Source organism: Salvelinus namaycush, chromosome 34 (assembly GCF_016432855.1).
Source record: "Salvelinus namaycush isolate Seneca chromosome 34, SaNama_1.0, whole genome shotgun sequence".
NCBI lineage: Eukaryota > Metazoa > Chordata > Actinopteri > Salmoniformes > Salmonidae > Salvelinus > Salvelinus namaycush.
In genome coordinates this window covers 31810940-31883028 of record NC_052340.1, presented here as the reverse complement: position 1 = coordinate 31883028, position 72089 = coordinate 31810940, and the positions used below count along the sequence as shown (strand labels likewise).

At 44.8% G+C, this 72089-nt stretch overlaps 2 protein-coding genes across 6 annotated transcripts; both read right to left on the bottom strand.

The window, feature by feature from the left end:
- Window positions 1–33821: 33821 nt before the first annotated feature.
- On the bottom strand, window positions 33822–49866 carry LOC120028823 (amyloid-beta A4 precursor protein-binding family B member 1-like). 5 transcript variants are annotated; one of them, XM_038974068.1, is made up of 15 exons: window positions 49740–49866; window positions 48451–49077; window positions 48100–48308; window positions 46648–46707; window positions 46182–46258; window positions 45978–46038; window positions 45644–45790; window positions 45103–45230; window positions 40953–41067; window positions 39281–39365; window positions 39096–39191; window positions 37603–37718; window positions 37312–37488; window positions 35703–35836; window positions 33822–35371 (listed from the first exon to the last, which is right to left on the bottom strand). In XM_038974068.1, the coding sequence occupies exons 2-15, from the start codon at window positions 49058–49060 to the stop codon at window positions 35338–35340; spliced, it is 2049 nt and encodes a 682-aa protein (XP_038829996.1). In that variant the 5' UTR covers window positions 49061–49077; window positions 49740–49866; the 3' UTR covers window positions 33822–35337. The 5 variants fall into 5 exon arrangements, 4 of the variants coding, with proteins under 4 accessions (XP_038829996.1, XP_038829997.1, XP_038829998.1 ...); XM_038974069.1 differs by having other exon boundaries at window positions 39111–39191; XM_038974070.1 differs by having other exon boundaries at window positions 33822–35836; window positions 39111–39191.
- Window positions 49867–50381: 515 nt separating this feature from the next.
- Window positions 50382–71850, bottom strand: LOC120028665 (integrin-linked protein kinase-like). The gene is made up of 13 exons (XM_038973875.1): window positions 71722–71850; window positions 70175–70465; window positions 58324–58489; window positions 57534–57629; window positions 57335–57431; window positions 57133–57216; window positions 56802–56887; window positions 56514–56623; window positions 56175–56302; window positions 52821–52942; window positions 52580–52679; window positions 52281–52411; window positions 50382–52142 (listed from the first exon to the last, which is right to left on the bottom strand). Exons 2-13 carry the CDS (start codon window positions 70261–70263, stop codon window positions 51993–51995), a joined length of 1359 nt encoding a protein of 452 aa, XP_038829803.1. The 5' UTR covers window positions 70264–70465; window positions 71722–71850; the 3' UTR covers window positions 50382–51992.
- Between the last annotated feature and the right edge of the window lie 239 nt (window positions 71851–72089).

Genomic DNA, 72089 nt, shown 5'->3' with positions numbered 1-72089 from the left:
TGCAGCAGTACCTCAGACCAAACAGGGGGTAGTGGGTCCAGTGCATTGTTGCAGCAGTACCTCAGACAACAGGGTTGGTAGTGGGGTCCTGTGGCATGTTGCAGCAGTACATCAGACAACAGGGTTGGTAGTGGAGTCCTGTGGCATGTTGTAGCAGTACCTCAGACAACAGGGTTGGTAGTGGGGTCCTGTGGCATGTTGCAGCAGTACTTCAGACAACAGGGTTGGTAGTGGGGTCCTGTGGCATGTTGCAGCAGTAACTCAGACAACAGGGTTGGTAGTGGGGTCCTGTGGCATGTTGCAGCAGTACATCAGACAACAGGGTTGGTAGTGGGGTCCTGTGGCATGTTGCAGCAGTACCTCAGACAACAGGGTTGGTAGTGGGGTCCTGTGGCATGTTGCAGCAGTACTTCAGACAACAGGGTTGGTAGTGGAGTCATGTGACATGTTGCAGCAGTACTTCAGACAACAGGGTTGGTAGTGGAGTCCTGTGACATGTTGCAGCAGTACCTCAGACAACAGGGTTGGTAGTGGGGTCCTGTGGCATGTTGCAGCAGTACCTCAGACAACAGGGTTGGTAGTGGGGTCCTGTGGCATGTTGCAGCAGTACATCAGACAACAGGGTTGGTAGTGGAGTCCTGTGGCATGTTGCAGCAGTACCTCAGACAACAGGGTTGGTAGTGGGGTCCTGTGGCATGTTGCAGCAGTACATCAGACAACAGGGTTGGTAGTGGAGTCCTGTGGCATGTTGCAGCAGTACCTCAGACAACAGGGTTGGTAGTGGGGTCCTGTGGCATGTTGCAGCAGTACTTCAGACAACAGGGTTGGTAGTGGGGTCCTGTGGCATGTTGCAGCAGTACCTCAGACAACAGGGTTGGTAGTGGGGTCCTGTGGCATGTTGCAGCAGTACTTCAGACAACAGGGTTGGTAGTGGGGTCCTGTGGCATGTTGCAGCAGTACTTCAGACAACAGGGTTGGTAGTGGAGTCCTGTGACATGTTGCAGCAGTACTTCAGACAACAGGGTTGGTAGTGGAGTCATGTGGCATGTTGCAGCAGTACCTCAGACAACAGGGTTGGTAGTGGGGTCCTGTGGCATGTTGCAGCAGTACCTCAGACAACAGGGTTGGTAGTGGGGTCCTGTGGCATGTTGCAGCAGTACATCAGACAACAGGGTTGGTAGTGGAGTCCTGTGGCATGTTGCAGCAGTACCTCAGACAACAGGGTTGGTAGTGGGGTCCTGTGGCATGTTGCAGCAGTACCTCAGACAACAGGGTTGGTAGTGGAGTCCTGTGGCATGTTGCAGCAGTACCTCAGACAACAGCGTTGGTAGTGGGGTCCTGTGGCATGTTGCAGCAGTACTTCAGACAACAGGGTTGGTAGTGGGGTCCTGTGGCATGTTGCAGCAGTACCTCAGACAACAGGGTTGGTAGTGGGGTCCTGTGGCATGTTGCAGCAGTACTTCAGACAACAGGGTTGGTAGTGGGGTCCTGTGGCATGTTGCAGCAGTACTTCAGACAACAGGGTTGGTAGTGGAGTCCTGTGACATGTTGCAGCAGTACTTCAGACAACAGGGTTGGTAGTGGAGTCATGTGGCATGTTGCAGCAGTATCTCAGACAACAGGGCTGGTAGTGGGGTCCTGTGGCATGTTGCAGCAGTACTTCAGACAACAGGGTTGGTAGTGGGGTCCTGTGGCATGTTGCAGCAGTACTTCAGACAACAGGGTTGGTAGTGGAGTCCTGTGACATGTTGCAGCAGTACTTCAGACAACAGGGTTGGTAGTGGAGTCATGTGGCATGTTGCAGCAGTACCTCAGACAACAGGGTTGGTAGTGGGGTCCTGTGGCATGTTGCAGCAGTACCTCAGACAACAGGGTTGGTAGTGGGGTCCTGTGGCATGTTGCAGCAGTACATCAGACAACAGGGTTGGTAGTGGAGTCCTGTGGCATGTTGCAGCAGTACCTCAGACAACAGGGTTGGTAGTGGGGTCCTGTGGCATGTTGCAGCAGTACCTCAGACAACAGGGTTGGTAGTGGAGTCCTGTGGCATGTTGCAGCAGTACCTCAGACAACAGGGTTGGTAGTGGGGTCCTGTGGCATGTTGCAGCAGTACTTCAGACAACAGGGTTGGTAGTGGGGTCCTGTGGCATGTTGCAGCAGTACCTCAGACAACAGGGTTGGTAGTGGGGTCCTGTGGCATGTTGCAGCAGTACTTCAGACAACAGGGTTGGTAGTGGGGTCCTGTGGCATGTTGCAGCAGTACTTCAGACAACAGGGTTGGTAGTGGAGTCCTGTGGCATGTTGCAGCAGTACCTCAGACAACAGGGTTGGTAGTGGGGTCCTGTGGCATGTTGCAGCAGTACCTCAGACAACAGGGTTGGTAGTGGGGTCCTGTGGCATGTTGCAGCAGTACTTCAGACAACAGGGTTGGTAGTGGAGTCCTGTGACATGTTGCAGCAGTACTTCAGACAACAGGGTTGGTAGTGGAGTCATGTGGCATGTTGCAGCAGTATCTCAGACAACAGGGCTGGTAGTGGGGTCCTGTGGCATGTTGCAGCAGTACCTCAGACAACAGGGTTGGTAGTGGGGTCCTGTGGCATGTTGCTGCAGTACCTCAGACAACAGGGTTGGTAGTGGAGTCATGTGGCATGTTGCAGCAGTACTTCAGACAACAGGGTTGGTAGTGGAGTCCTGTGACATGTTGCAGCAGTACCTCAGACAACAGGGTTGGTAGTGGGGTCCTGTGGCATGTTGCAGCAGTACCTCAGACAACAGGGTTGGTAGTGGGGTCCCGTGGCATGTTGCAGCAGTACCTCAGACAACAAGGTTGGTAGTGGAGTCCTGTGACATGTTGCAGCAGTACCTCAGACAACAGGGTTGGTAGTGGGGTCCTGTGGCATGTTGCAGCAGTACCTCAGACAACAGGGTTGGTAGTGGAGTCCTGTGGCATGTTGCAGCAGTACCTCAGACAACAGGGTTGGTAGTGGGGTCCTGTGGCATGTTGCAGCAGCACCTCAGACAACAGGGTTGGTAGTGGGGTCCTGTGGCATGTTGCAGCAGTACCTCAGACAACAGGGTTGGTAGTGGGGTCCTGTGGCATGTTGCAGCAGTACTTCAGACAACAGGGTTGGTAGTGGAGTCATGTGACATGTTGCAGCAGTACTTCAGACAACAGGGTTGGTAGTGGAGACCTGTGACATGTTGCAGCAGTACCTCAGACAACAGGGTTGGTAGTGGGGTCCTGTGGCATGTTGCAGCAGTACATCAGACAACAGGGTTGGTAGTGGAGTCCTGTGGCATGTTGCAGCAGTACCTCAGACAACAGGGTTGGTAGTGGGGTCCTGTGGCATGTTGCAGCAGTACTTCAGACAACATGGTTGGTAGTGGGGTCCTGTGGCATGTTGCAGCAGTACCTCAGACAACAGGGTTGGTAGTGGGGTCCTGTGGCATGTTGCAGCAGTACTTCAGACAACAGGGTTGGTAGTGGGGTCCTGTGGCATGTTGCAGCAGTACTTCAGACAACAGGGTTGGTAGTGGAGTCCTGTGACATGTTGCAGCAGTACTTCAGACAACAGGGTTGGTAGTGGAGTCATGTGGCATGTTGCAGCAGTATCTCAGACAACAGGGTTGGTAGTGGAGTCATGTGGCATGTTGCAGCAGTACCTCAGACAACAGGGTTGGTAGTGGGGTCCTGTGGCATGTTGCAGCAGCACCTCAGACAACAGGGTTGGTAGTGGGGTCCTGTGGCATGTTGCAGCAGTACCTCAGACAACAGTGTTGGTAGTGGGGTCCTGTGGCATGTTGCAGCAGTACTTCAGACAACAGGGTTGGTAGTGGAGTCATGTGACATGTTGCAGCAGTACTTCAGACAACAGGGTTGGTAGTGGAGTCCTGTGACATGTTGCAGCAGTACCTCAGACAACAGGGTTGGTAGTGGGGTCCTGTGGCATGTTGCAGCAGTACCTCAGACAACAGGGTTGGTAGTGGGGTCCTGTGGCATGTTGCAGCAGTACATCAGACAACAGGGTTGGTAGTGGAGTCCTGTGGCATGTTGCAGCAGTACCTCAGACAACAGGGTTGGTAGTGGGGTCCTGTGGCATGTTGCAGCAGTACATCAGACAACAGGGTTGGTAGTGGAGTCCTGTGGCATGTTGCAGCAGTACCTCAGACAACAGGGTTGGTAGTGGGGTCCTGTGGCATGTTGCAGCAGTACTTCAGACAACAGGGTTGGTAGTGGGGTCCTGTGGTATGTTGCTGCAGTACTTCAGACAACAGGGTTGGTAGTGGGGTCCTGTGGCATGTTGCAGCAGTACTTCAGACAACAGGGTTGGTAGTGGAGTCCTGTGACATGTTGCAGCAGTACTTCAGACAACAGGGTTGGTAGTGGAGTCATGTGGCATGTTGCAGCAGTATCTCAGACAACAGGGCTGGTAGTGGTGGCATGTTGCAGCAGTACTTCAGACAACAGGGTTGGTAGTGGAGTCATGTGGCATGTTGCAGCAGTACCTCAGACAACAGGGTTGGTAGTGGGGTCCTGTGGCATGTTGCAGCAGTACCTCAGACAACAGGGTTGGTAGTGGAGTCCTGTGGCATGTTGCAGCAGTACCTCAGACAACAGGGTTGGTAGTGGGGTCCTGTGGCATGTTGCAGCAGTACTTCAGACAACAGGGTTGGTAGTGGAGTCCTGTGACATGTTGCAGCAGTACTTCAGACAACAGGGTTGGTAGTGGAGTCATGTGGCATGTTGCAGCAGTATCTCAGACAACAGGGCTGGTAGTGGTGGCATGTTGCAGCAGTACTTCAGACAACAGGGTTGGTAGTGGAGTCATGTGGCATGTTGCAGCAGTACCTCAGACAACAGGGTTGGTAGTGGGGTCCTGTGGCCTGTTGCAGCAGTACCTCAGACAACAGGGTTGGTAGTGGGGTCCTGTGGCATGTTGCAGCAGTACTTCAGACAACAGGGTTGGTAGTGGATTCCTGTGACATGTTGCAGCAGTACATCAGACAACAGGGTTGGTAGTGGGGTCCTGTGGCATGTTGCAGCAGTACCTCAGACAACAGGGTTGGTAGTGGGGTCCCGTGGCATGTTGCAGCAGTATCTCAGACAACAGGGTTGGTAGTGGGGTCCTGTGGCATGTTGCAGCAGTACCTCAGACAACAGGGTTGGTAGTGGGGTCCCGTGGCATGTTGCAGCAGTACCTCAGACAACAAGGTTGGTAGTGGAGTCCTGTGACATGTTGCAGCAGTACCTCAGACAACAGGGTTGGTAGTGGGGTCCTGTGGCATGTTGCAGCAGTACCTCAGACAACAGGGTTGGTAGTGGAGTCCTGTGGCATGTTGCAGCAGTACCTCAGACAACAGGGTTGGTAGTGGGGTCCTGTGGCATGTTGCAGCAGCACCTCAGACAACAGGGTTGGTAGTGGGGTCCTGTGGCATGTTGCAGCAGTACCTCAGACAACAGGGTTGGTAGTGGGGTCCCGTGGCATGTTGCAGCAGTACCTCAGACAATAAGGTTGGTAGTGGAGTCCTGTGACATGTTGCAGCAGTACCTCAGACAACAGGATTGGTAGTGGAGTCATGTGGCATGTTGCAGCAGTACCTCAGACAACAGGGTTGGTAGTGGGGTCATGTGGCATGTTGCAGCAGTACCTCAGACAACAGGGTTGGTAGTGGAGTCATGTGGCATGTTGCAGCAGTACCTCAGACAACAGGGTTGGTAGTGGAGTCCTATGGCATGTTGCAGCAGCACCTCAGACAACAGGGTTGGTAGTGGAGTCATGTGGCATGTTGCAGCAGTACCTCAGACAACAGGGTTGGTAGTGGGGTCCTGTGACATGTTGCAGCAGTACCTTAGACAACAGGGTTGGTAGTGGGGTCCTGTGGCATGTTGCAGCAGTACCTCAGACAACAGGGTTGGTAGTGGAGTCATGTGACATGTTGCAGCAGTACCTCAGACAACAGGGTTGGTAGTGGGGTCCTGTGGCATGTTGCAGCAGTACCTCAGACAACAGGGTTGGTAGTGGGGTCCTGTGACATGTTGCAGCAGTACCTTAGACAACAGGGTTGGTAGTGGAGTCATGTGGCATGTTGCATTATAACCTCAGACCTGCATTGCTTGCTGTTTGGGGTTTTAGGCTGGATTTTTGTTCAGCACTTTGATATATCAGCTGATGTAAGAAAGGCTATATAAATACATTTGATTTGATTTGATTAAATGTCAGGGATTGTGAAAAACTGAGTTTAAATGTATTTGGCTAAGGTGTATATAAACTTCCGACTTCAACTGTATGTTTTTGCCGTTAGCTAATATGGTGACAACGATGTAGGCTGTGTGTAGCGGTTAGCGTTTATGAAATGTAGGTTTGGCCTGTAAAGATTTTTTTCCTGGTCACAGACAGCTGACGTGTTGTGCACTGAAGTCTGACCGAAAAAGGTGAGAGAGCGCGTAGATGCGAGAAGGAATAATACAACAATCTTGCTGTTATGAAAGTGAACTGTGTTTAGGTGCATTCAGGGGTATATTCATTCTGGCAATTCTGTTGAAAAACGTTTCTTAAACGAAAGCAAACGGGGACAAACATACCTGAATTTGTCCAATAGAAATTATTGTTTGCAACTGTTGGACTAATGATTACACCCTAGATCAGCTAGATGCAGGCAAGATTGTGCAAGGCGGTATTGAATGTGTCACTGTCTTCCACCTTGATTACTCAAATTTCTCCTGACCTGTAAACTTTTATTCATAGGATAGGTTGTAGCAACCTCATGATTAATATAGGGAAAATGTGAGTATCTGTGTGGTAAGTAGCCAAACCTATCCATGTTACATTGAGCTGGGTGAATCAATTATGAACGACAGTCATCCAATATTCTGTAATAGAAATAAGGCCGTGTTCATAAAAAAATAATCGTCCTTAAACGGCACCAACCGCCACTAGTGTGTGTGTATGTGTATGCGTCTGTGTGTGTAAACGGGAGAAGAGAGGCGGTGGGAAGAGGTGTATGTGTTCCCCATAAATAACTTGACTTTGAAAGGTCAAGCAGAATCCATCAGTGGAGACTATCACACAGAATTGTTGATGTTTAGATGCACTTTGGCTATAGGTGACGTCCTACAATATCTGCACTGAAGGAATCTCCTACAGGAGACTAGGCCTATCCTTTCAGTTTCTATTCCTTCTCAAATATGACTGAAACAGAAAACGGAGGTACTATACTGCCTATAATCACCATGGCGACATGGAAAGTGATTCCAACACTGGCAAGGACATGTTAGTAAGCCACTGGGAGAATCAGCAGCTGCCAGCACCTTCAGTCTGTGTTTGACCTTTCCTGCCAGGATGGGGGGAGTCTTTTAGAGGAGGCTGCCCTGTGTGGCAGGAGCTGATGGAGCGCTGTCTCTAATGAAGTACGCTGGGGATGGGGCCGCAGTCTCTCTCTCCACTTAATTAGACAATTATGCACCCTCCTGGGGGAGCGGGGCCATCTGGGGTCACCAGGGAGGGAGCAGGCGCTGGCTGCCATGGTGCCACCCCGCCTGTCACATAGGTAACGAGATTAAATCACAGGTGAGTCCCTCTGGAGCGGGGAGAGGAGGCCCATCTACTCCCTGTCCTATTGGGAGCCATTATGAGATTATCCCATTGCTATACAGGTTTAACTGCCTTTGTCTGTCTGGTGGCAGTATAAATGTAATGAGATGGGTATAAAACTCATCTGAAGGAACAATAACACCGGTAGAATAATGTTGTTCTATGGATTTTTATTTACCCTTCAGCGACTGACAATAAAGGACATTTCTCCATAGAAGCTGTCTGATTGGTCAACCTTTGGCCAGATAAACAAAGACTTTTGAGAGGGTGCCATTTGACGTGGAGACAGACTGCATTCCACCAGTCCTCCATTTTCTCACCAGATAATTGTGATTACAGATTCATTGTCATCTGCGCAGCAACTCACTGCCTTCCTGAAGACAAACAATGTATACGAAAAGCTTCAGTCTGGTTTTAGACCCCATCATAGCACTGAGACTGCTCTTGTGAAGGTGGTAAATGACCTTTTAATGGCGTCAGACCGAGGCTCTGCATCTGTCCTCGTGCTCCGAGACCATCGATCACCACATTCTTTTGGAGAGATTAGAAACCCAAATTGGTCTACACGGACAAGTTCTGGTCTGGTTTAGATCTTATCTGTCGGAAAGATATCAGTTTGTCCTCTGACAAACCAACTGTAAATTTCGGTGTTCCTCAATGTTACGTTTTAGAACCACTATTATTTTCACTATATATTTAACCTCTTGGTGATGTCATTCGGAAACATAATGTCAACTTTCACTGCTATGCGGATGACACACAGCTGTACATTTTGATGAAACATGGTGAAGCCCCAAAATTGCCCTCGTTGGAAGCCTGTGTTTCGACATAAGTGGATAACTGCAAATGTTCTACATTTAAACTCAGATAAAACAGAGATGCTTGTTCTAGGTCCCAAGAAACAAAGAGATCTTCTGTTGAAACTGACAATTAATCTTGATGGTTGTACAGTCGTCTCAAATCAAACTGTGAAGGCCCTTGGCGTTACTCTAGACCCTGATCTCTCTTTTGACGAACATATCAAGACTGTTTCAAGGACAGCTTTTTTCCATCTACGTAACATTGCAAAAATCAGAAACTTTCTGTCCAAAAATGATGCAGAAAAATGTATTCATGCTTTTGTCACCTCTAGGTTAGACTACTGCAATGCTCTACTTTCCGGCTACCTGGATAAAACACTAAAGAAACGTTAGTTAGTGCTAAATACGGCTGCTAGAATCTTGACTAGAACCAAAAAATGTGATCATATTACTCCAGTGCTAGCCTCTCTACACTGGCTTCCTGTTAAGGCAAGGGCTGATTTCAAGGTTTTACTGCTAAACTACAAAGCATTACATGGGTTTGCTCCTACCTATCTTTCCGATTTGGTCCTGTTGTACATACCTACACGTACGCTACAGTCACAAGACGCAGGCCTCCTTATTGTCCCTAGAATTTCTAAGCAAACAGCTGGAGGCAGGGCTTTCTCCTATAGAGCTCCATTTTTATGGAATGGTCTACCTACCCATGTGAGAGATGCAGACTCGGTCTCAACCTTTAAGTCTTTACTGAAGACTCATCTCTTCTGTAGGTCATATGATTGAGTGTAGTCTAGCCCAGGAGTGTGAAGGTGAACGGAAAGGCACTGGAGCAACGAACCACCCTTGCTGTCTCTGCCTGGCCGGTTCCCCTCTCTCCACTGGGATTCTCTGCCTCTAACCCTATTACAGGGGCTGAGTCACTGGCTTACTGGTGCTCTTCCATGCCGTCCCTAGGAGGGGTGCATCACTTGAGTGGGTTGAGTTACTGACGTGATCTTCCTGTCTGGGTTGGCACCCCCCCTTGGGTTGTGCCGTGGCGGAGATCTTTGTGGGCTATATTCGGCCTTGTCTCAGGATGGTAAGTTGGTGGTTGGAGATATCCCTCTAGTGGTGTTGGGGCTGTGCTTTGGCAAAGTGGGTGGGGTTATATCCTGCCTGTTTGGCCCTGTCCGGGAGTATCGTCGGACGGGGCCACAGTTTCTCCCGACCCCTCCTGTCTCAGACTCCAGTATTTATGCTGCAGTAGTTTATGTGTCGGGGGACTAGGGTCAGTCTGTTATATCTGGAGTATTTCTCTTGTCTTATCCGGTATCCTGTGTTAATTTAAGTATGCTCTCTCTAATTCTCTCTTTCTTTCTCTCGGAGGACCTGAGCCCTAGGACCATGCCTCAGGCCTACCTGGCATGATGACTCCTTGCTGTCCCCAGTCCACCTGGCCATGCTGCTGCTCCAGTTTCAACTGTTCTGCCTGCGGATATGGAACCCTGACCTGTTCACCGGATGTGCTACCTGTCCCAGACCTGCTGTTTTCAACTCTCTAGAGACAGCAGGAGCGGTAGAGATACTCTGAATGATCGGCTATGAAAAGCCAACTGACATTTACTCCTGAGGTGCTGACTTGCTGCACCCTCGACAACCACTGTGATTATTATTATTTGACCCTGCTGGTCATCTATGAACATTTGAGCATCTTGGCCTTGTTCTGTTATAATCTCCACCCGGCACAGCCAGAAGAGGACTGGCCACCCCTCATAGCTTGGTTCCTCTCTAGGTTTCTTCCTAGGTTCTGGCCTTTCTAGGGAGTTTTTCCTAGCCACCGTGCTTCTACACCTGCATTGCTTGCTGTTTGGGGTTTTAGGCTGGGTTTCTGTACAGCACTTTGATATCAGCTGATGTAAGACGGGCTTTATCAATAGATTTGATTTGATAGACTACACATGCTTGTCTCTGCCCATTTCTCGCTTGTCCCAAAGCAGCGGACAAATTCTTCCACACTGCATTACTTTAACCTTGTGCCTGGTGTCCCTATGGGTGTGTACAGTACATGTTCACAAAGCAAGCCGAGAAGAACAGTACGTAAGAGATGTGCAGTTATACTGAGGCTGGAGGCTGAGACAATACAGGTAGATAATACAGCTGGCATGATTCTCTTCTTAAGAGCAACCATAACTCAAATAGATGAATTGTCTGAAATCTAAAGCAACTGATGAAACCAAATTCATTTCAGTGATATATAGGACCTCCCTCTAACCAACATTGTGTGTGTGTGTCAGCACGACTGGATGCCCTCCATTTCCTTGGTCTGTTTTTCTGTTCTTTAACCTTCAGGTGACGTGGTAAGGCAGGAGACTAGCTCCCTGTCCAACACAGATGCAGTGTGTGTCACATAGCCTAATCACAAACAGCTAAGAGTAATGGACAGTGTCCAGCTACAAGGCACAATGTAAAATGCCATTTTTGGACCACTGATGACACAGTAATGACCACTTAACTTTACATTTGTGAAATGACCCACATCTGAGTGGAGATAATGAAAAAACTTGTATGCCTTCAATATTTCATTTTTTTGTTACAAGACCAGACTCACAGGTAAGGTCTAAACAAGTCCACCATGAAATCCTGTAGGAGTAGGTGACTGTAGCGATGCGATCCGTCATTCTCTCCCTACCTTTTATGTGGAGATCACTATATTGGCTCTTGTTGGTTATCACTATAATGTTAACAGCCGTTATGGGAATGTGAGTGAAATGTCCTCTTCTCCACACATCACCATGCAGCATCCTCCTAGTGAACCATAAATCATCATCAGACTCCAATCTTTCCAGCACATATTCAAATGCAATCCTGAAAATGAGCAACATGTCCCAGGGAAGCGGTTGCCCAGCAGAGAGCTGTGTATAATCTCTCACCACTGTCTGCCTGCCAGTGAGTGGTTATAGCTAGGGAGAGACACACAGAGCCAAGAGCACTGAATCACTCAATCCATGTGCATGAAAACATACTCGTCCCCATGACTGAGGTAGGGACACATCCTGGTATATAGAACCCAATTCATCTATCATTACACCTCTTCCATTCTTAAGACTGACATCAAGGTGAAATGGGGACAGATCCACTCCAAGACTGAACATACATGTGGGCGAAAACAGGGGAATCCTCAGCATTTGATAGAGTCAGCTGCCGGGAAAGATACATATTTAAATAGATCCAGCAGTGGGAACATGATGGGGGCGGTGGAGAGAAAGAGGAGTCTTCAATAGGCTGCCCTTTTTCTCCACAACAATTCAAATCAAATCACATGTTATTGGTCACGTACACGTGTTTAGCAGATGTTATTGGTCACATACACGTGTTTAGCAGATGTTATTGGTCACATACACGTGTTTAGCAGATGTTATTGGTCACATACACGTGTTTAGCAGATGTTATTGGTCACATACACGTGTTTAGCAGATGTTATTGGTCACGTACACGTGTTTAGCAGATGTTATTGGTCACATACACGTGTTTAGCAGATGTTATTGGTCACATACACGTGTTTAGCAGATGTTATTGGTCACGTACACGTGTTTAGCAGATGTTATTGGTCACATACACGTGTTTAGCAGATGTTATTGGTCACATACACGTGTTTAGTAGATGTTATTGGTCACATACACGTGTTTAGCAGATGTTATTGGTCACATACACGTGTTTAGCAGATGTTATTGGTCACATACACGTGTTTAGTAGATGTTATTGGTCACATACACGTGTTTAGCAGATGTTATTGGTCACATACACGTGTTTAGCAGATGTTATTGGTCACATACACGTGTTTAGTAGATGTTATTGGTCACATACACGTGTTTAGCAGATGTTATTGGTCACATACACGTGTTTAGCAGATGTTATTGGTCACGTACACGTGTTTAGCAGATGTTATTGGTCACATACACGTGTTTAGCAGATGTTATTGGTCACATACACGTGTTTAGCAGATGTTATTGGTCACGTACACGTGTTTAGTAGATGTTATTGGTCACGTACACGTGTTTAGTAGATGTTATTGGTCACATACACGTGTTTAGCAGATGTTATTGGTCACATACACGTGTTTAGCAGATGTTATTGGTCACATACACGTGTTTAGCAGATGTTATTGGTCACATACACGTGTTTAGCAGGTGTTATTGGTCACATACACGTGTTTAGCAGATGTTATTGGTCACATACACATGTTTAACAGATGTTATTGGTCACATACACGTGTTATTGGTCACATACACGTGTTTAGCAGGTGTTATTGGTCACATACACGTGTTTAGCAGATGTTATTGGTCACATACACGTGTTTAACAGATGTTATTGGTCACATACACGTGTTTAGCAGATGTTATTGGTCACATACACGTGTTTAACAGATGTTATTGGTCACATACACGTGTTTAGCAGATGTTATTGGTCACATACACGTGTTTAACAGATGTTATTGGTCACATACACGTGTTTAACAGATGTTATTGGTCACATACACGTGTTTAACAGATGTTATTGGTCACATACACGTGTTTAACAGATGTTATTGGTCACATACACGTGTTTAGTAGATGTTATTGGTCACATACACGTGTTTAGCAGATGTTATTGGTCACATACACGTGTTTAACAGATGTTATTGGTCACATACACGTGTTTAGCAGATGTTATTGGTCACATACACGTGTTTAGCAGATGTTATTGGTCACATACACGTGTTTAGTAGATGTTATTGGTCACATACACGTGTTTAGTAGATGTTATTGGTCACATACACGTGTTTAGCAGATGTTATTGGTCACATACACGTGTTTAGTAGATGTTATTGGTCACATACACGTGTTTAGCAGATGTTATTGGTCACATACACGTGTTTAGCAGATGTTATTGGTCACATACACGTGTTTAGCAGATGTTATTGGTCACATACACGTGTTTAGTAGATGTTATTGGTCACATACACGTGTTTAGTAGATGTTATTGGTCACATACACGTGTTTAGTAGATGTTATTGGTCACGTACACGTGTTTAGCAGATGTTATTGGTCACGTACACGTGTTTAGTAGATGTTATTGGTCACGTACACGTGTTTAGTAGATGTTATTGGTCACGTACACGTGTTTAGCAGATGTTATTGGTCACGTACACGTGTTTAGTAGATGTTATTGGTCACGTACACGTGTTTAGTAGATGTTATTGGTCACATACACGTGTTTAGCAGATGTTATTGGTCACATACACGTGTTTAGCAGATGTTATTGGTCACATACACGTGTTTAGCAGATGTTATTGGTCACATACACGTGTTTAGCAGGTGTTATTGGTCACATACACGTGTTTAGCAGATGTTATTGGTCACATACACGTGTTTAGTAGATGTTATTGGTCACATACACGTGTTTAGTAGATGTTATTGGTCACATACACGTGTTTAGCAGGTGTTATTGGTCACATACACGTGTTTAGCAGATGTTATTGGTCACATACACGTGTTTAACAGATGTTATTGGTCACATACACGTGTTTAGCAGATGTTATTGGTCACATACACGTGTTTAACAGATGTTATTGGTCACATACACGTGTTTAGCAGATGTTATTGGTCACATACACGTGTTTAACAGATGTTATTGGTCACATACACGTGTTTAACAGATGTTATTGGTCACATACACGTGTTTAACAGATGTTATTGGTCACATACACGTGTTTAACAGATGTTATTGGTCACATACACGTGTTTAGTAGATGTTATTGGTCACATACACGTGTTTAGCAGATGTTATTGGTCACATACACGTGTTTAACAGATGTTATTGGTCACATACACGTGTTTAGCAGATGTTATTGGTCACATACACGTGTTTAGCAGATGTTATTGGTCACATACACGTGTTTAGTAGATGTTATTGGTCACATACACGTGTTTAGTAGATGTTATTGGTCACATACACGTGTTTAGCAGATGTTATTGGTCACATACACGTGTTTAGTAGATGTTATTGGTCACATACACGTGTTTAGCAGATGTTATTGGTCACATACACGTGTTTAGCAGATGTTATTGGTCACATACACGTGTTTAGCAGATGTTATTGGTCACATACACGTGTTTAGTAGATGTTATTGGTCACATACACGTGTTTAGTAGATGTTATTGGTCACATACACGTGTTTAGTAGATGTTATTGGTCACATACACGTGTTTAGCAGATGTTATTGGTCACATACACGTGTTTAGCAGGTGTTATTGGTCACATACACGTGTTTAGCAGATGTTATTGGTCACATACACGTGTTTAGCAGATGTTATTGGTCACATACACGTGTTTAGCAGATGTTATTGGTCACATACACGTGTTTAGCAGATGTTATTGGTCACATACACGTGTTTAGCAGATGTTATTGGTCACATACACGTGTTTAGCAGATGTTATTGGTCACATACACGTGTTTAGCAGGTGTTATTGGTCACATACACGTGTTTAGCAGATGTTATTGGTCACATACACGTGTTTAGCAGATGTTATTGGTCACATACACGTGTTTAGCAGATGTTATTGGTCACATACACGTGTTTAACAGATGTTATTGGTCACATACACGTGTTTAGCAGATGTTATTGGTCACATACACGTGTTTAGCAGATGTTATTGGTCACATACACGTGTTTAACAGATGTTATTGGTCACATACACGTGTTTAGCAGATGTTATTGGTCACATACACGTGTTTAGCAGGTGTTATTGGTCACATACACGTGTTTAGCAGATGTTATTGGTCACATACACGTGTTTAGTAGATGTTATTGGTCACATACACGTGTTTAGCAGATGTTATTGGTCACATACACGTGTTTAGCAGGTGTTATTGGTCACATACACGTGTTTAGCAGATGTTATTGGTCACATACACGTGTTTAGCAGATGTTATTGGTCACATACACGTGTTTAGCAGATGTTATTGGTCACATACACGTGTTTAGCAGATGTTATTGGTCACATACACGTGTTTAGCAGATGTTATTGGTCACGTACACGTGTTTAGCAGATGTTATTGGTCACATACACGTGTTTAGCAGATGTTATTGGTCACATACACGTGTTTAGTAGATGTTATTGGTCACATACACGTGTTTAGCAGATGTTATTGGTCACATACACGTGTTTAGCAGATGTTATTGGTCACATACACGTGTTTAGCAGATGTTATTGGTCACATACACGTGTTTAGCAGATGTTATTGGTCACATACACGTGTTTAGCAGATGTTATTGGTCACATACACGTGGTTAGCAGATGTTATTGGTCACATACACGTGTTTAGCAGATGTTATTGGTCACGTACACGTGGTTAGCAGATGTTATTGGTCATGTACACGTGTTTAACAGATGTTATTTGTCACATACACGTGTTTAGCAGATGTTATTGGTCACATACACGTGTTTAGCAGATGTTATTGGTCACGTACACGTGTTTAACAGATGTTATTGGTCACGTACACGTGTTTAGCAGATGTTATTGGTCACGTACACGTGTTTAGCAGATGTTATTGGTCACATACACGTGTTTAGCAGATGTTATTGGTCACATACACGTGTTTAGCAGATGTTATTGGTCACGTACACGTGTTTAACAGATGTTATTGGTCACATACACGTGTTTAGCAGATGTTATTGGTCACGTACACGTGTTTAGCAGATGTTATTGGTCACGTACACGTGTTTAGCAGATGTTATTGGTCACATACACGTGTTTAGCAGATGTTATTGGTCACATACGTGTTTAGCAGATGTTATTGGTCACATACACGTGTTTAGCAGATGTTATTGGTCACATACACGTGTTTAGCAGATGTTATTGGTCACATACACGTGTTTAGCAGATGTTATTGGTCACGTACACGTGTTTAGCAGATGTTATTGGTCACATACACGTGTTTAGTAGATGTTATTGGTCACATACACGTGTTTAGCAGATGTTATTGGTCACGTACACGTGTTTAGCAGATGTTATTGGTCACATACACGTGTTTAGTAGATGTTATTGGTCACATACACGTGTTTAGCAGATGTTATTGGTCACATACACGTGTTTAGCAGATGTTATTGGTCACGTACACGTGTTTAGCAGATGTTATTGGTCACATACACGTGTTTAGCAGATGTTATTGGTCACGTACACGTGTTTAGCAGATGTTATTGGTCACGTACACGTGTTTAGCAGATGTTATTGGTCACATACACGTGTTTAGCAGATGTTATTGGTCACATACACGTGTTTAGCAGATGTTATTGGTCACGTACACGTGTTTAGCAGATGTTATTGGTCACATACACGTGTTTAGCAGATGTTATTGGTCACATACACGTGTTTAGCAGATGTTATTGGTCACGTACACGTGTTTAGCAGATGTTATTGGTCACGTACACGTGTTTAGCAGATGTTATTGGTCACGTACACGTGTTTAGCAGGTGTTATTGGTCACGTACACGTGTTTAGCAGGTGTTATTGGTCACGTACACGTGTTTAGCAGGTGTTATTGGTCACGTACACGTGTTTAGCAGGTGTTATTGGTCACGTACACGTGTTTAGCAGGTGTTATTGGTCACGTACACGTGTTTAGCAGGTGTTATTGGTCACATACACGTGTTTAGCAGGTGTTATTGGTCACGTACACGTGTTTAGCAGGTGTTATTGGTCACATACACGTGTTTAGCAGGTGTTATTGGTCACGTACACGTGTTTAGCAGGTGTTATTGGTCACGTACACGTGTTTAGCAGGTGTTATTGGTCACATACACGTGTTTAGCAGATGTTATTGGTCACATACACGTGTTTAGCAGATGTTATTGGTCACGTACACGTGTTTAGCAGATGTTATTGGTCACGTACACGTGTTTAGCAGATGTTATTGGTCACGTACACGTGTTTAGCAGATGTTATTGGTCACGTACACGTGTTTAGCAGATGTTATTGGTCACATACACGTGTTTAGCAGATGTTATTGGTCACATACACGTGTTTAGCAGGTGTTATTGGTCACGTACACGTGTTTAGCAGATGTTATTGGTCACATACACGTGTTTAGCAGATGTTATTGGTCACGTACACGTGTTTAGCAGATGTTATTGGTCACGTACACGTGTTTAGCAGGTGTTATTGGTCACATACACGTGTTTAGCAGATGTTATTGGTCACATACACGTGTTTAGCAGATGTTATTGGTCACATACACGTGTTTAGCAGATGTTATTGGTCACATACACGTGTTTAGCAGGTGTTATTGGTCACGTACACGTGTTTAGTAGATGTTATTGGTCACATACACGTGTTTAGCAGATGTTATTGGTCACATACACGTGTTTAGCAGGTGTTATTGGTCACGTACACGTGTTTAGCAGGTGTTATTGCGGGTGTAGAGAAATTCACCTGCAGTACTGCTCTCTGACTCACACACTAACATGCTGTTCACAGTTTACAGAGGCCAACCTGGTATAGCTCTCTCTGTTAGAATGCAGGAGAGATAGAGAGGTAGAGGGATGGTAGAGGGACTGAAGTGCAAACTATATATATTGTCTAAAACTACATGTTTGTAAGTTCAATACAGTTGCACTTCCTTCTGTATAGGGGGGAAAGGTAGCCCAGTGGTTAAAAGCATTGGGCCAGTAACCGAAGGGTTGCTGGTTTGAATCCCTGAGCCGACTAGATGAAAAATCTGTTGACGTGCCCTTGAGCAAGGCACTTAACCCTAATTGCTCCTGTAAGTCGCTCTGGATAAGAGCTTCTGCTAAATGACTGAAATGTCAAATAATGGTTAGGACACTATTGTGCAGCTACAGTATACTCTCTTAGCTCAGGGGGTAATGTAAACATCCCAAACAACCTCAGCTGCTTTGGAGCAGAACATCTGGACAGAAACCCTTTAAAACAAAGCTGAAAGCTCCTTTTCGCACAAAAGCCTCATCCATGAACGGTCCAAAAACAAATATACCATGAAACTCATATAATGAACGATGCCTCTCTCTCTCTCTCTGATCCTGTCGAGTACGGAGTGAAACACAGCCCTGAGAGAAATGTGTCCTGTCTGCAGACATAAAGGCAGAGGTGTTTTTTTTGTGGGCAGATGGTTGAAATAAACAAACACAACAGGGAGAGAACCTCGTCCCGCGTCCCTACAGAGAGTTTTCTAATCCCGGTGGCTGGAAGCACCCCTGTGCTATGTGTTTTACATATAAAAGCCCCACAGACAAACCACCACCAGTCCCATTGATAGGGAGGGCTGCAGGGCAAAATAATTCATGTTAAACCTAATTCAGTCAAATGGGCCCAACCAAAGATTTATTTAAATACACATACACCACAGGAGGCTGGTGAGGGGAGGAAGGCTCATAATAATTTCTGGAATGGAGTGAATGGAACGGCATCAAGCACATGGATGTGTTGGATACCATTCCATTTATACCCTTCCATCCATTACTATGAGCCGTCCTTCCCAAATAAGGTGCCACCGGCCGCCTGTGGCACACTCACACTCACACTCACACACAGACACACTCACACGCACACACAGACACACTCACACACAGACACACTCACACCCAGACACACTCACACCCAGACACACTCACACACAGACACACTCACACACAGACACACTCACACACAGACACACGCACACACAGACACACTCACACCCAGACACACGCACACACAGACACACTCACACCGACACACTCACACCCAGACACAGACACACTCACACACAGACACACACAGACACACTCACACCCAGACACACTCACACCCAGACACACTCACACACAGACACACTCACACACAGACACACTCACACACAGACACACTCACACACAGACACACTCACACACAGACACACTCACACACAGACACACTCACACACAGACACACTCACACACAGACACACTCACACACACACACAGACACACTCACACACAGACGCACAGACGCACTCACACTCACACACAGACACACTCACACACAGACACACTCACACACAGACACACTCACACACAGACACACTCACACACAGACACACTCACACACAGACGCACTCACACGAACACACAGACACACTCACACGCACACACAGACACACTCACACACAGACGCACTCACACGAACACACAGACACACTCACACACAGACGCACTCACACGCACACACAGACACACTCACACACAGACGCACTCACACGCACACACAGACACACTCACACACAGACGCACTCACACGAACACACAGACACACAGACACACTCACACACAGACGCACTCACACGAACACACAGACACACTCACACACAGACGCACTCACACGCACACACAGACACACTCACACACAGACGCACTCACACAAACACACAGACACACAGACACACTCACACACAGACGCACTCACACGAACACACAGACACACAGACACACTCACTCACAGACGCACTCACACGAACACACAGACACACTCACACACAGACGCACTCACACGCACACACAGACACACTCACACACAGACGCACTCACACGAACACACAGACACACAGACGCACTCACACGAACACACAGACACACTCACACACAGACGCACTCACACCCAGACACACCCACACACAGACGCACACATACGAACACACAGACACACTCACACCCACACACGGACAGACAGACACACTGAGCAGTCGCCCATTGATTAACAATCTAAATCTAAATCTTTTCACTGCACAATAGCCTTTGTGGCATATAAGTTACTGCATTCATGAATATCAATTAGGGAAGGATATGAAAAAAATCACTAATTTGTTTATCGCTTCTCTCAATGCTGAAGCACAATATCCTGGGCATTCACAGTAATTCATGAGGGGCTGAATTTAATCCAGTTTGAGCAAAACACCATATGCCAATCAGTGAACACGTACCCTGGGCAGACGGGCCTGGGAGCCCACCTCCACAGTGGGATATGTATTTGAAATGCATTTCTTCTGCTCACGGCTCAAGGTCGTGGTTTTCTCTGTCCTCTGTATTGGTGCTGCACACTCTGTTCTGCTCTGTCTTGGTGCTGCACACTCTGTTCTGCTCTGTCTGGCCTCGGTATTGGTGCTGCACACTGTTCTGTTCCTGTCTGGCCTCGGTATTGGTGCTGCACACTGTTCTGTTCCTGTCTGGCCTCGGTATTGGTGCTGCACACTGTTCTGTTCCTGTCTGGCCTCGGTATTGGTGCTGCACACTGTTCTGTTCTTGTCTGGCCTCGGTATTAGTGCTGCACACTGTTCTGTTCCTGTCTGGCCTCGGTATTGGTGCTGCACACTGTTCTGTTCCTGTCTGGCCTCGGTATTGGTGCTGCACACTGTTCTGTTCCTGTCTGGCCTCGGTATTGGTGCTGCACACTGTTCTGTTCCTGTCTGGCCTCGGTATTGGTGCTGCACACTGTTCTGTTCCTGTCTGGTCTCGGTATTGGTGCTGCACACTTCTGTTCCTGTCTGGTCTCGGTATTGGTGCTGCACACTTCTGTTCCTGTCTGGCCTCGGTATTGGTGCTGCACACTGTTCTGTTCATGTCTGGCCTCGGTATTAGTGCTGCACACTGTTCTGTTCCTGTCTGGCCTCGGTATTAGTGCTGCACACTGTTCTGTTCCTGTCTGGTCTCGGTATTGGTGCTGCACACTCTTCTGTTCCTGTCTGGTCTTGGTATTGGTGCTGCACACTCTTCTGTTCCTGTCTGGCCTCGGTATTAGTGCTGCACACTGTTCTGTTCCTGTCTGGTCTTGGTATTGGTGCTGCACACTGTTCTGTTCCTGTCTGGTCTCGGTATTAGTGCTGCACACTGTTCTGTTCCTGTCTGGTCTCGGTATTGGTGTTGCACACTGTTCTGTTCCTGTCTGGTCTCGGTATTGGTGCTGCACTGTTCTGTTCCTGTCTGGCCTCGGTATTAGTGCTGCACTGTTCTGTTCCTGTCTGGCCTCGGTATTAGTGCTGCACTGTTCTGTTCCTGTCTGGCCTCGGTATTAGTGCTGCACTGTTCTGTTCCTGTCTGGCCTCGGTATTAGTGCTGCACTGTTCTGTACCTGTCTGGCCTCGGTATTGGTGCTGCACACTGTTCTGTTCCTGTCTGGCCTCGGTATTGGTGCTGCACACTGTTCTGTTCCTGTCTGGCCTCGGTATTAGTGCTGCACACTGTTCTGTTCCTGTCTGGTCTTGGTATTAGTGCTGCTCACTTCTGTTCCTGTCTGGCCTCGGTATTAGTGCTGCACACTGTTCTGTTCCTGTCTGGCCTCGGTATTGGTGCTGCACACTGTTCTGTACCTGTCTGGTCTCGGTATTGGTGCTGCACACTTCTGTTCCTGTCTGGCCTCGGTATTGGTGCTGCACACTGTTCTGTTCCTGTCTGGCCTCGGTATTAGTGCTGCACACTGTTCTGTTCCTGTCTGGTCTTGGTATTGGTGCTGCACACTCTTCTGTTCCTGTCTGGTCTTGGTATTGGTGCTGCACACTCTTCTGTTCCTGTCTGGTCTTGGTATTGGTGCTGCACACTCTTCTGTTCCTGTCTGGCCTCGGTATTAGTGCTGCACACTGTTCTGTTCCTGTCTGGTCTTGGTATTGGTGCTGCACACTGTTCTGTTCCTGTCTGGCCTCGGTATTGGTGCTGCACACTGTTCTGTTCCTGTCTGGTCTCGGTATTGGTGCTGCACTGTTCTGTTCCTGTCTGGCCTCGGTATTAGTGCTGCACTGTTCTGTTCCTGTCTGGCCTCGGTATTGGTGTTGCACACTGTTCTGTTCCTGTCTGGTCTCGGTATTGGTGCTGCACTGTTCTGTTCCTGTCTGGCCTCGGTATTAGTGCTGCACTGTTCTGTTCCTGTCTGGCCTCGGTATTAGTGCTGCACTGTTCTGTACCTGTCTGGCCTCGGTATTGGTGCTGCACACTCTTCTGTTCCTGTCTGGTCTCGGTATTGGTGCTGCACACTGTTCTGTTCCTGTCTGGCCTCGGTATTGGTGCTGCACACTGTGTTCTCAGACAGGGCCTTGCTGTCTCAGCTTTCTGTCTCCAAGTCTGCAAACGCTGCCCCCGCCCTCACGACCTCCCAGAGCTCAGCCTGTCAACACACACACCTCAGTGCCCCAACACTCTGCAGCATTGGGGAATGGAGGGAGAGAGAGAGAGAGGAGGAATAAAAAAGAAAGGATAAGGAGAAAGGAGGCGGTAGAGAGAGATTGAAAGGTGTGCTCCTCTCATTTTCCCCATATACATCAGCTCTGAGGGCAGCCGGCCTCCCATCCCTTTCCATTCACTTCTTCACCATTGGCTGCAGGTGAAAGGAAAAAGGCAATTTCCCCTCAGCCACCTGAACACGCTGCTCCATTCCCCATTGATAAAGTGTACTTTTAAAAGGTGTGGAAGCTAGGGCATTCATCACCAAGGACTCTGGGCTCGTCTGCAGACCAGTACAAGGAGATGCAAGCACCTCTGATCAATGGTTTTCTCCTTGTGCAGTTAAAGAGTGTGTGGCAGGGCTACTGTCTGTCAGAAAGAGCCAGTGTTGGGCACAGTGCCCACCTAATTTGCTTACTGAGCACCGGGCAGTGTGCCCACCACCCACTGAAGACACAGAGCAGACTGTCTCAGCCTGTCTGACTTTTATCTCTGAGATCCTCCATGCTGGGAATGTTAATGAAGACACCAGGGGTCTGTTCTAAGTCCAACCCACTCCCACTCTCTCTCTCTCTCGCTCTCTCTCTCTCAGAAGTTTAGCCAGAGATGCTGAGGTAAGAGATGGAGTGTGGGAGTCATGGGATGTGAAAGAATGAAAACAAAGTAAGCTGAGGTGTTAGGGTAGTTGTGGATGCCTGGATTTAGAATGGAGAGGCCAAACTAGCGTAGCTTCATTATTGTATCAATAATACCTAGAAGCTGCAACAGGAATAACTACATGATCCCCGTCAAGGTAGCAATACCAAGCCTGCCAACATGCACAGACAAAATATGCATGTTCACACACACGTAAACACTTTTATTTCTCCCTCTCTCTCCCTCTAGTTCTCTCACACACACGTACACACTTTTATTTCTCTCTCTAGTTCTCTCACACACCTATTTCCTCTTTCAAACAACACTTCCACTTCAGAGAGATGGAGAGTAGAGAAGGGTCTGGAAGTATAGATGGATGATTATTCAGGTCCTCTCTCTTCTTCCCATTGATCCCATCAGAGGAGCTATAAATATTCATACCAGGGCTTTGTTTTAGAACACTGTGTGAAGATCAGACAGTAGAACAATAGAAATATCTGGACATATATTTTCTGTTGGAAAACCTGCAGAGGATCACTGGGGGAGGGGAGTATTGAGGGGGCCCATCCCCAGTCCCCCGTCTCAGGCTCAGTGTGTTAGAGTGAAGGACACCTCAAGGAGACCAGATTCAAATGAGTCACTCACTGGGCTAGCAGACAGACGTGTAGTGAATGTACCCCCGCATCACACCATGCACCACACAACACAAGCTTACGCAAACACTACACATAGGTGAGTGCACACATACAGTACACACTGTATGAATACAGACTTGTACCAAAACAAACACACAGATAAGCAAACATTTGCTCTCTGAACCTTGCACAATAACAAAAAGGGAGAAAAAGGAGATAAAAATCAGCACTCAAATTAAAATAGCAATTGTTAGAATAATTCCAATGTAGGTAATAAACCTACATGCACCTTGAGACCAAACTCAATAAGAAGCTAAGCACAGCGAGCTGGAAGAGGTCGGAGGTGAGTCCCTGTGGACCTAACCTCCCATTCATCCTGGTGTCATTTAGTCCACAAGCGGTAAAGTGTGTGGCCTCCATTTTCTCCTCATGACCCAGCAAATAAAATCCTGGGTCAAGGTCTGAGGGTGAGGAGCCCTCGGGTCAGCTAAATAATTGAATTCAGCATCTCGCCAGAGATCACACACTAACCACCCTGCCTAGGGTGGAGCCTCTTCACACCACTGAACCAGACCATAATGATAGAGGGTCTGGCCCACTGAGGTTAGGGACAACCAAAGAGAATAGCCTACTAAGACAAAGGCTTTCCAAAGCAGCCACTCTATCAAAACACACCTCTGAAGTCTGGTCTCTCTGCTTGATAGGAAACATGATTTACTGCAGGTGTTTCCTCAACCCCTTCTACACTCTAAGAAATAAGGGTACCAAAAGGGTTGTTCGGCTGTCCCAATAGGCTAACCCTTTTCGATTCCAGGTAGAACCCTTTTTGGTTCCCTTTTGGATTCCAAGAGTTAAACCTTGAACCAAAAAGTTGTTCTTCAAAGGGTTCTCAAATGGGGACAGCCGAAGAACCCATTTAGGTTCTAGATAGCAGAAACAATAAGTATGACATGGGGGTGGTTTCTAGAATGGAACAGATCGATGATACAGTAGGGTCCGTGGGATGTTATGCTTGCTCAGCTGTAGAGCATGACTGTTAGGAGTCACATCCACAGGAGCACAGGACCTGTCTGTATGATGTATAGGGGCAGTGAGGGGGGACAGGCGATAGGGAGAGGAGAACAGCTCACAGGAAGGCAATGCTACAGTCAGACAACCCCCCCACCCTCTGGTAGCCTTCTCTGACTTCGACTCTCTGACTGAATGACACACTGCAGTGCTCCACATCACTGTGGATATCTGGCCAATGCAAGGTGTGGCTGAGGGTGCTAAAATAGACAAATGTACTGTATGTGTTGTCTATAAGCTGTTTGTAACATTCAGCAGTAATTGTACAGTGACACCATGATTTAGAAATATGCATCAGTCATCATAAATCTGTCACTATAAAGTGCACCTCCTTTGATTTTAAACATGCAATTATTGATTGAAATATGGATAAGAGATTGATATTGTAAGAGAAAATCATCACATTTCCCATTTAAAGAGCAAGAGAATAGAACTCCTAAACGGGAATGCATATGGCCTCCCCTCTACTGTACAGACTGGCAGGTCACGACAAACAGTGATGATTTCCAGAAGGAGATTGACTATGTGGCAATGCATATACACTCCACTGCTCTGACTATATGAGAGGGTTTTTCGGCTGGCTCTGGCTTAAAGGATCAACCCCATTGGGAGAGCCAGGCAAGGTGTGCCACTTGAGAACCCCCAGATAGACCTGAAAACAAGGTTCCCCGCTCCACATCCAGCCCAGGAGTGGGCCAGGCCTCCCATGGCAGCTTGTGACAGTGCCGCGCGGAGCAGAGCGTCACCCATGTCATGCTCCGATGGCTCAATTTAAATGGAAATTGGATGAACTGTTGGAAGTGATCCAGCCATCCAGAACAATTAACCCATATTACTGGCAGAGCCAGTTCTATTTAACACTGGAGGAAACACAATAGCCTGCAGTGCAGAGATGATCTTATTTTCTACTGTCTGCTACGGGATGCTAAACGCAGGCTAACTTTGTTTCTACATACTCTAAACCTCTCTTTTCAAATGATTTCAGCATTTTGTCCATGTATTGCTACATACCCAACAATATGTATACATGCAGGTACTATCTGTAATGGACTATGTAATGGATGTACACATTCAATCATCCACTTTGAACCAGAGCCAGTACACACATAAACATACTTGGTATATTAACTACACATTATATACATATATAAGAGAGAGCGAGGAAACACTGGCAGTGTATTATTCAGCTGTCTCAGAGAAGTCTTCTTATCACTGATTTATAAAACGCATGCCGGAGTGTGTCAAGAGAAAGTCACCCGCAAATCATCCAGCTCCATCTCGATTTCAGAATCGATAGACATGGTGTAATACGCCCGGCAGGCGGCAATTCAGAGAGAAGCCTAATATCACAGAGGTTACAGTAGAGGGCATCCAGACAGACACTGGTCATGTTTTAGAGATGGGAGGAATGAAACATGACATGGAGTCTCACATCAACTCTCTCCATAACAAGAAAATAACTGAGAGTGGGTGGCTTCGTGTTCAACCTCTGAACAAAGGAGGCATTTCAAGAACCGAAGACATAAGGGGCCAAATAAAAACAGGATAGACATTGTTCCATCAAAATTGAGTTAGGTGACATTTGTAAAGACCTACAGTAAACAGTAAAGATAAACCACAAACTTGCCAGAAATTAAAGATTGGGGAACTTGGTCAGTGCGTTATTGGGGAACTTGGTCAGTGCGTTAGAATAGTCTATTCTTTATAGGAAAACTATAAGGCTTTAACATAAGCAACAAAATAATGATTCAATAATCAACAAATGAATAATCCTGTCAGAGCCAACAGTCCAAAGAGAAAATCCACAGTAGAAATGAAAAGCTTAGTCCTACAAGAACCTCTGGTTTGAGTCCTTACATCCAAATCCAAGGAAGTGTATTATATATAATCCAAGGAAATAGATACAATCCAATGACGGCTCTGAACTATTCAATGTCAAATTTTTACATAGCGTTAGTTAGAGGACTCATCATGGATATAACCCATTTTTGCATGGATATTGCCATTGAAGGCTTCCACCATTTTAAAGTAGTCAACTGGGTGGCTTGTTTGCCATCAGCCAATCGCCGTTCTCAATGAGTTCAAAGCAAGCGAATGCACTGATCTCATTGATCCCAGTTTATAAAGTATTATGTTCAGAGTTTCACACTTCTGAACGCAGCATACTGTTAAGGCCAACTGCTTATTACCTCAAAATGTTCACTGGCCAAGTACCCTAGATTAGCATATTATTTTCATAGTCTCATCATTATATTTATTTGGGGGAATATTTTCTGTTTATGCTTTCATGGTAATGCATGTTACTACACTATCACACCCCCCCCAATACATCATCTCTATTATTTCTGAAAGAGAATCAATACTGTGCTCACAGTCTGTTTAGTCGAAAAATTTCAAATCAGAGCAGGACTGGATCAGCAGGGAGGAGATTGTCATTCTGTGGTGTGGACGAGGGAGAAGAAGGGAGGATAGCGGGAGAGAGGGAGACGGGAAGAGAGGGTCGGAGAGTCTGTCTGCAGTGGACTCTGTGTAGACCTGTGGGCCTTGTGAACCAAGTCAGGTAATGGGTAAATTCTGTCCGCTGCACAGCTTATAAATCAGTGCTGGCAGTATTTATCTCTGTCTCAGACATCCTTACTGGGACATGAGGACGGGTGGTGAAATGAGAATCAACAGCCTGGGCCCCCTCCTCTCCAACCTCCCATCAGGTCATTTCATCTCCTTCTGCTACGCCTGACTCTGTATTCCAAAGCCATTCTTCAGGTAAATGTAATGTATTTGGTTTAAACCCAAATAAACCTGGGCTAATACAGTCTCTGTTGGTGCATTTACATGGAAAGACTTGATTTAAAGGTATTAGTGGATCTTTAGAATAGTCCCCGCCATTCTCCATCCGCAGCCACGCGTTCCATCCGCAGCCACGCGTTCCATCCGCAGCCACGCGCTCCATCCGCAGCCACGCGCTCCATCCGCAGCCACGCGCTCCATCCGCAGCCACGCGCTCCATCCGCAGCCACGAGCCACATGCTCCATCCGCAGCCACGAGCCACATGCTCCATACGCAGCCACGCACTCCATCCGCAGCCACATGCTCCATCCGCAGCCACGCACTCCATCCGCAGCCACATGCTCCATCAGCAGCCACGCACTCCATCCGCAGCCACGCACTCCATCCGCAGCCACGCACTCCATCCGCAGCCACGCACTCCATCCGCAGCCACGCTCCGTCCACAGCCACGCGCTCCATCCGCAGCCACACTAAGGGGCACTCGTCATCAGTTCTAATCCATAGCTACAGTTTTGACTTTGCATAGGCCTTTTCCTCATTCCCAAACATCACAGATGTTCCTTTCTGCCCATGGCAGGTCTTTACTTGAACAGACCGCTGCTATGTTCAGTCCCCCAGATCAAAAAGATCACATGCAAGACTGCTTTACTAACACAAAGACCCGATCACAGTAGTGCGTGTCAAAATGGTGGTAGTTTGGATGTGCTAAGACATTGAAATGGAGCAGCATTGGTCTGGTCCTGGGCTGAGGAAGGACGGAGAAAATAGGGAAAGGTGGAAATATAATAAACCATTTCAAGCTTCATTGTCATTCTTCTGTCATTCCTCTCCCCGGAGACAGCCAGTGAGCCGCCCAGGATTATAATCATGCCTGTTGTCAGATTGGTACCCCAAGCGAGATTGAGTTGATTGCTTGAACAAATTTGCAAAGTAACGATGCAATTTGCTGCTGTGTGCCACGAGAGGATTGGGGTCTATGAAACTAGGAGTATCTCTGGAGCGAGATACAACAGAGAATGGGATTGAGAAGGCATCTCTTTCTCAAAGAGCCTCATGTTTTTACTAGATTAATCTCACTCTTAATGAGTACACCTGTAAACCAATCAACAAGTTAATTTAGGCATGAGCTGAGCTTCACTAGGACTGGAAAGAGATGTGAGTAATCCTGATTTAAACGAAGTATGTGATCTGCAGTTCGTCAGTTCTTTAAGCTCACAGACAAGGGGTGTCCCCAGGATCCTGTTGCATTTAGAAACGTATCAGACACTGTTTTGAGAGTGTTTCCTTCAAACTAATTAGATGTGTAATTTCTATGAACTATAATCCCTGACCATAACAGACTGAACAGGTTTGATATGGGAATAGGAATTGGTCTGTCATCTTAGTTTAACGATGGAACATTCCAGGGACACAGTGGAGCACTAAAGAAAAATTTACCGCCATCCACTCATGAACATAAGTTCCTGTTCTCCAAAGTAATTACTCTGCAATAGACTTCCACCAGTTTTAATACAGAAGAGGTGAAGGAGGGGAGGACCAAGGTGAGGAAGAGAAGAACATATTTGTCTGGAAACAAAAGGGCGATGTCTGTTGTGAAAGACTTGCGACAGGTTCAGAGGCTGTGTGCGCTAGTGGAAAGTAAATGACTATTCATGCATTCTACAGTCGCTGTCGTTCACAGCTCATATATATGCTATGTCTGAGGCAATACAAGCTGGGTTTTAAGGTAAGTGGCATAGAAATCTAAATCAGAGGGCACAGATGCCAATTTGTGGCGTGTTTTTCCCAAAATGCATCTTGATTTTCTTCCCCGTCTCCACCCTTTTCCTCTGACAAAGGATTCAAGGATACATTCAATAAGGAGAATTACAGTGCATGCTGGGGAGAAATTTTACGTGTGCAGAAAGCATATGCTGTCATTTTGATTAATTCATGTCTATAATGAACACTCTCTGATTGAAGAAAACATTCAGCCTCCCTATTAGCGACAACAAATTAAAGTCAGCTTCCTGCAAAGCAGAAGAAAACCAAGGGGGATGTTGATAGTAGGGAAATAATACCTCTACTTAATAGTATGTCACACCCACTAAAGTGAATACCAGAGAGGGTTCAGGAATATGCCCTTTGAACCTTTCACTCAATGCACATGGGACAGGAAACAAAAGACTAAAACCACCGGAGGAACCTTCCACTAATAGAACCAGACACATGCATTTGCATATATTCCCCATGAACATCCCCAAAATCAAACTCAATCAACCATTTTCAGTCACATTGTATTTTATGTGCTCTGAATATTTGTGACAAAAAATTCAACCAATATTATGGGACACATGACAAAGGAAACGTTGACATAAACCCATCAGCCCTGAAGAGAACATTTTAAAGAAAAACTCTGCCATTATATGTAGCCTACATTTATCTTCATTATGTATAGTGCTACCTCAAAATACTAAAAAGCTTTTGACACATAGAATGTCATAAGATAGAAGTTACATTTTGTCATGAAAGGGTAGAAACGTAAACAAAACATCTGAAAGCCAACATCAATACACACACATGATGAATTCCTACAAAGCACCAGCTTCTTGTCTATCCCTTTTTCCATCTCTCCAGTACATCCTAGTTTTCTACCTCAGCAGGAGAGAGGCTGCCTGGCGCAGTCCATCCTTTGTTACCTTCCCTCTCTTTCTCCCTCCTGACTCTGTGAAGTTGATCCACCTCTGTGTTGTGCAAATTCCTCTCCTGTGGTTGTGATCGATTCACTGTGACCTGACTGACACTCAGAGCCCAACAGCGTCTTTCCTGACGACCAGAAACTACAGATCTCAAAAAAAAGAGGAAAAACAAAAGTAACCTTCTTAATAAACACACATTTCCACCAGAAAGCCTCTCAGGGATTTGAGAATCCTCATTCAGTGAAGTGGATATATTCACACCATGAGAACCAAGAGGAGGATGTATCCTACAGGGATTTCGATCATCTCTGTCAGACCTTGATACCAGGTTTAAGGTGAAGCTGCTGTTCACTTCCTTTATCCACAATGTTCTACTGTAGATGTGTGATTAGATTAAAGTGCCCAGCAGTGAAGATATGAGCCCACTCCTCAACTCTGAGAGGAGAAGCAATGTTCCACAAGACTACACATTCATTACTCAATATGAATCTCCATTACACAAATGCTGTATGCATAATTATAAAAATAATTATAATTGTGATTATTTCTCCGTGAGCCGAACTTCTTTAAATTGTGATTGACACAGTGTGAAAGACTACCACAGGCACATGTTTAAGTAAATCTAGTCAGACACTCACACACGTGGAATAGCCATCAGAAATGTGTTTCAGCGTGATGGCAAACAGTGGAATAAAGACACAACAATGGGATTTAAGCATGGACGGTGAAAAACATACCACCGCACATTCATAATCATATGGAACAATATGATTACATTTGGGGATATAGGAAAATCAAAAGACAGAAATAATTATATTTTGTTGCTTTCGAAGAGCACATTTTCATGTAAGGACTTATATATTATTTTCTAACACATTACTTAACAATAACCAAGATCAAATCTATAGCATGTTGTTTGAGAATACAGATGTATTGGCTAAAATAACCTCCGTTCTGGGTGGAGGTAGCAAAGGGTAGAAGGTCTTTGATATGTGTCACCTCCATCAACAAGACACTGAACTCAAACACCCACCCACTGTCAGCCAGCACGCCACAAATTAATCAAACTACATCGGAAACATGAGGGACGAGGGAACACAAGCAAAACCCCAAACACACAACCAGTCCACAGCGTAAATGGGGCGGGGAGCTGGCCAATCCCTTAAAAAGGACCCGATTACCACCAAGCCCTTGATGTGTCCCACAGCAGTGCAGTCCCGCTGGCAGGGAATAGGAGAGATATCCTCGTATCGACGGAGAGTCCATTACCCATCTGGGCCTGAACCACTCGATGTGCACCTTTCATCCCCAAAATCATCTCCCACGGAAACAATAACCAGCCTATATACAGTATCCTTTCATCCTCAAAATCATCTCCCATGGAAACAATAACCAGCCTATATACAGTATCCTTTCATCCCCAAAATCATCTCCCATGGAAACAATAACCAGCCTATATACAGTATCCTTTCATCCCCAAAATCATCTCCCATGGAAACAATAACCAGACTATATACAGTATCCTTTCATCCCCAAAATCATCTCCCATGGAAACAATAACCAGCCTATATACAGTATCCTTTCATCCCCAAAATCATCTCCCATGGAAACAATAACCAGCCTATATACAGTATCCTTTCATCCCCAAAATCATCTCCCACGGAAACAATAACCAACCTATATACAGTATCCTTTCATCCTCAAAATCATCTCCCATGGAAACAATAACCAGCCTATATACAGTATCCTTTCATCCTCAAAATCATCTCCCATGGAAACAATAACCAGCCTATATACAGTATCCTTTCATCCTCAAAATCATCTCCCATGGAAACAATAAGCAGCCTATATACAGTATCCTTTCATCCTCAAAATCATCTCCCATGGAAACAATAACCAGCCTATATACAGTATCCTTTCATCCTCAAAATCATCTCCCATGGAAACAATAACCAGCCTATATACAGTATCCTTTCATCCCCAAAATCATCTCCCATGGAAACAATAACCAGCCTATATACAGTATCCTTTCATTCCCAAAATCATCTCCCACGGAAACAATAACCAGACTATATACAGTATCCTTTCATCCCCAAAATCATCTCCCATGGAAACAATAACCAGCCTATATACAGTATCCTTTCATCCCCAAAATCATCTCCCACGGAAACAATAACCAGCCTATATACAGTATCCTCTCATCCCCAAAATCATCTCCCACGGAAACAATAACCAGACTATATACAGTATCCTTTCATCCTCAAAATCATCTCCCACGGAAACAATAACCAGCCTATATACAGTATCCTTTCATCCTCAAAATCATCTCCCACGGAAACAATAACCAGCCTATATACAGTATCCTTTCATCCCCAAAATCATCTCCCACGGAAACAATAACCAGACTATATACAGTATCCTTTCATCCCCAAAATCATCTCCCACGGAAACAATAACCAACCTATATACAGTATCCTTTCATCCCCAAAATCATCTCCCACGGAAACAATAACCAACCTATATACAGTATCCTTTCATCCCCAAAATCATCTCCCACGGAAACAATAACCAACCTATATACAGTATCCTTTCATCCCCAAAATCATCTCCCACGGAAACAATAACCAGCCTATATACAGTATCCTTTCATCCCCAGAATCATCTCCCACGGAAACAATAACCAGCCTATTTCCAGCCTCTGTCCCTGGGCATTTTGAACACACCAGGAGGGGGCAGCATACAGTCATGAATAAACAGATGACATGGGGTGAAATCTGCATATTATATCTGCATATTATTCATGCATGGTAATTGCACCCACAGAGAATGATAGAGGCCTTTATTGGCCAAAAGGCCGTATTAGCATAGGCAGCGCCATTGAGGGCTTCCATAATTTTAATGTAGTCAACTGGGTGGGACTTCCAACTTCATCAACCAAACCATCCTGGTGACCCGTTGGAGTCATGTCCAACTGAGTCATCAGGAGGGATCAGCCAATCGTGAAGAAAATGGACTACTTCAAAATGGAGATAGCATGGTCAGCGCCCTTGAGGCTGTCACAGAAGCTATAATGGCACAGATACAATGAGTCCACTATCTATCTCTATTCTTGCACCTCTCACAATACATATGGTAAAACCAATGTCAGCAGGTTTCATACATATGAAAAGGACTTGACAGCCTGCCTGGCTTCTCTTCCATTTTAATGGGATTGCCAGGAATTGTCAGATAAAAAACATTGATTGAAAATTGAGGATTTCTATGGTTCTACCACCAGTTACGAAAGGAGACATAATTTACAGACAGATCTAATCTAATAACTGCTCTTTGGAATACAATCTCTCCAATCCACATGGCTTCACTCAGTCACATCACACCAAAAACATGCAAATTCTGCAAAAAAATATGCAACAGCAAAAATAAGATATGTTCACATTTATTTATTGTGCAGGGACTTTTATATACAGATACATTTTATACACCTAATTTACATAAATTGTGAAATAAATGAATAAGCTAGTGTTCCAACACTCATCTTGTTTTTAATGTTGACCTTGGAAGTACTAACGTAACAGAATTAGAAAAAGGAGCACAATGATAAGTGAGCGGTGACAATAGATACACTATAGTATTATACAATCTAGTCTAATTTCAGATAGTGTTTCTATATTTTACAAGTTTTATTTTGTTATAGGTCAAATAACTATTGCACTAAATACTTCTGACAAACCCAATTCATTTGTTTTTTGAAACATTAAAAACCACAACTATTCTCAGACTTGTGTTCTCTAATACAATCAATAATCAAAAATGCACAACTGCTCCTCAGTAGTGTCCATGATAGTGTATACTACCAATAGAACACACATTACTTAAGAGTGTCCAGGGCCAAACAGAGCAAAAAGTGGAAGAACAGAATCCTAAAACCACTGCAGTCATCCTCTCAATGTTATCCCAGTCCCAGGGAAACAGATACTGACCTGCTCTCAGCTACTCAGTGGAAAGGACCTGACAGTGACAACTAATCTACTACTAGCTAGCTTATATATATATTGATAGACACGGATACAGGCTAGTGACATGCCTTACAAACACTTAACAGGTACAGAATTCAGCCCTCTTTACCATGAAGTAGCACACATCTAGTATGTTACAATTACAAAGAGTTCTGCACTAAACCGCTGCAGGCAGATATGACCCTGGTTATTCCTCTAAGATATTAAAACATGCAGTGTGTGGTGAGGTCCTACACTACTATACAGTGGAGGTGGTTAAAAGCTGTGGTTGACTAACAGATGGAAAACCGAGGCCTTGAGATGCTGTATTTTATAGGTCACTTTTTCATGACCAGAAGTCTATTTTCACCATTGGCTCTTTTTGTTGGCCAAGCACTAGTCAGATATAGCCAGGCCCCTACATTAAAGAAACCACAGCAGTGTGTGCTGCTATATAAGCCTATGGAAGCCATTCTACCAACACCACATACAGGAAAGTCTGATTATTGCACACAAGCACTGAACTTGCAAATGTTCATGAAAATGTATGGGAAACAACTCCAGTATACCTTGAAATCAGTGGTTGTTCACTACGGCGTGGCACATGATTCTACACTTATTTAACGGAAGACTACAACACACTCTACTTGGGCTCTTAGATGGCTAGTGTCAAGAAGCTCATTTGGGCAGGAGTAGAAAGGCTGAGGAGTGTACAGGGTATTGACATGGTAGAAAACAAACATCAGGAGACTACTATACTAGGTTCTCGACCGTGATTGCATGACCTTCTTTAGACACCAGTAGAAAAAGAGGTGTTACTGTTTGGAGGAGCATGGCCCCATGACTCAACCATAATTGCAGTGAGGAAGAAATGAGATGTATTTCTGTGTGGAATCGTCCTGAATACGTCCTAACGTCCTACTGTGAAGAAACATGTACTTACATCCCATCATACGAACACTTCCTGCCAGACATGGTTTCTGCTAAAACACAAAAATAGTGACAAACAGATGAAATCCCAGCAACAGAACAAACAATGGGTCGTTGTCAGGGCTCATTCAGTTTGAGTACAAAGCTAAAGGAGAGTTATACAGTAGATGTATAGAAAAACACTTTGCAATCACTAGTAAGTAAGCATTTCCTCAGTTACATATAACGCCATACACTAATGACAAGACATTCTCTAAGGAAGGCCAAAAAGAGTCCGATAGGAAAGGGAGAAAGAGAGAGGAATGAGCTGGAGCTGCTGTGATGGGTTAGTGTTGGTGGGGAAGAGATCTTCTCTCTTCTGCTCAGGGGGACTGGGACCCTGACCTGTACTGCTTGAAGCTTCCCAGCAGACTCTGGACCCCAATCCTGACCCGGCGGGCCATGGAGTCAGCAGGGGGAGTGGGCAGGCAGGAGCCCAGGCTGGGAGGCCTCGCGTCCAGACACTTCTGGTAGCGCAGCTGAGGACAGAACACAGACATACAACAGGACTCTATCAGTAAAGACACAAACACATCAAGAATTTCTAAGCAAACAGCTGGAGGCAGGGCTTTCTCCTATAGAGCTCCATTTTTATGGAATGGTCTGCCTACCCATGTGAGAGACGCAGACTCGGTCTCAACCTTTAAGTCTTTACTGAAGACTCATCTCTTCAGTGGGTCATATGATTGAGTGTAGTCTAGCCCAGGAGTGTGAAGGTGAACGGAAAGGCTCTGGAGCAACAAACCGCCCTTGCTGTCTCTGCCTGGCCGGTTCCCCTCTCTCCACTGGGATTCTCTGCCTCTAACCCTATTACAGGGGCTGAGTCACTGGCTTACTGGTGCTCTGTCATGCCGTCCCGAGGAGGGGTGCGTCACTTGAGTGGGTTGAGCCACTGACGTGATCTTCCTGTCTGGGTTGGCACCCCCCCTTGGGTTGTGCCGTGGCGGAGATCTTTGTGGGCTATACTCGGCCTTGTCTCAGGATGGTAAGTTGGTGGTTGAAGATATCCCTCTAGTGGTGTAGGGGATGCGCTTTGGCAAAGTGGGTGGGGTTATATCCTGCCTGTTTGGCCCTGTCCGGGGGTATCATCGGATGGGGCCACAGTGTCTCCTGACCCCTCCTTTCTCAGCCTTCAGTACTTATGCTGCAGTAGTTTATGTGTCGGGGGGCTAGGGTCAGTTTGTTATATCTGGAGTACTTCTCCTGTCTTATCCGGTGTCCTGTGTGAATTTAAGTATGCTCTCTCTAATTCTCTCTTTCTCGGAGGACCTGAGCCCTAGGACCATGCCTCAGGACTACCTGGCATGATGACTCCTTGCTGTCCCCAGTCCACCTGGCCGTGCTGCTGCTCCAGTTTCAACTGTTCTGCCTGCGGCTATGGAACCCTGACCTGTTCACCGGACGTGCTACCTGTCCCAGACCTGCTGTTTTCAACTCTCTCGAGACAGCAGGAGCGGTAGAGATACTCTGAATGATCGGCTATGAAAAGCCAACTGACATTTACTCCTGAGGTGCTGACTTGCTGCACCCTCGACAACCACTGTGATTATTATTATTTGACCATGCTGGTAATTTATGAACATTTGAACATCTTGGCCATGTTCTGTTATAATCTCCACCCGGCACAGCCAGAAGAGGACTGGCCACCCCTCATAGCCTGGTTCCTCTCTAGGTTTTGGCCTTTCTAGGGAGTTTTTCCTAGCCACCGTGCTTCTACACCTGCATTGCTTGCTGTTTGGGGTTTTAGGCTGGGTTTCTGTACAGCACTTTGAGATATCAGCTGATGTAAGAAGGGCTATATAAATACATTTGATTTGATCAATACTCTTCAAGGAAACATTGACAGGCATTCATGAAATGTTCTATATTATAGACAACATATCATCCTCCAGGCAGTCTCTCTAGACCACTTGTTAATCCATAATGGAGTCCACTGTTCAGTCTGGTGACCCACCATGCAGGCGGCCTGCACCGCCTCACTCAGGCTGGCAGCGTTGGGCTCACACCAGAACATGTGACAGATGAAGTCCCCGGGGCCCTCGGCCATGATGAAGGCAAAGGTGTGGACGTCCTTCCCCACACCCATGAAAGACAGGAACCGCACCCGGCACTCTGACAAAACCTCCTCAGTCTGGGGAGGACAAGGGAACACACATCACAGTCAGGAGAGAGCCATACTGACATGACCCCTACTAATACTCTGTGTAACGGAGATGACGGTGTGGATGGTTTAGTTAGTAACTACCTCTCTGGTGAGGATGGTGATAGTGGCAGGGGCCACGTTGACAGAGACGGGGGTCCAATCCTGCTTCCTTGTGCTGTTCATTGCAGCCGCCAAAGCATCACTGATTGTGTCCACACCTAGGAGACGAGAACGTTCTACTGTTAACAGTATCCTCAAGGTAAACTGCATGGGAGGAGCCATCTAGCCATGTATGCAGTGAAGCAAAACACAGTCCCACACAGAGCACTGCTAGATGTTTTACTGCACAGATATACATGACCAAAAGTATGTGGACACCTGCTCATCGAACATCTTATTCCAAAATCATGGACATTAATATGGAGTCGGTCCCCCCTTTGCTGCTATAACAGCCTCCGCTCTTCTGGGAAGGCTTTCCACTAGATGTTGGAACATTACTGCGGGGACTTGCTTCCATTCAGCCACAAGAGCATTAGTAAGGTTGGGCACTGATGTTGGGCGATCAGGCTTGGCTCGGAGTCGGCGTTCCAATTCATCCTAAAGGTGTTCGATGGGGTTGAGGTCAGGGCTCTGTGCAGGCCAGCCAAGTTCTTCCACACTGATCTCGACAAACCATTTCTGTATGGACCTCTCTTTGTGCACGGGGCATTGTCATGTTGAAACAGGGAAGGGCCTTCCCCAAACTGTTGCCACAAAGTTGGCAGCACAGAATAGTCTAGAATGTCATCGTATGCTGTAGCATTAAGATCTCTTCACTGGAACTAAGGGGCCTAACCCAAAACATGAAAAACTGCCCGAGACCATTATTTCTCCACCAAACTTTACAGTTGGCACTATGCATTGGGGCAGGTAGCGTTCCGCTGGCATTCGCCAAACCCAGATTCATCCGTCAGACTGCCAGATGGTGAAGTGTGATTCATCACTCAAGAGAATGCGTTTCCACTGCTCCAGAGTCCAATGGTGGTGAGCTTTACACCACTCCAGCCGATGTTTGGCATTGAGTATGGTGATCTTAGGATGGTGTGCGGCTGCTCGGCCATGAAAACCCATTTCATTAAGCTCCCGACTAACAGTTATTGCGCTGACATTGCTTCCAGAGGCAGTTTGGAACTCAGTAGTGAGTGTTGCAACAAAGGACAGATGATTTTTACACGCTTCAGCACTTGGCAGCCATGTTCTGTGAGCTTGTGTAGCCTACCACGTCGCGACTGAGCCGTTGTTGCTCCTAGACGTTTCCACTTCAAAATAAAAGCACTTACAGTTGACCGGGGCAGCTGTAACAGGGCAGAAATTTGACAAGCTGACTTGTTGGAAAGGCATTCTATGTCGGTGCCACGTTGAAAGTCACTGAGCTCTTCAGTAAGGCCATTCTACTGCCAATGTTTGAGTATGGAGATTACATGGCTGTGTGCTCGATTTTATACACCTATCAGCAAAAGGTGTAGCTGGAATCCACTAACTTGAAGGGGTGTCCACATACTTTTGTATATATAGTGTATTTACCTAACAACTAAGTAAATAAAATATTTTCTTACCCATGCGTCCCTTACCTACAGGCTTGGACACAGGTACGTTACCAAGGTAATACACAAGGAAACGTTGGAAATTCTCATTTTTTGGAACGGGAAACTCTGCAGAGGAAGAAGATGTGAAGGGAGTTAGTGTCTAGTGTTGTACGTCTGTTATAAAATTAACTCTATAACCCTATCACAGGGGTTACCTTGAGCAGGAATCTCCATGGGTTTGCACTGGTCATAATTGTACCTGCTCAGAAATGGCTTGGAAAGCTTCCTCTCTGTCATTATCTGAATGTACAGAGAAAGAGAGAGAAAGACATGTTCAAGTCATCATGAAATGAGTCATTCCACAGGAAATAGTATATTAGATACACTACCAGTCAGAAGTTAGAGAACACCTACTCATTCAAGGGTTTTTCTATATTTTTACTATTTTCTACATTGTAGAATAATAGTGAAGACATCAAAACTATGAAATAACCAAAAAAAGTGTTAAATCAAAATATATTTTATATTTGAGATTCTTCGAATGGCAACCCTTTGCCTAGATGACAGCTTTGCACACTCTTGGCATTCTCTCAACCAGCTTCATAAGGTAGTCACCTGGTAGTCATTTCAATTAAAAGGTGTGCCTTGTTCAAAGTTAATTTGTGGAATTTCTTTCCTTCTTAATGCGTTTGAGACAATCAGTTGTGTTGTTATTAGGTAGGGCTATCTTCCGTATACCACCCCTATTTGGTAATAGACCAAGTCCATATTATGGCAAGAAACGCTCAAATAAGCAAAGAGAAACAATAGTCCGTTACTTTAAGACATGAAGGTCAGTCAATCTGGAACATTTCAAGAACTTTGAACATTTCTTCAAGTGCAGTCGCAAAAACCATCAAGCAAGTGCTATGGTGAAACTGGCTCTCATGAGGACCGCCACAGGAATGGAAGACCCAGAGTTACCTCTGCTGCAGACGATGAGTTCATTAGAGTTACCAGCCTCAGAAATTGCAGCCCAAGTAAATGCTTCAGAGTTCAAGTAACAGACACATCTCAACATCAACTGTTCACACGGTCGAATTGCTGCAAAGAAACCACTACTAAAGGACACCAATAAGATGAAGAGACTTGCTTGGGCCAAGAAACACGAGCAATGGACATTAGTCCAGTGGAAATCTGTCCTTTGTTCTGGAATCCAAATTGGAGATTTTTGGTTCCAACAGTCGTGTCTTTATGAGACGCAGAGTGGGTGAAAAGATCATCGCTGCATGTGTATTTCACACTGTGAAGCATGGAGGAGGTGGTGTTATGGTGTGGGGGTACTTTGCTGGTGACACTGATTTATTTAGAATTTAAGGCACACTTAGCCAGCATGGCTGCCACAGCAGCGATACACCATCTCATCTGGTTTGGGCTTAGTGGGACTATCTTTTGTTTTCAACAGGACAATGACACAACATACCTCCAGGCTGTGTAAGGGCTATTTTACCAAGAAGGAGAGTGATGGGGGGCTGCATCAGATGATCTGGCCTCCACAATCACCCAACCTCAACCAAATGGAGATGGTTTGGGATGAGTCGGACCGCAGAGTGAAGGGAAAGCAGCCAACAAGTGCTCAGCATATGTGGGAACTCCTTCAAGACTGTTGAAAAAGCAATCCAGGTGAAGCTGGTTGAGAGAAAGCCAAGAGTGTGCAAGGCTGTCATCAAGGCAAAGGGTGGCTTTTTTAGTTATTACATGATTCCATTTGTTATTTCATAGTTGAGGTCTTCACTATTATTCTACAATGTAGAAAATAGTAAAAACAAAGAAAAACCCTTGAATGAGTAGGTGTTCTAAACCTTTGGACCAGTAGTGTATGTGACATAGAAGACATAGGAGAATCACCCTGGAGCACATCTCATGCAGACTGGTGGCGATGTTCTTGGCAGGTGAGTCACAGCGGAACACGTGACACTTGAGGACCTGGGTCAGGTTGTCTCGCGCTACATAAGCAAAGTCTCTGTTGTAACAAATACAGAAAAGTACATCATTTACATACTGATACATGAACCAAATGCATTTCTCTAAATTGAATTATAGCAACAGAGAAGAAAAACAGAAAAAACAAAAATGATTGCAATGAATCATGTTAGATATGACAATATAATCAATTAAACTATATGTAGGAAAAACACAATGGGACATGAGAGCATAAAGACCAAAGAGAAATGTGTACAATACCTTTCCCTGTATAGGGCAGCAAAATGCAGCATGAAAATAAATAATGTTCAGTTAAATCACAGTTATTACAAAAACACTAGTCCAAAACGAAAATCTGATATTAAGTGAATGCCAATGCCTTGAAAGTAAATGTAATTGCAATACGATGGACAACCCACCAGAGGGCAGTGGTGTCTCAGGGTTGCAGTATTTGAGCATGCCATTGGACTCATAGGCTGCATTTACAAAAGCAGCCCAATTCAGACCTGTTTCGAACTAATTGGTGTTTTTACTAATCAGTTCAGCTCTAAAAAGATCTGATGTGATTGGTCAAAAGCCAATTAGAGGAAAAAAGATCAGAACTGGGCTGTCTGTGTACATGCAGCCTTAAATGATTCAGTTTTTAAATGGGCAAATAAATGGAAAACAGACCCACATCCAGAGGTCTAGGATGGGAAAACTCGACCCTAAGGCATGAAAATTAACATGTTTTAGTAATACTTAAAGTGGCAATATGTAACTTATTTGGTGCATTCGACCAAATTCACATAGAAAAGAGTTATAGATCTCATTCGGATTGAAAGCAAGTCTAAGACGCGGCAGATGTATTGTATTTGCTCTATTTCTATGCTTCCCGTGCTTCGCTTTTGCATCTTTTACTTTCGGATTTGTACCCCAGTTTCAAACAGCTGAAAACAATACTTTTAGTTATGGAAAATATATTTAGATGGTACAATATGATTCTCTACACCAGTGGTTCGCAAACTTTTTATAGCCCCGTACCCCTTCAAACATTCAACCTCCAGCTGCGTACCAGGGTCAGCACAGTCTCAAATGTTGTTTTTTTTTTACATCATTGTTAGCCTGCCACACACACACTACATTTAGTAAACATAAGAATGAGTGTGAGTTTGTCACAACCCGGCTCGTGGGAAGTGACAAAGAGCTCTTATAAGACCAGGGCACAAATAATAATAATCAATAATTTTGCTCTTTATTTAGCCATCTTACATATAAAACCTTATTTGTTCATCGAAAATTATGAATAACTCACCACAGGTTAATGAGAATGGTGTGCTTGAAAAGATGCACATAACTCTGCAATGTTGGGTTGTATTGGAGAGTCTCAATCTTAAATCATTTTCCACACAGTCTGTGCCTGTATTTAGTTTTCATGCTAGTGAGGGCAGTGAATCCACTCTCAGATAGGTACGTGGTTACAAAGGGCATCAGTGCCTTAACAGCGCGATTTGCCAAGGCAGGATTCTCTGAGTACAGCCCAATCCAGAAATCTGGCAGTGGCTTCTGATTAAATTCAATTGTCACAGAACCGCTTGTTTTAATGAGGCTCTCTTGTTCAGATATCGGTGACTGGAGGCAGGGCATGAAGGGGATAATGAATCCAGTAGTTTGTGTCATCCGTTTCAGGAAAGTACCTTCGTAATTGCGCCCCCAACTCACTCGGGTGCTTCGCTGTATCACATTTGACATTGTCCGTAAGCTTGAGTTCATATGATTTGTGTGCAAATAATGATGGAAAGACCTGTGTGCTGTCCTTGTCAATGCAGACAGAGAAGAGCTCCAACTTCTTAAATCATAGCCTCAATTTTGTCCCGCACATTGAATATAGTTGCGGAGTCCCTGTAATCATAGATTCAGATCATTCAGGTGAGAAAAAACATGACCCAGATAGGCCAGTCATGTGAGAAACTCGTCTGACCGGTGGCATGATGACAAGTGAAAATGATGGTCAGTAAACAAAACTTTAAGCTCATCTCTCAAATCTACATTTTTTTTCAATACTTTGTCCCTTGATAACCAGCGCACTTCTGTATGTTTTAAAAGCGTTACATGGTTGCTGCCCATATCATTGCATAACGCAGAAAATACACGAGAGTTCAGGGGCCTTGCTTTAACAAAGTTAACCATTTTCACTGTAGTGTCCAAAATGTCTTTCAAACTGTCAGGCATTCCCTTGGCAGCAAGAACCTCTCGACGAGACGGCCTACAGGGAAGAGGTGAGGGCCCTCGGAGTGTGGTGTCAGGAAAATAACCTCACACTCAACGTCAACAAAACAAAGGAGATGATCGTGGACTTCAGGAAACAGCAGAGGGAGCACCCCCCTATCTACATTGACGGGACAGTAGTGGAAAGTTAAGAAATGGTCCAACCACACAGACAGCGTGGTGAAGAAGGCGCAGCAGCGCCTCAATTCAGCTTGTCACCAAAAACACAAACTTTTACAGATGCACAATCGAGAGCATCCTGTCGGGCTGTATCACCGCCTGGTACAGCAACTGCTCCGCCCATAACCGTAAGGCTCTCCAGAGGGTAGTGAGGTCTGCACAACGAATCACCGGGGGAAAACTACCTGCCCTCCAAGACACCTACACCACCCGATGTCACAGGAAGGCCAAAAAGATCATCAAGGACAACAACCACCCGAGCCACTGCCTGTTCACCCCGCTATCATCCAGAAAGCGAGGTCAGTACAGGTGCATCAAAGCAGGGACCGAGAGACTGAAAAACAGCTTCTATCTCAAGGCCATCAGACTGTTAAACAGCCATCACTAACATTGAGTGGCTGCTGCCAATATACTGACTCAACTCCAGCCACTTTAATAATGAACAAATGTATGAAATACATTAATCACTAGCCAATTTAAACAATGCCACTTCATATAATGTTTACATACCCTACATTACTCATCTCATATGTATATACTGTACTCTATACCATCTACTGCATCTTGATGTAATGTATCACTAGCCACTTTAAACAATGCCACTTTTATATGTTTACATATCCTACATTACTTATCTCATATATATATACTGTACTCTATATGTATACTCTATGTACATTTTCTTATTCATTCCTTTACACTTGTGTGTATAAAGTAGTTGTGAAATTGTTGGTTAGATTACTCGTTGGATATTACTGCATTGTCGGAACTAGAAGCACAAGCATTTCGCTACACTCGCATTAACATCTGCTAACCATGTGTATGTGACAAATAAAATTTTATTTGATTTGCAGTGTACCCGAGTGGTGTCGGGAGCAACTGCTTGCATGCGCATTACCACTCCACTATGTCTCCCTGTCATGGCTTTAGCGCCATCAGTACAGATACCAACATGAGCAGCAGCTACGTTTGGCTACATACTGACTGTTAGTGGAATTCCCCCAAGAGAATAACAGTTCATGTGAATGGATGTTAATTATTTGACTAGGCTACCTGTATTTGACATTGTGTTATTTCGCTGAACACACTAGATGGTTTCATTTTTTGGGGGGCAGTGAAATGAGGCTACTCAGGCAAGGAAAAAAACTCACCCAAATGTATAGCCCCGTTGGAAAATATAAATGGACTGTTTGAAAATGTGTAGAAAAAAAGAAAAATATTTGTTTAAATGTGAATCACATTTTTATTTGGCGTACCCCCGACGGCATTGCAATACCTGCTCTACACTAAACTTGCTTGTTTCTCACAAACTGAAAATAGGCAAACTATTCGAATTTTAGCAACGCGGAGCAATTTCTGAATCTTTAAGAAAATGGAACAAATTACCAGCTATTATGTAATTCCCAGTGCCTAATATATCTTAATTAGGTGTGAATGGTCATGAAGTAATAGTAAGGTGACTGCTAAGACTAGATAGACAATTAACTAATAAAAAGCGCTAAATAAACACTATATAAAATAGTACAATTTCTAAAGAGTTAAAACAGCATTTTCTGTTCCTGTAAAAGTAGCTACACCACTTAACTGACTGCCACAGTAGTGCAGATGTGGTGCCAAACAGCGTCTGGTTGTTCTAGTGGACACTGACCTGCCATTGTCTCGGCCCACGCCCCACACACGGATGCTGGCGATGGGCTGGGAGTGCAGCAGAGTCTGTCCCAGTGGGTCGATCAGATTCATAGTGTCATTCTGCAGGACCATCAGCATGTCCTTACCCTGGTAACACAACACAAACATATCACTATCCTACTGAATCACCACCATGCACAGCAAATTGAATGGCATAGCAATCAATCAAATTACATTTCAATGTGCCCATCTGTGCTACAACTAATAATACTCTAGCAACAACTGTTAGACTTGACCCTGGTTTAGATGAAGAGACATTCCCAAGCAGTGGTCCATATGGACATTTATAATTACTCTGTATTCAACATTATTCAACACAGAGCAGCTGCAGGGAATAGCAGTCAATGTGAGAGGTAATTGCGTCAGTTGCTGGGTAAAAAAAGACAAAGCAAGGTAAACAGAAGGTCTTCACCCAGACATCAACCCCATCACTAGGCTCTTCCCCCAGACAGGAAAAGCCCACCCCAGTCCCTTCCTGTGACCCTGCTCCTCAGACTCACCTCTCCCCAGATGCCAGCAGTGTCGTGGAGGTTGTGTTTGTGGTAGGACAGCTGTCTGATGCAGTTGTTGACAGCCACGCTGCTCTTTCCCGGTGCCATATCCTCTTCAGACATCTCCACCCAGCCCAGAGAGCGCACAGCAAAATACTGTCATAGCAAATAAAGGCCAGAGAGAACACAGGACGGTCCAGAGAGAGGGAGAGAGATAAACCGACAAACGCAGTCCAATTAGGGAAGGGAAGAGTAGTTGTATGTTAACAGGGAAGGGACAGACAGATGACTAGTCTTCCTGGCTCAGCGTTTTAGTGAGAGACAATGTGATTTTCAAATTTACCTTAGCCTCCAGGTCAGTGCCATGGGGATCAAGTTTCTCTTCTTCCTCGTATTGGGAACAGCTAAAAGGCAGTTAAAAGGCAGTTAAAAAGGCAGTTACCAGTCCATTACCAGTCCGTTATTGTTTGAGAAAGAACGAGAGAGAGAGAGGAGGGTTTCAGAGAGTGTTTTGGCTGAGAATGAGATGGCTTATCACATGACTTACTTGAGGTTGATGGATGCATAGCGCAGGGTTGCCCCTTCAAACTCCTTCAGGCTCTGGTCAGATGCCACCTCTCCCTCCTGCAATCACCAAGAAGACAATGAATTAGTCAATTCATCAAAACCAAGTTGATCAAAATCCTAATGTGCTGCTTTCTAAACTCTGTTTCTAAAACTGAAATATTGAGGGTTGAAGCTATGAAATGTCAAGTGCTTCTGCTTCCATGTCAACTATTTCCCACATAATAATGATTTATCCGCAGTGTCTGTTGGGAGGGTTTACATTGAGTATGTTTCAAATTATGTTTTCCAATTAATAATCGGAGACATAAAAAAAACTTTTTCCATACACATGAAAATAATGATTCTCTTTTTACTGTGTTGTCAGTGTTAAAGGATATTCTGAATGTGAGGTCTTGGCCATGTACTGATTCTCATTCGTATTTATTAATATTCATGCTGTCCCTTACCTTCCACAGCTCTCCATCACTAGTCCCTTCATCTGGGTTAGAAAGGTCCCCCCATGTTTCCTAGTAGAGTCAGACAAAAACATGACATTTTTCTCCAAATAGTCTAAATTGGGAGAGCATAGTTCAAGTCTGCTCAGAACATATACAGTACATTCGGAAAGTATTCAGACCCCTTGACTTTTCCACATTCCACAACAGATCTATCCTGTTTTCATCGATCATCCTTGAGATGTATCTACAACTTGATTGGAGTCCACCTGTGGTAAATTCAATTGATTGGACATGATTTGGAAAGGCACACACCTACCAATATAAGGTCCCACAGTTGACAGTGCATGTCAGAGCAAAAACCAAGCCATGAGGTCGAAGGAATTGTCCATATAGCTTCGAGACAGGATTGTGACGAGGCACAGATCTGGGGAAGGGTACCAACAAATGTCTGCAGCATTGAAAGTCCCCAAAAGCACAGTGGCCTCCATCATTCTTAAAACAGAAGAAGTCTGGAACCACCAAGAATCTTTCTAGAGCTGGCCGCACAGCCAAACTTAGCAATCGGGGGAGAAGGGCCTTGGTCAGGGAGGTGAACAAGAAACCGATGGTCACTGACAGAGCTCCAGAGTTCCTCTGTGGAGATGGGACACCTTCCAGAAGGACAACCATCTCTGCAGCACTCCACCAATGAGGCCTTTATGGTAGAGTGGCCAGACGGAAGCCACTCCTCAGTAAAAGGCACATCACAGCCCACTTGGAGTTTGCCAAAAGGCACCTAAAGGACCCTCAAACCATGAGAAACAAGATTCTCTGGTCTGATGAAACCAAGATTGAACTCTTTGGCTTGAATACCAAGCATCACATCTGGAGGAAACCTGGCAACATCCCTACGGTGAAGCATGGTTGTAGCAGCATCATGCTGTGGGGATGTTTTTCAGCACCAGAGACTGGGAGACTAGTCAGGATTGAGGGAAAGATTAACTGAGCGAAGTACTGAGAGATCCTTGATGAAAACCTGCTTCAGAGTGCTCAGAACCTCAAACTGGGGTGAAGGTTCACCTTCCAACAGGACAACAGCCCTAAGCACACAACCAAGACAACGCAGCAGTTGCTTCGTGGACAAGTCTCTGAATGTCCTTGCGTGGCCCAGCCAGAGCCCGGACTTGAAACCGATCGAACATCTCTGAAGAGACCTGAAAATAGCTGTGCAGCGACACTCCCCATCCAACCTGACAGAGCTTGAGAGGATCTGCAGAGATTAATGGGAGAAACTCCCCAAATACAGGTGTGCCAAGCTTGGAGCGGCATACTCAAGACACAAGGCTGTAATCGCTGCCAAAGGTGCTTCAGCAAAGTCCTGAGTAAAAGGTCAGAATACTTATGTAAATGTGATATCAGTTTATGTATACATTTGCAAAAAAAAACACAAATCATCCCTAAGGCCTATGGGTTAGATCTCACCTCTGGCTCTTCCTCACAGGGTGTTGTCTCCAGGGACATACTGGAGGACATCATGGAGTCTCCCACCTTGTCCAGAGGGGAGGGGGGCTCCCACTGAGTAGTGCCAGTAGGGATGTGCCAATAATAGGTACCTGAAGTGTCTCGAACCCGCATCCACCCAGAGGGTAGGTCTGTGTCCGCCTCAAAGGCCTCCGAGTCCCAGAAGGACTCTGTGTGGAGAGAAGGGGAGGGTTAGAACGAGGAGTCTTAACGTCGCTTGCAACCTGAGAAGCACTTATGTTAGACTAGACAATAATCATTATTGTTCCAAAAAAACAGTCACACAACTGATTTCAACAAACACGCCCGTACCTTTGTTTTCATTTGGAGGGCTTTCAACAGTGCTTTCCTGAGACAGTGCTGACCAGTTGGTTTCTTCATCACTTGGTGTTCCGTTCACATTAGAGAACAGCAGACAGGGATTTCTTCCCTCTCTTTCAGCCTCCGCATCCCTCTGCTCGGACTCCCTCTCTTCCTCTATAAGACTGCAGGCCTCTTCATCTGCCTCAGATGAATCTTCCTTCTCTTTGTCGTCTTCTTCGCCCTCACCATCTTTATCCTCTACAGACACCAGGGTGTTGATGAGTAGTGGCTCTTTCAGGATGGTATTGGATTCTTCTTCCTTCAGGCCCAGGGTCTTGGGAGATTTGGTCTGCTCCTCGTTCCTCTGCTGCTCCTCCTCCTCGTTGGTGTTATGAGGGGAGAAGTCCTCCTGGTTCCCATTCTGGTCCTGGTCCTGATGTTTCTCAGCTACTTTCCTCAGTTGGTTCTTGCCCTCCTTGACCCACTTAGCATTGTTGCCGTCTGTGGATTCTTGGTCACTCCAAAGGCCGCTGTCATTCAATTTGTTTTTCAGCACTTCATCTTGATGTTGGTTGTTGGCTACATGATAAGATACGTCATCATCATCATGGCCACCCATGGTACTATACAGCAGCTCTGAAGGGAATCGAGGAGGGTATGGTTAGAGAGAAAATAGATAGCTAAGATATGCATTTGCCCATCTGATCACTCGAATGTTTAGTTACGAGTCAGTTTGAGACAAGTGACCTGGCTGGCTAGCCAACTGTTTGACATTGTAACGTTAGTAAGTTAGCAAGGCAAAGGTAATGTTAGCAAGCTAGCTCGCTACCCGGCCTAACTAGCGTTGACTCATTAAAGCGAAATTAGAAAATACTTAGCTAGTAAGCTAGGTAGCTAACGTTAGCTAATGTTAACTGCGCCATTAGCTAGCTACACTGAGATATGACACATCGCTACGCTAGACAGCTAGCTAACTTACTAGCTAATATTAGTTGGCTAGGCCTCTCTAGCTATCTCACTAGTTACTAATTTATCAAGCATTCAATAACAATGTAATTGACATGACAATGTCAAGAGCTAGATACTGCATTGTTGCTAATTTAACATACCAGCTGTGGTTTAAGCTAACGTTAAATCGACTAAAAGGAAAGCTTCGTTAGCCTCCTTGCTAGCTAGGTGACCATCTGAAATAACAGGCATCAACCGCCATCAACCCATAATAATATGGCCATAATTGGCACACGAGCACAAAGAACAGCAATTCAACATGAGCACCATTAGCTAACAAATCTACTTACTTCTGCTGTATGTGTCCTTCGATAAAATATATTCTCGTTATTGTTACATATTTACACAATCATTTATGAAGGCGTAGATGTGTCGTTTCTGGATTCCCAGCAGATGCTGATGCTGCGGTGTTGTGCAGAGTTGTGACAGACGTTTTGGTGTGGGTGGGCGTACATCACGAATTTGTCAATGTGTTGCCTCGTACGGATGGATCTCTGACTCAACCATCTTATGATTATTGTTTATTTTTATGTAACCTTTATTTAACTAGCCAAGTCATTTAAGAACAAAACTCTAATAAACTCTGCGCCGCCCTAATAAGACTCCTAATCACGGTCGGATGTGAAACAACCTGGATTCGAACCAGGGACTGTACTGAGATGCAGTGCCTTAGACCGCTTCGCCACTCGGGAGCTATGATCGCTGATCGGAGTCTACAGAATGCATTATCAAAAGAGATTTAAATAGGTATTTTTGTACTAAATCAATGACATAGTAGACCTAATAAAAAGTCGGCCAATTGAGAAAATGTTGGACAGAACACTAGTAAATGCTGGTAATTCGGCAATAAACACTTTGCTTGTCTGCACCACGCTGCATGAATGAACCTCCACTATCACTCACCAGATTGAGAAACACACCAGTACAAGATCTTTCAGACTATATAAATGATTTGTTTGTTTTTAATATACTTATATATAAATTACATAGTTTTGTATAAGACATGCTCGTTCTTGGCTTTTACCCCGGTGATTCAGCACAAATAAGCAAGCTGGTGGACAGAGAAAGAATGCATATTAAAAAACAAATAAGTATTACATAGGTCAATAAAGAAGGAAATAACTCATATGGGGCTACAACAATGCAGAATGTTAATGTTATCCCCTTATTGTCCACTTCATCTTCACTCTCCTGTGAAATGTTGGGAATCTCCTCAGACATAAACATAGCCACACGCCTCAGGCATAAACATAGCCACAGAATTCAACAAAGCTGGGAGTTGAAGAAAACAAATCCCAATGATCTGAGGGCAGAATATACAGTGGATGAAACGTTAAAAACTATCAATGTAATAAGCATGTCAGCATGTAATAAGCATGTTCATTTTGGTGTTTGGCAGCATTCTGTTTTTTTCCCGGCTGTTCGGCACACATTTTTGACGAGGCAAGTTTAGTAGCTAAAAATTACATCTTTTCATTGGTAATTGGTCAACAGTAGGGATTCTTCACTGACTTGTTGTCGTTCAACGAGATGACATGTTTTCAGTCAAAAATATTTTACTTGAGAAATACTGCACCAAACATCTTAGATGTAAAATTGAGCGACTAAGACCTCTGCAAAAAGGTCAACATTAAACATATATCTTGATTTATCTTCTATTAATTCAGAATATTTTGAGGAAGTGTTACGGATATGTTGTTGTACGGCTTCTGAGAGGGAGAAATAGTAATATCGCCGCTTTTTTCTTGTTTTTCAAGCAAATGTCTTAAGGGTGTATGAGGCACAGATGGTCGCCTAGCCGAGTTCTGCTAGGAGCAACAAGAACCTAGTATGCGGACGCCTAAGCACGTGTAAAAAGTGGTTCTGCTCATTCCCCTGCACTTCCTGAAGAATACTGGACATTGAAATGCTTGGTCGGATAAATAGTCTAAGCAGGAGCAGTCCTATAATCATGTTTGCATACATACAATTTGCCCTTGAAACAAAGGAAACCAGCCATACAGTACACACTCAGTTCCACAAGACAGGCTTCAGGCTAATATAGCAACATAATGTTTTCGTAAGAGCTTTCATTAATCAGTAATAACAGGTTACAGGTCACTTTACAGTGTCTGAACCCTAGATAGTGAGACCCCCTCCAGAGGTAAAGAAAGGAACCAGTGCAACAGACAGATTGTCGTCCTGACTTCCACAGGTTATTCTGTCATAGAGGCTTGTACTCAGTCCACATGATTAGAGCACAAGTCGGAACAGTCAATTCTTAGCTCCTGCATGGACACGATGAGACAGTGACGTAGATGAAAGTACTGATAACTCATCTTGATAAGTAAAAAAAAGAAAATCAATCATAATCAAGAATAAAACAAGTGACGGTCGCCATTTTAGTTTTCAGAGGCTTAAGTTACAGTGGCATTGAGGGCAGCGGTAAGTAGTGAGAGTAGGTCTAAGGCAATACTGGTAAGCACCACATCTCTGGATGATATCTGGGGCAAGATATCTGGGGGTTTAGAAGGGTAATTCAAGGCAGAGCAAAAAAGCCGTTTTCACTTGTCCTGCATTTTCTCCAGGATGGGCACGATCATGTCAAATTTAGGCCTCTTGGCTGGATCTTCGTTCATACAGATCTTCATGAGCTTGCAGATGTGGGGTGAGATGCCGGGAGGGATGGTGGGTCGTAGGCCTTCCAGGGCCACCTGAGGGCAGAACAGAGAGAGGGAACTATGTCAGAGACACTCTGGGAAGGACAAGACTACACTGAGACTTGTGTTTTGAGATTCCCATGTTGTAATGAATCCTATAACTTCTAGCACCCTGAAAGCAAGCGGTCTCACCTTCATGCCTATCTCCATGTTGGAGAGGTCAGCGAAGGGCACCTCCCTGGTCACCAGCTCCCATAGCAACACAGCGAAGCTCCACATGTCTGCTGACCGCCGGTTGATCTCCTCAGGCTTCTTCTGCAGGGCTGCATGGGCACAGGACAGAGAGAGAGGCAGAGAATCACACACATAGCACATAGGTTCATAGCTATAGGAGTTCCATACATTATAGTTAGAGAAATCAAATATTTACATTCTCAAAAAGGTGAAAAGCGGTAAGCAACAGAGAGAAAATGGCTGTGTGTGTGATGTACCTTCAGGGGCTACCCATGCTGGGGAGTACATCCTGCCTGGACACTGGAAGGAGAACTTGACGTCTGACATGCTGATCCTGGCTGTCATGTCCTCGTCAATCTGTCAAGGAATATCAGGTCATTATAACAGTGGGTTTCAAACACAAAGTCAGTCATCCACCAAGGCATAAGAAGCATGAGTGAAACACATGACAACTACATCACTGTAGTGAATATGTAGTGTTAAAGTGAGTCCTCTCACCATGACGCTCTTGCTGTTGAGAGAGTGTCGAGAGATCATGGGCTCGAGCGTGTGCAGGAAGGCCATCCCACAGGCAATGTCCAAAGCAAACTTCACCGCCTGTGTCTGGTCAACCACAAAGTCTGACAGACAACAGATCCATGGCAGTCATTTTCACACATTAGCAACAGCTGTAACATTGTACTCCTTCTCTAGTAACTAGTACAGTAATATGACTAGCTAGATCTTCTCCAATTCTTAAGCATGAACTTTAAAACAGACGTCCAGTCATATTCGATGAATCAAAATCAAAACAAACTTAATTTGTCAGATATGCTGAATATAACATGTAGACCTTACCGTGAAATGCTTACTTACAAGCCCTTTAACCAACAGTGCAGTTCAAGAAAGAGTTCAGAAAACATTTAGCAAATAAACTAAAGTAAAAAAAATAATAATAATATTAACACAATAACGAGGCTATATACAGGGGGTACTGGTACCGAGTCAGTGTGGAGGCTATAGACAGGGGGCACCGGTACCGAGTCAGTGTGGAGGCTATAGACAGGGGGCACCGAGTCAGTGTGGAGGCTATATACAGGGGGTACTGGTACCGAGTCAGTGTGGAGGCTATAGACAGGGGGCACCGGTACCGAGTCAGTGTGGAGGCTATAGACAGGGGGCACCGGTACCGAGTCAGTGTGGAGGCTATATACAGGGGGCACCGAGTCAGTGTGGAGGCTATATACAGGGGGCACCGGTACCGAGTCAGTGTGGAGGCTATATACAGGGGTTACCGGTACCGAGTCAGTGTGGAGGCTATATACAGGGGGCACCGGTACCGAGTCAGTGTGGAGGCTATAGACAGGGGGCACCGGTACCGAGTCAGTGTGGAGGCTATAGACAGGGGGCACCGGTACCGAGTCAGTGTGGAGGCTATAGACAGGGGGTACCGAGTCAGTGTGGAGGCTATATACAGGGGGCACCGGTACCGAGTCAGTGTGGAGGCTATATACAGGGGTTACCGGTACCGAGTCAGTGTGGAGGCTATATACAGGGGGTACCGGTACCGAGTCAGTGTGGAGGCTATAGACAGGGGGCACCGGTACCGAGTCAGTGTGGAGGCTATAGACAGGGGGCACCGGTACCGAGTCAGTGTGGAGGCTATAGACAGGGGGCACCGGTACCGAGTCAGTGTGGAGGCTATAGACAGGGGGCACCGGTACCGAGTCAGTGTGGAGGCTATAGACAGGGGGCACCGGTACCGAGTCAGTGTGGAGGCTATATAAAGGGGGCACCGGTACCGAGTCAGTGTGGAGGCTATATACAGGGGGCACCGGTACCGAGTCAGTGTGGAGGCTATATAAAGGGGGCACCGGTACCGAGTCAGTGTGGAGGCTATATACAGGGGGCACCGGTACCGAGTCAGTGTGGAGGCTATATACAGGGGGTACCGGTACCGAGTCAATGTGTGGGGGTACAGGTTAGTTGAGGTAATTTGTACATGTAGGTAGGGGTAAAGTGACTATGCATAGATAAACAGTGAGTAGCAGCAGTCTAAAAACAAATGGTGGGGTGGGATGTCAATGTAAATAGGCTGGTGGCCATTTGATGATTTGTTCAGCAGTCTTATGGCTAGGGAGTAGAAGCTTTGGTCCGCGCCAGTTGGTCCGCGCATGCTTTGAGTACACGTTCTGGTAATAAATCTGGCCCCGCGGCTTTGTGAATGTTGACCTGTTTAAAGGTCTTGCTCACATCAGCTACTGATAACGTTATCACACAGTCGTCCAGAACAGCTGGTGCTCTCATGCATGCTTTTTGCCTCAAAGCGAGCATAAAAAAAACATTTAGCTCGTCTGGTAGGCTCCTGTCACTGGGCAACTTGCGTCTGGGTTTCCCTTTGTAGCGCATAATAGTTTTCAAGCCCTGCCACATCCGACGAGCGTCAGAGCCGGTGTAGTAGAATTCAATCTTAATCCTGTATTGACACTTTGCTTGTTTGATGGTTCGTCAGAGGGCATAGCGGGATTTCTTATACGCGTCCGGATTAGTCTCTCGCTCCTTGTAAGCTGCAGCTCTAGCCTTTAGCTCGGTGCAGATGTTGCCTGTAATCCATGGCTTCTGATTGGGATATGTACGTACGGTCACTGTGGGGATGACGTCGTCGATGCATTTATTGATGAAGCCGATGACTGAGGTAGTATACTCCTCAATGGCATTGGATGATTCCCCGAACATATTCCAGCCTGTGCTAGCAAAACAGTCCTGTAGCGTAGCATCCACGTCATCTGACCATTTGCCAAATGGAGGGCGGGGGAGAGCATTGTATGCATCTCTGTGTGTAGAGTAAAGGTGGTCTAGAGTTTTTTTTCCATCTGGTTGCACATGTGGTAGAAATTAGGTTAAATGGATTTAAGTTTGCCTGCATTAAAGTCCCCGGCCACTAGAAGCGCTGCTTCTGGGTGAACATTTTCTTACATTTACATTTTTTTTAATACATTTTAGTCATTTAGCAGACGCTCTTATCCAGAGCGACTTACAGAAGCAAAGTTCTTCTTTGCTTATGTTCTTATAGAGACGGTTGAGAGCGGTCTTAGTTCCAGCATCGGTTTGTGGTGGTAAATAGACGGCTATGAATAATATAGATGAGAACTCTCTTGGTAGATAGTGTGGTCTACAGCTTATCATAAGGTACTCTACCTCAGGCGAGCAAAACCTCGAGACATGTTTAATACTAGACATTGCGCACCAGCTGTTATTGACAAATACACACCCCCACCCCTCGTCTTACTAGACATAGCGTCTCTGTCCTGCCGGTGCATGGAAAATCCCGCCAACTCTATATATCCGTGTTGTCGTTCAAACATAAGATATTACAGTTTTAAATGTCCTGTTGGTAGGATAATCTTGACCATAGGTCATCAATTTTATTTTCCAATGATTGCACGTTGGCCAATAGAACAGATGGCAGCGGGGGTTTACTCACTCGCCTACGAATTCTCAGAAGGCAGCCCAACCTCCGCCCATTTTTCTCCATCTTTTCTTCACGTAAATGACAGGGATTTGGGCCTGTTCCCAAGAAAGCAGTATATCCTTCGTGTCGGACTCGTTAAAGAAAAAATCTTCCAGTTCGAGTAGTTGCTGTTCTGATGTCCAGAAGTTATTTTCAGTCATAAAACACGGTAGCAGCAACATTATGTACAAATGAAGTAAAAAAAATAAGATACAAACAAAGCAAAGAAACAAACAAAATAGCACAATTGGCATATAAAACGTCAGCCATCCCCTCCGGCACCCTTCTCGTCTTTCCATGACCTTAACGTACTGTCCCACATTGTAAGTCTTTAGTACAATGCAGGTTAGTGTGGTACTCACCAGTGCCCTGGTGAAGCACGTTATAGAGGGAGCCATACGGCATCCAGTGTGTGATGATGATGGGGTGAGGGGCAGGAGGAGACTGACACGCTCCCAACATGGGCAGCACATTGGGGTGGGAGAATATCCTGGGATGGGCCCGAGGAAGAGGGACACGGGGAAAGAGAGACAAATATACATATAGGATGCGACATATGCGGGACAATCCAAACCAAAATAACTTCCATACAGATCAACAGGTCAATAAATAAAAATGTGTAAGAGGAAGACAGACATTATATCCACAGAACAGGAGAAAATACACCTACAATGAACAATAAGCAGGTAAAAAGTTATTACCTGAGTTTGGGATACTCCTCATTGAAGTCTCTGCTCTTTCTGGTGGACCAGTCGCGAACCTTCAACACTTTCACCACAACCTCATTCCCCTGCCAGCGTCCGTGCCACAACTAAAGAAAAAAATATTGAGACAAAGTTCCAGCATAACCTCCACAATATACAGTATAACTTGATGCAAAACATATGCTGATGTGTGTCAGTGTTTCAGAGATGAATCACTTTGTAACATGAGTTGCAGACAAAAGTAACAGATGAAACAGCAGTCATGTAGATACAACAGCTCCATACCTCTCCAGACTGGTTCTCATTGATCTTAGCCAGGAGGGAGAGCTGTTTGAAGTCAATGCCCGCTGCTTTGTTCAACGTGCCGTTACCTGTAGGCATTGACGCACAGAGGACAGAGTTGAAGAGCATAGCTAAAGCCTGAGGTCTGGCAAAAAGCCCTACTATTTCTGCACAATTTAGCAGGAAATGTCATCAGGCACATTGGGGACCTCAGTGGAACATTTACTGGATGTTCATTCCTACAAACTGTGCCTGATATTCACTTCTTGTTTTCTCAGAGTGTAGTAATGAAAAGCAGGCAGCTAGTAAATGGCTTTGTGGCTGTGGGACTTACGGGGACGAGTTCTGGTGGTGCCTTTCCAGAACGTGTCCTTGAAGGGGACCTTAGTCAAACTCTGGCCCAACTTCTCTGCTTTCTCTGAGAGGGAGGCAAATAGAAAGCACACATTGATTAGGTAACAGGGCTAACACACAGATAATAAATTGCAGCTTTCTTGCCAACAATGGATGATGCAGTGTAATGGGATGTTGAATACCTTGGAGGGCTTCACGCAGGTGAGGTTTGGCTTTGTCCAGAGGAGTTTCTCCATACTTATTACAGATGTTCACCTGAGCTCCGTTAGTCACCAGGTCCTGAGGAAGACAGACATTCATGTAAGTCCAGTGGTACATAAACTGTTGTTCACATAGAAATAGAGACAGTACCCAGAGTAGGCCACCAGGGGGCATACTGACCTCAGCCACTGGGTCCTGACCCCAGAAGCAGGCGTAATGCAGCGGTGTGTTGCCGTGCTCGTTGGCAGTGTTGACGTCTGCTTTGCACTGGATCAGCTAGGAGACCGAACCACAAGATTAGACACAACACAAGGCTGTCCAGATCCTGTTTGGTTTATATACAGTGACGCTAGTAATCCACCAGGCCTGGAAAAGGATTTCTCCTGTCTGCTCATACATTCCAGAGGTATTGTGACATGTCTAATATTAAACCAGATCATAACTGTGGTCTGCTGCACTACGAAACCAGAAACCTGTCATAGCAGACTAACACTACTGCATTGAATGACATAAGATTTGAGTTACTAGAAGGACCAGAAAGAAAGATACAATTATTTTAAAGAAAATAACTGACTTGATTACTTAAGGCAAATCACAGTGTGTGTGTGTGTGTGTCAAAGTGTTTCATTTTGACTTGCTTAGGCTTGAGTTGAAGATGCGATGTTGCAACTGGGTACAGTTTAAAAACAATATCCACCCAACACTATTTGGGAAAAGGTGCCAGTGTCTCTCCCTGTGAAATGACTGATGTCAGCACTGCAACAAGAGTAGACGAGTCTTAACCATGCAGTGAGTTTGGGTGTTGAGCAGCCATCAACTCTGGTTTCATAAGTTCCTTCCTGGTCTTTTATAGGGGAAGCTATATCAACCTAAGAGACCTTAATTGACCTCAAGTTTTTGTTTCTATGTGTGCAGTGTGTAGGTGTGTGTAAGTAGTGTGTGTGTGCAGTGTGTGTCCACTCAGCCCCACCTTGCCCACGATGTCTCTGTGGCCGTGGCTGGAGGCCAGGTGCAGGGGCGTGTCATCTCCTCTGTTCATGACGTTGATGCGAGCCCCTCTCATGATGAGCATGTCCACCACGCTGGAGCGGCCTTCCCTGCAGGCCCAGTGGAGAGGACTGAAGCCATGGTCATCCCTGAGGACAGAATACAGCACCACATTAACATCACAACATACTGCTTTCACACCAGACTGCTTACTACTAGCAATGAGGAAAGGGAAATGATATGAAAACGTATTTATGCTAAATATGACACCACACAACCCTGTAATATAACAGCAGCATAGAACTGGAACTGCCTAGCAGGACTCTTTATTGCTAAGTAATGGTGTAGGCCTATCTGGATCCTCAGTACTGCTACTTACAGCATAGGCCTGTTAGTAAATGTGAGGTAGGCAAAAACTCCCTGTGCCTGCTAGGCCTAATGGCTATGTGTCGATGCCTAATGGCATATAGAAAACATTAAAATGCCTTTAAGTAAGCCTTCAAAGTGTTTATATCTATTGAAAACAGCAGAGTGGAATTAGGAAGTAGACAGGGGAATGGAGTGCAGCGAACTAGTGGGCAAAAACAGCTGATCCTGACTGATAGTGAAATTCGGTCAACATCCAGCCAGTAAACAGGAACTAAATGTGAACTCAGCCTGCCCTGCAGTCAGTCACAGCGACAGAGGAGATGTGCTGCTGGCAGTGGCAACCCATCCCACTCTGTCTTAGTCACAGTGACAGAAACACATGTTAGGACAGTGGCCTGACTGGCCTCAGTGACAGGACAGGAGTGACGCCTCCTTACTACAGCATCCCAGCAATGACCTTGAGAACCTAACAGTAACAACGACAGTCAACCAGACAGAGCGGCAAGAGAGAGCTGGGTTAGTGCGTTCAGTTCGATTGAACGTTTGGTGCGTTGTGTAACGCTTTGTACTGAACGACACCTTTCTGCAAAACGTTCAACGTTCTTGAACAGACTGACGTACGTTCGGTCGGTTTGGTGGGTGTGGCTTGAAGAAATGAGTGATGTAATTAAAAAAGGGCAGCGGCCATGCTGACAGCGGTCCCCAACCTCAGCATCTCCAACCCTTCCCAATTTTCCAACTGGTCATTCAGAAAAGCACAAGAAACGTTTAATTGAACATTTCACTACATTTGTTCATACAGAATGCAGCCCAGGCAGAGAATGTGTGCATGAAAAGGAAAGCTAAACAGAAACAGGGACAGTCAGAGGGAGAGCTGGCCAGAGTATAGTAGTGAGGCAGTCAGGAAAGGGGGACTGAAACAACAGGCCAATCTTTCTCTGAAGGCCTTATAAGGGTCGGGGAGACTTCCTTCACCAGGGGTACACACAACTCCCCAGCTGCTATGTCATCCTGCATTTCTCTGGCTACTACTGCGTTCTCCTGTCACTGGCATTCATCACCTCAGCCCCCCTCCACAGATCCTTCCCTCTCCCCCAGTCAACTCATAGAGAAACAGTTGAAATTTCCATTCCTCACTCATTCCAGAATTTCATAGGGCTCTGATGAGCTTGTGATTTGTGCCAAGGTGTATGAACATCTGCGTATAAATGAAATCATGCTGCACTTGCTAGAAAGACAGTGAGAGAGAAGTGCTCATGTTTATATCTGGTGGTTGAGAACTGAGGGTTACAACTGAGGGGGGATTGTGATGAAAGCAGACCCCTTCCTGGAGTCCTAACCCTCCACAACAACATACACACAGGAGACTGTATTCCAGGGAAAACAGCCTCAATGAGGCCCACAGAGACCCTGCCTCCCCAGACACACACCATCCGGAAATATGGGTGGATGACGTTGTATAGTTGGGCTAAATCTGTTCTGAGCACAATGTGCTCTTACAGAGGCCCTTTCCAACAGACAACGATCTCACATAGGACAGTAATTGAAATGAATGATCCCAGCAGAGTTCATTCTACAGCTGCACGATATAGGCCCCAAAAAATATAATTGCAATTATTTTAAATCAAATATTGCAATTTGACACACGATCAAAACACAAGTCAGTATAAATGTATGTACATATTATGTGTCAGTGAGTGTTTGTGTGTGTTGGAGTATCAGTGTGTCTGTGTGTAGAGCCCTGTGAGTGGGCATAGAGACAGAAATAAAAAGGGCAATGAGGATACAAGGTCTACTCAGATAGTCCGTGTAGCTATTTTGTTAGCTATTTATCAGTCGTATTGCTTGGGGATAGAAGCTGTTAAAGAGCCTGTTGGTGCCAGACTTGATGCACCGGTACCGCTTGCTGTGCAGAAGCAGAGAGAATAATCTATGGCTTGGGTGGTTGGAGTCTAACAAATTTCCGGGCCTTCCTACCACACCTCCTGATATAGATGTCCTGGATGGCAGGAAGCTTGTTTAATTTACCATTTAAAATCAAATGCACAGGCACCTAGACCATTTGTTTGGTTAACCTGGACATTTTATTTCATATTATGAGGCATGTCTTACCTTGCTTCAAAGTAGCGTATAACCAAAATCCCACCATAAAAACACGAAGGCAATTATTTGAGGCTTCCTCATATGCGTTCTCCTGTTGAATTGGTTCTTTCCATTTATTTTGTCTTGCAGACAAAGGTAGCATTCCTAGTCATATTAGCAACCCATGATAAATTGTTGCATCTTTAGATCTCTCCTCTCAACATTTCTAACAGATATTTCCATCTCTGTCCATGAAACTGCGGTGCACATTTTAGAAGTGTTTCCCCACCAAGTGCATTTCGGAACATTCACACGTAGACCTACCGCCATGTGCACATTGCTGCGCCTAAAGTGTGAAGAAATACTAGTTTAGCAAAGTAGTGTACGTCCACTACTTAGATACCCATCGTGGGGACTAAGAAGTGAGTATACGCAATACCCACTAAACAATGTGTGGGTGGGGCCTCCTGAGTGGCGCAGCGATCTAAGGCACTGCACCGCAGTGCTAGAGGAGTCACTACAGCCGGCTGCGACCGGGAGACCCAAGAGGCAGCGCACAATTGGTCCAGCGTCGTACTGGTTAGGGGAGGGTCTGGCCGCCCCGGGATGTCCTTGTCTCATCGCGCTCTAGCGACTCCTGTGGCAGGCCGTGCGCATGCACACTGACGCCGTTGAGAGTTGGACGGTGTTTCCTCATTAGTACGGCTGGCAGGGAGTGACAGAAAGGGGCAGCGAATGGATTTACTAACAGGAATATATTTCTGATTTCGGGCAGGGCCTTAAATTTGGCAGAAGCAATCAGGCCTGAGTAGTGTAGAGCCTGAATATTGTGGGCATAGGTAGGGCTCAGGCTTAAAATGAATGCCTGTGCAGGGCTCTAACCCAGGCCAATGAGTCAGTCAGTGGAGCCAGGAGTAGGGGAGGGTGTCGCTGACCTTTTCCAGCAGGGTTGCCCAGGGGGCTTCAGAAGGGCTTTCTCCTGCCGTCCTGGCTGCCCCCCCCCCCCCTCGGGTGGGGTTACTTCAGGCAGTTCCACCTGCCAACAGGGCTCAGATCGGCAGACGGAAGAACCCCGTCTACACTGTCTGTCTCTACGCTGAGCTCACAGTGAGATCATATGACAAACATCAATGGCCTGACATGGATCTACTCAATCCTTTCACACTAGTCTATTTGAATACTGTAAAAAAAAAAAAAAATCACAAGTAACAAGCCATCCGCAGAAATGAGAGTCAAGCTACCAATTAAAGAGGCTTGACCGTGATTTGAGAAATCTCATACTTGTTTAGTGTGACTGTAGCCTACAGTAGGATTAGTTGCAGCTGGCTCCAGTGGGAGCTGGGAATGCCCAAAGGGTACAGCTGGCTGTACAGTTCATACCCTAGTCCAGGGCCAGCCCCTTCAACACAGACATAACGTTATGTTAGTGACCCTCCCAGACTACTGTCTGCTCTGCCCAGTCAGGTGCTGGGCTATATGGGTTAACTACACTACCACCCTTCCCCCAGGGAATTAAATATAAACAGCATTCTGTGAACGTACACAATCCACCCTCCCTCTTCACCAAACAAGGAGCCTCCAACTCATTACCATGGTATGTCACAGCACTGACTTTAGGCCTAATGATAGGTTTCACCCACAGCAGAACTCTACAGAAGTGAAACTATAATTCATGTTGAAGATGATTTATTCTTGAATGTGCTTTTATTATAGCTACAGATAGTAGGCCTACAGCCATGGTTGACACTCCTTTACCACCCAGCAGACTGGCAGAACAGTCCACACACACAACATTATGAAGAGTGGGGGTTGGGCAGAGCCAGGGAGTCATTTTTGTAATGGTCTGCTGTCAGCTATTTTTTATGCTAAGTGGACCAAATACACTGTCTGAACCACCTGCGTTTACACAGGCAGCCCAATTCTTATCTTTTGACCAATTGATCAGCTTTTTTTTGCCAATAAATTGGCCTGTGTAAACGCAGCCAATATTATCTTTAAGAGTTTTGATCTTCAGCGCAGGAATAAAAACTCGGAGATAGGTGTAAGACATAAAAGAACGACTGTAGATTAGGCCTAAATGGAAGATTAGACTTCAAGACATAGCCTAATGCTACCCAACCGGACTGCACTTCAAAAAAATACGTCATTCATTAGCATACGTTTGTAATTAGCTGGTCCATCATGAGGAAATGTTGAGGGGAAATGAGTGGCACTATCTAATACCACTGGGAGAGGAGTACAGGAAACAGAAGAATGCATGAGAGGAAGGTGTTATGGCTCTGCCACTGCCTCTGTGCATTCCTTCTGCAAAAACTGAAGACACACACGTTTCCATCTAGGGTAAAGTCACCCCGTATTAAAGAAAAATCATGAAAGCTGTGATGGAAACAGAAAGTATCGGTAAAAAAAAAATTAAATGGCGCCCAATAATTTGTTTGACAGGGTGGGATCATTGTGTCTAATATTAATTATCCGAGAAACGGCAGTAGAGACGCCTTTATGTGGAAAAATTTATATAATAACCATCATATCAAAGTAAACTTGGAGTCACGCGATGATATGTCGTGTGGTCCTCCCACTACGACTCTGGACAACATGCAGTTTATTAGGCTACAGATGAAATAAGTTATGATGAACTTCACAGGGGGGTGAAAGTGAACGGTGATGAACTTCACAGGGGGGTGAAAGTGAACGGTGATGAACTTCACAGGGGGGTGAAAGTGAACGGTGATGAACTTCACAGGGGGGTGAAAGTGAACGGTGATGAACTTCACAGGGGGGTGAAAGTGAACGGTGATGAACTTCACAGGGTGGTGAAAGTGAACGGTGATGAACTTCACAGGGTGGTGAAAGTGAACGGTGATGAACTTCACAGGGTGGTGAAAGTGAACGGTGATGAACTTCACAGGGTGGTGAAAGTGAACGGTGATGAACTTCACAGGGTGGTGAAAGTGAACGGTGATGAACTTCACAGGGTGGTGAAAGTGAACGGTGATGAACTTCACAGGGTGGTGAAAGTGAACGGTGATGAACTTCACAGGGTGGTGAAAGTGAACGGTGATGAACTTCACAGGGTGGTGAAAGTGAACGGTGATGAACTTCACAGGGTGGTGAAAGTGAACGGTGATGAACTTCACAGGGTGGTGAAAGTGAACGGTGATGAACTTCACAGGGTGGTGAAAGTGAACGGTGATGAACTTCACAGGGTGGTGAAAGTGAACGGTGATGAACTTCACAGGGTGGTGAAAGTGAACGGTGATGAACTTCACAGGGTGGTGAAAGTGAACGGTGATGAACTTCACAGGGTGGTGAAAGTGAACGGTGATGAGCTTGATGCTCCTTTACAATATTATTATGGTCGATGATTGACAAAAAAATATTCTCACTCTTATCCATAACAATCTCATCATGTAATATAGCCTTCCCGCACTGTATCTGCATGCCAAGACCAGAGTAGGCACATATGCTATTTAACGCAACAGTTTGTGACAATACTATCAGTGGAGTTGAAAATGCGATGGAAACACATCGAACATGAGAACTTAAGAGAAAAGGTACAGTGTGTGCACTACATCATCACACACTGATTTTTATCAACAACAAGTCCGTTTGGTGGAAGCACACCACTGGTGGGAAAATGTGCATATATTTCTTTTTGCGTATTTTTGAATATTTGCATGACAAGTTGTCGCCAATTGGAGGGTTTTTCCTGGATTAAAAATGGGGCTTTGGTGGTGGGCATTGCAGGGGGCATGGTCAGCCAGGCAGAATTTAAGAGAACATTTTAGAGGCCCTCCCCATCTTCGCAGAGTAGAGAAATCTTTGCATTTTTAAGACAATTTCCTGTAATTCCACACATTTCTCCATGGAGCTGAGAGAATATTTTGCCCTATTCCTGCAATTCCATGTATTTTGCTATGGCTAATGCTGTGTTATTTTGCCCAAACATAACAGAATCAACATAAAATCAATACTGATTGTCTAGCTTTAATTTGGATGATTGTTAGTTCTCAAAGAGAGAGATATGGTTCATTATCTTTTCTACAGACTGCCCTCCATGTCTTAAAGTAATGATGGACTGTCATTTATCTTTGCTTATTTGAGCTGTTCTTACTATAATATGGACTTGGTCTTTTACCAAATAGGGCTATCTTCTGTATACCACCCCTACCTTGTCACAATACAACTGATTGGCTCAAACACATTAAGGAAAGAAAATCCACAAATTAACAAGGCACACCTTGTTAATTGGGCTCCCGAGTGGCGCAGCTGTCTATGGCACTGCATCTCAGCATTAGAGGCATCACTACAGTCCCTGGTTCTCAATTGGCTGACTTTTTAAATTAGGTCTACTATGTCATTGATTTAGTACTAAAATACCTATTCAAATCTCTTTTGATAATGCATTCTGTAGACTCCGATCAGCGATCATAACTCCCGAGTGGTTCAGCGGTCTATGGCAGTACATCTCAGTGCAAGAGGCGTCACTACAATCCTTGGTTCATATACAGGCTGTATCACATCCGGCTGTGATTGGGAGTCCCATAGGGCGGCGCACAATTGGCCCAGCGTTGTCCGGGTTTGGCCAGGGTAGGCCGTCATTGTAAATAAGAATTTGTTCTTAAAATTACTTGCCTAGTTATATCAACAACAAAAAAATTGTATTAATGCATTTCGGTGACTACCTCATGAAGCTGGTTGAGAGAATGCCAAGCGTGTGCAAAGCTGTCATCAAGGCAAAGGGTGACTACTTTGAAGAATCTCAAATATAAAATATATTTTGATTTGTTTAACACTTTTTTGGTTACTACATGAATCCATGTGTTCTTCACTATTATTTTACAATGTGGAAAATTGTAAAGATAAAGAAAAACCCTTGAATGAGTAGGTGTCCAAACTTTTGACTGGTACAGTATATCTACAGAAATAAGACAGACCTTGCTTCTGTTGCCTGTTTGAGTGTTTGTTTAATAGCCTACTGATTCCCAGAGCACCAAGCCTCATGCAACGGCAAAATGTTGGATAAAGCAATTTCACAGACTTGGCTGTTTTTAGTCTTGGTCTATGCTGTTAAGACTTTACTTTTTCTCTCTCATCAGTACAGACAGGGATGTATTTAGTGTTGTTTGAACTGTACCAAACAGGCAGAAAGATATTGTAATCTAACAGCACCTGTTTGTCCCACATTTGCATGCAACTCTCGCTCCTATGCCCCCATTTTTCTTGATCTCCTTATTGTTATTACAACTTTGATCATTATAATATGAAGTAATGTCATTATCATTAGTAGGCTTGGTATAGTATCCTTGTATAACCACCATCGAGCTGTAGGCCTAAGAGCTCTTCCTGTTTAGTCTAAAGACTATACTTCAATATATAGACAGACTACTGTATCAATCATTCCTGCCTTCACACAGCATACAGAGACATCCATGCATTGAAATGCAATCAAGCATTTTAGTTCTAAAATGAAATAACAAAGGGAGCTTTGAATAATTAGCCTAAACAATAAACCACAATTCACAAATGCATGCAACTGTTTTTAGTATGCTGTAATCAAGGCCATATATCTATTTATTGTTAAAACAGACTCTGGTACACTTATTTACTGGTTGGTTACACTGTTGGTCAGTGTGCGGGAACAGTCAGAGGGAGATGGTCAGAAAGTTATATTTTAATCTAACAGCAACTGTTTGGCACACATAATACTCACAAAACGCTTGATCCTATATCCTCCCTTTCTTGATCTCCAGTAATTTCCACGACTAAGTCATATGTTTTCCACAGATCTGACTTCCCCTTTCCGTCCTGAGCAACCAGTAAACATTTGCCCGCTTCGAATGTATTTTTCACGTCACGTGTTACTGTGGTCACAGTTTAAAACCAATGTATTGATGTGATTATGTTAGGCTAGTTTAGTTCAGGCCTTATTGGTTAGTTCAGGCCTTATTGGTCAGATGCATGCGATGCTTACATGTTTCACATAAAGAGAGCAAGGCTTGAGGGAATAGCAAATGTTATTCAGAAACAAATGAGGGATTTCATTAACAGAACTTTTCAGTCAGAAACAAGTTAGAAACTAAATGGCTGAACTTGAGACATCTGTGGCATTGTGATGTGTGACAAAACTGCACATTTTAGAATGGCCTTTTATTGTCCCCAGCCCAAGGTGCATCTGTATAATGATCATGCTGTTGGATCAGCTTCTTGATAAGCCACACCTGTCAAGTGGATGGATTATCTTGACAAAGGAGAAATGCTCACTAACAGGGATGTAAACAACTTTTTTTGCATATGGGACATTTATGGGATGTCTTTAGCTCATGAGACCAACACTTTACATGTTGAGTTTATATTTTTGTTCAGTATGTATGCATGCATGTAGGTATATACAGTACAGGTCAAAAGTCATAAAATAACACATGGAATCAAGTGTGCCTTGAATTCTAAACAAATCACTGAGTGTCACCAGCAAAGCACCCCCACACCATAACACCTCCACACATACAGAGATCGGTTCACCAAAAATCTCCAATTTGGATTCCAGAACAAAGGACAGATTTCCACCGGTCTAATGTCCATTGCTTGTGTTTCTTGGCCCAGGCAAGTCTCTTCTTCTTATTGGTGTCCTTTAGTAGTGGTTTCTCTGCAGCAATTCGACCATGAAGGCTTGATTCACGCAGTCTCCTCTGAACAGTTGATGTTGAGATGTGTCTGTTACTTGAACTCAGTGAAGCATTTATTTGGGCTGCCATTTGAGGCTGGTAACTCTAATGAACGTATCCTCTGCAGCAGAGGTAACTCTGGGTCTTCCATTCCTGTGGCGGTCCTCATGAGAGCCAGTTTCATCATAGCGCTTGATGGTTTTTGCAACTGGACTTGAAGAAACAGTGCAGTAAAACATCTAGCAGTGCTCTGTGTGGGACTGTGTTTTGCTTCACTGCATACATGGCTCCTCCCATGCAGTTTACCTTGAGGATACTGTTAACAGTAGAACGTTCTCGTCTCCTAGGTGTGGACACAATGACGCTTTGGTAGCTGCAATGAACAGCACAAGGAAGCAGGTTTGGACCCCCGTCTCTGTCAACGTGGCCCCTGCCACTCTCACCATCCTCACCAGAGGTAGTTACTAACTAAACCATCCACACCGTCATCTCCGTTACACAGAGTATTAGTAGGGGTCATGTCAGTATGGCTCTATCCTGACCGTGATGTGTGTCCCCTTGTCCTCCCCAGACTAACAAGGTGTTGTCAGTGCCGGGTGTGGTCAAAAGACCAACTAGTGAAAGGAGAATTCTCTCTCTGCCCGTCTTAAAGCTGCCCCACACAGACACACAGGAGAATTCTCTCTCTGCCTGTCTTAAAGCTGCCCCACACAGACACACAGGAGAATTCTCTCTCTGCCTGTCTTAAAGCTGCCCCACACAGACACACAGGAGAATTCTCTCTCTGCCTGTCTTAAAGCTGCCCCACACAGACACACAGGATAATTCTCTCTCTGCCTGTCTTAAAGCTGCCCCACACAGACACACAGGAGAATTCTCTCTCTGCCTGTCACACACATTTGTTTCCTATGTCCAGCCCACAACAATTCATTGGCTTACACTCCTCCCCTTTTCTCATGCTCATTTTTGGAGGGTTGTAGACCGTTCCCCAGAGGCTTGCGTGTTATTCCTTGTAAGGACATTTAGCATTCCACTACCCTGTGTCTTGCATTTAGATTTGTGCACCCACACTGACACAGAAATGAGCTCACAATCACCTTTACTTTCACTAGCGGTAACTGAGAAAGTGTGGAATAGGGATATATAGGACATGGTGGGATTCAACAGGGAAGATGTGGATGTTTGTACAGTCAGCTATAAAAACCCATGCAATCCTAGTTATTGCAGGGGCTGAAAGGCCCAGTATGGATGTGTTTTCCCCACAGGGAAAAATATACATCACCCTAACCAATAAGGAGGACTTAACAGGCAATCGGCTAATGGAGAAGGGCCACGTATTCGAGTGGCCGTGTACACTCACACAAATACAATCCATGTATGTGTATACCATTGGCTACTTACAACAGTATGAACACAACTAAAAAAAACAATGAAAGCTGGTCAACATATCTCGGCATATCGCTCTGTAACGTCTAAGCAAGGTACTCAACAACAATCAAGCCTCTGCATGAGATGAACAGCTTCAGACAGAATGCCCTGCGGGCAACAATTATGTCTCTATGGTTCTATCTGGATGCAGAGATACCAGGCATGAATATAGAACTCATGTCACCCTCCTCCAGAAATGTCTGAGTCCCACCAGTGGTGACAAGCCCTGCCGAGTTTCCCTTTACTGAGTCACCCGAGGATATTTACAGTAGAAGAGGCCAGGATGCATGATGAAGCCTGCTTTCTAATGGACCTCCAAATGCAACCATTAGAGCTAGGCTATAGCTTAGCAGTCTATAATAGAGTCAAATGAAAACAGCCACATAAAAAGAGCTAAGGCAGGAAGCACCAATTATTTTTGTAGTTGTAGCATCTTCGCTCGGTCTTTGCCCAGTAACCTAATACAAATTGGAAGTCAACAAACAGATTTCAGGGCAGTGGTCATGTGAAAACATATCCAAGACATCTGCCATCCTTTAGCTTCAATTAAAGTTCACATTCCAGGCCAAGTCACGTGTCCGGAAAGCAGTGGGTTCAAATCTCAGGTCAAGTTCACACAGTTGGGGAGTCGGGCTGGCTGGGAGCCCAGCAACAAACAACCCTCACAGTCCTCGACGACAACATCAAAAGAAAGACAATGACTGTGCAATTAATTACACAGCAATATTTGCCATCAACTTTTTATGTACTAGTAAACCAAAACAGATCCATGTCCTCTCGTTGTACATGGGATGATGTGGTGGGTCTCTGTAGATTTCTGGAAGCTTTCCCGTTTCAGCTGTGTGGAACTAATTATCGGCACACAACTCAAGGCTCATAACATCACAGGGGATTGGCAAAGAACAGACATAAAAGTATTAATTGCCTAAATCTGAATCCCTCGAATGACTCCAAGCAACTGTGTCATTTGTGTATTTTGCTATGGAATAGCAAAAGCAGTCCAACATTGGACTGCTGGACTGTTGTCACACCCAGTCAAACATTTGGGTGTGACAACCTATTTTGACATCTAAGGGTGAGTCCAATAGAGATGTGGCTTCCTGATAGCTGGTCACAAGTTGCTGTGATGCCTATATACATGCATGATTCTGAGACTTGATACTGAGACTTGATAGCAGGTAACATAACATCCTTGTACATGCAATTCAACATCTGAAACAGTTGTTGTTTTTGAGACGCTCTGAGCACAATAAAAATGTATTTTAAAAAGTACTGATAAGTTAGACTTACCCCTGATTGAGGTCATTCTCTGTGTTGTCCAACCACAGGCGAACAGCTACTGCGTTGCCTTCCCGGCACTGGGTAAAAATATCATCCATGATGGCTCACTCTGCTTCTTCTGTTAACTTACACAGAGGCGGTGATGGGACTGGAGTGGGAGAACTGGAATACAGAAGGGAGGCAGCCAAAGGAATTCAGGGGTGGCCTGGAGTGCATTCGTCCCTCAAAGGAGAGAACAGCTACAGTCAGGGACAAGACGGGAGACGTACAGCTACACTACAGCGATCCAGTGGCACACATCTGAAAAGACAAACATGAGGATGATGATAATCACCAGATATAACTACAGCCAAGGATTCCTCACTGCTTTTAAATACATTCTAAACATGATAGGGAACACTGTTCCAACTTCCAGCCAATGCATAGACTAATAGATGTGATTGACCCAACACCTGGTTGTGACTCAAACCATCTGTTCTGGGACAGATGACAAGCTCTGCTGTAACCCACTACATTTTGAAACCCTGTTTGAACAATTTCCTGAAGGCTTCTCAGGACTAGAAGAATACAAACGGTAAAAGAAAAGAAAAAGTCAATGCATATGCCTTGTGGTGTACTGTGGGTTACATAGCTAGGCTACGTACAATTTATCATTTTGGTTTTAGTGAAGACCGATTCTAACTTCATAGATTAATGTATTGGTAAAGCCAAGCCATGGTTACATATTAATACTAAACACGTATCCTGGATATTAGCTTACATGCATACAGATAAATAAACCATGCGACCCATGGCATGGCATGAGCAGTGGCTGTTAGGGAACATTCCAAATGCCATTTGACTAACGTTAGCTAATACCATAAAGCTAGCTAATTTACCTGACAGAGTAAATTAGAGCAAATATTCTAACATGGTTCTTGCCCAAAATGCAATTACTAGTTGGCTATAGCCATATAACTAGCTAGCCTAGTTAGTGATGCGACTTATTTGGGATGAATCCAAATGTTTTGATTTGATTTGTAAGTTACAGTGTTCAAGCAAAGTGTATTATTGTGTGAACCAGTGGACACTGAAAATACAGCTACAATCAGGAATTACTAGCTAAAGACAGACCAACATGAACTTGTCATAGCTAGCCACTAAGCTAGCTGGCCCGCTACTCCTACCCGGCTTTCCAGATAGCTTGATAGCTAGTAACGTTAGCAGTAGTTTAAAAGTTTTGGATAACCGTGTAAGAGAATAGGCTGCTGAAAAAGTCCAATGCTATACTGTGGCTAGTTACTGTCCTATGTACCTAACAACTTTGTTTAACAACAATTTATACATCGTTTCATTATAAAAGGCCCGCAAGGACGGAGACCGTTGAAGAAGTTTCAATCGATTTGTTACTAACGTTAGTTGACGCTTCTTTGGCCACAGTCCCTTTTTCCTCCCCTTCTTCTTTGACTTCAGACCAGATGCCTGAAGCTAGCAATTTCGATAGCAAACAAACCCGACAAATAGGACGATTTAAGTGTGAATACATCAATGTAAAAATACACATTCATTTTACTTACCCAATGGATTCAAACAGCATAGATAATTCGAGTGAGAAATAGTTAGTTAGATAGGGTTTGAAGCGGACTGTCTACGTCCCCAGTGTCCACACCCTCGTCTTCGTTTTACGTGGGAGAGAAAAACTATTTGGCCTCGTCCACTACCAAATGCCCCATACTAGCGCCCTCTACCGGAAAACAGGCAATTCTTTCTTGCGTGAAGATACACCTCCGTTCCTCCAGGGCACGTTTTTCCCTCAGGTTTTAATGACACCTTTAATCAAGGCCTAGCTTTATATATTCATTTCACCAAACCCAACATGACAACAAACATGTCCGTTAAGAAGGCTCTGCTGGGGGGGGGTCCTCCTGTGGGGAAAGACGAGAGT

Excerpts from the sequence above, each read along its gene's own strand:
- LOC120028665 (XM_038973875.1), bottom strand. The coding sequence starts at position 70,263 with ATGGATGATATTTTTACCCAGTGCCGGGAAGGCAACGCAGTAGCTGTT. Across the intron at positions 57,217-57,334 it reads CCTGCGTGAAGCCCTCCAAG|AGAAAGCAGAGAAGTTGGGC; the intron begins GTATTCAACATC and ends CCTCCCTCTCAG. Across the intron at positions 56,624-56,801 it reads ATGAGAACCAGTCTGGAGAG|TTGTGGCACGGACGCTGGCA; the intron begins GTATGGAGCTGT and ends TTTTTTCTTTAG.
- LOC120028823 (XM_038974068.1), bottom strand. The coding sequence starts at position 49,060 with ATGGGTGGCCATGATGATGATGACGTATCTTATCATGTAGCCAACAAC. Across the intron at positions 37,489-37,602 it reads TCACCATCCTCACCAGAGAG|ACTGAGGAGGTTTTGTCAGA; the intron begins GTAGTTACTAAC and ends TGTCCTCCCCAG. Across the intron at positions 35,372-35,702 it reads GGAAGCTTCAAGCAGTACAG|CAGAAACCATGTCTGGCAGG; the intron begins GTCAGGGTCCCA and ends TTTGTGTTTTAG.